Here is a 59,021-nt window from a genome sequence, read left to right as displayed (position 1 = left end):
TGGAATGGGGGGCGAGGAGGCAGATCTGGAGGACAGGCCCAGAGCCAGCCACCAATCAGCTACTTTCTTGGCCTGGGATCAGCAGAGTCAGCAGTGACCAGTAACTACAGCTGCACTCTTATCCTGTCAGGTAGCACTGTTGTGCTCACCCCATTTTACAGGTAAAGAAACTGAGGACTGGAGCTGTCACACAGGCTGGAGTTGAGATTCACTCATTCACAAATGTGGGCTGGAGGCTTGCTCTCCCACCTCCCCTCGCCTCCTCCCCTTTCCTTCTTCCCTAAACTTCTCCTCCCTCTGACCCTGATCCCTCCCTTCTTCCCCACTTCCTCCCTCTCCTCTCTCCCCTTCTCTTCCCCCCCACTTCAGCTTTCTTCCTCCCCTCCCCCTTTCCTCCGCTTCCCCCTTTCTCCTCCTTCGCCTACTTCCTTCCCCTTCTCTTCTGCTCTATCCCTCTTCCCAACCCCTCCTCTTACCCCCTCCCCTGCCCTCCTGGCTTCCCTCCTCCTCCCCCTCATCCCCTTCCACTCTCTTCCTCTCCTCCCTTCCTCCTCCCCTCCCCCTTTCTTCCCTCTCACCTTCTCCATCCTCCCAAGTTTACTGAGACCTCACTAAATAGTGCCCACAGCAATCAAACTCTTCCAACTCTACCCGCAGCTCCTGGAGATACTCTTATGGGTCCGCGGTCCGAAATCCCCAAATCCAAAAGGCTCTAGAAACCCGATTTATTCTTCAGGTGGTGCCAGAACTCCAGATGTAGGTGTAGGCAGATATGGTGAGGGGTTCCCGAAAAAGAAAGACGAACCATAGCTTTCTTAACATAAGAGAAGTCATTTTGATTTTTTTAATTTTTTTTAAAGATTTTATTTATTCATTTGACAGAGAGAGTGACAGCCAGTGAGAGAGGGAACACAAGCAGGAGGAGTGGGAGAGAAAGAAGCAGGCTCCCAGCGGGAGAGCCTGTCGTGGGGCTCGATCCCAGACCTGCAGGATCATGCCCTGAGCCGAAGGCAGACGCTTAACAACTGAGCCACCCAGGTGCACCGAGAAGTCATTTTAGATTCCCACCTACTTTGTGATCACCTGACAGGCCCTCATTGCCCAAGCACATTGGCAATTCCCATTGCAGAACTTCCTGGGATATGTTCAAATTGCAGAAAAATACGGGCGCCTGGGTGGTGCAGTCGTTAAGTGTCTGCCTTTGGCACAGCGCATGATCCCAGCATTCTGGGGTCGAGCCCCACATCAGGCTTCTCCGCTGGAAGTCTGCTTCTTCCTCTCCCACTCCCCCTGCTTGTGTTCCCTCTCTCACTGGCTGTCTCTCTCTGTCAAATAAATAAAATCTTTTTTAAAAATTGCAGAAAAATAGACCTCAGTAGTTAGTGATTTTAAAAAAACAAAAGAACGTGAAAACTAACAGCCACTACCAGGCCGGGGGAGAGCCCAGCCATCTCGGAGACCATAACTTGGGGGTAAAACTCCTGGTGGTTTTTCAGAAGTAAAGGTTGACCCAACACACAGTCTTGAGTCATTGCAAGGTTTAAATCCCTTTGAGCACTCAAACACTGATGACTTTCCCCCAGTTCTCTACGATCTCTCCCTTTGCCAAGCCCCTTCATGAATATGCATGGACCCTTAGCTTAAACCTGCCCCGGATTTTTTTTTTTTTTTTTGTATGGGGTAGGGAGGGGACACTGCTTTGGGAAATATCCTCGGGGGTCTCCCTACTTGTGGCAAATAAAGCCCTTCCTCTTCTCACTCTTTGGCTTGGTTGTCTTCTAGCCGGACACCTACCAAGAGGAGAACCCAGTTTCCAGTGACAGAGGAACCACCTCCCCCAGCACTGACTCAGTCCGCTTTCAGTGGTCAATTACCCCTTTGTATCTCTGTTTATCCCTTATTCATCCCTTTGCTTAAGGGCTGTCCCTAGACCCCTCAGGGGCATCACACAATATACAAGATCTTTTACCCTCGATTACTTTCTTAAGGTACAAAAAACTCCCAATTCTGAAATACAACTGTCCCTAGTTTTGCAGATGAAGCACTGTCTTATCCCCATTTCACAGAAATGAAAACTGAGGCCTGGCCCCGGGGACCGACTCAGGTTCTACCCTCCAGCTGGCGGCCTTGGGCAGGTCACCTCTCCCTTCTGTACCTTGGTTGCCCTCTGGGTGACACTGCCCGCCTCCTGGAGCAACGTGCATCAAATATGTCTTGATCACCACTGCGCCGCGGTTGACGAGGGGCTTTGCATCTGCAGAACAAATGGGCCAGGCACATGCTAAGGTGTAGGGGCACAGCCAGACATGCATCTCCCTTCCCAGGGTGACCACAAGGGGCTGCAGACCACAGCAAAGGGAGTTCTTAGGACCTCCCCGGAAGGAGAAAAAAGAAGTATACATTAAAAGGAAAATACTCCGAGATCTATAGCTTGGGGTTTCACTATAAATAGAACATGAGCACCGTGTGGGAGTGAACAATCTCTCTACCAAATTCACGAGACCGCCATAAGGAGGGGTGAGTTTCTTCTGGCTGCCATAATAAAGTGCCACAAAACAGGTGTCTTTTTTTTTTTTTAAGATTTTATTTATTTATTTGACAGAGACAGCCAGTGAGAGAGGGAACACAGGCAGGGGGAGTGGGAGAGGAAGAAGCAGGCTCCTAGCGGAGGAGCCCGATGTGGGACTCGATCCCGGAATGCCGGGATCACGCCCTGAGCCGAAGGCAGACGCTTAATGACTGCGCCACCCAGGCGCCCCCACAAAACAGGTGTCTTAACACAACAGAAATTTATTCGCTCACAGTTCTGGAGCGCCCAAAGTCTGAAATCAGAGTATGAACAGCCACAGTCCCTCGGGAAATTCTAGAGCAGTATCCACGCATTCCTTGGCTATGGCCACATCATTCCGGTCTCTGCCTTCATGTCCACGTGGCCTTCTGCCATGTGTATCTCCTCTTCTGTCTCTTATAAGGACACTTGTCATTGGATTGAGGACCTACCTAGGTAATCCAGGATGATCTCATCTTGAGATTCTTAATTACATCCGCAAAGACCCTGTTTCCAAATAAGGTCACAGTCACAGGTTCTGGGTTTAGGACTCGGACATGTTTCTTTGGAGCCCGCCACTCAACCCACTACAACAGAAAAAAGGGTTAGAGCGGTAGTTCTCAACTGCCGCCCTGGGGACACCGGGCAATGTCTGGAGACATTTTTAATTGTCACAATTGGAAGAGGGGGTTACTCCTGGCATCTAGTGGATCAAGGCCCCAGGGGTGCAGCTGAGCACTCTACAATACACAGGACAGCCCCCGGCACAAACAATGATCTAGCCCCAAATGTCAAGGGTGCCACAGTCTGGAAATGCTGGGATAAACAAAAGCCCCAGTCAAGTTGGACTTGGCTCTGCAGTCCCCCATGCATCATTCGCTGGGTGACTTGGCTTCGAAAATCAGTTTCTCTGAGGTTCTATGCTTCACCTGTACAATGGAGTAAAATCGCACAAACCCGTTAGGGCTGTTCTGAGAACAGGAGTTTGGCACCTCATAAAGATTACAGGAGAATTCTCCATTATTGAAATCATTACGCTCTCAGTGCACCTTGTATTCACAACACGACAAGACTTCCTGGGGTTCTGGTAGGGTGAACTTCCTGGGGTTCCAGTAAGGTGAGGAAAATCTGACCAGGAACTTGTTTCTAAACAGAATGTAACAAGGACACATTAAGAATGAGCCCATCCACAAAGCCTTGACAACATGAACTAAATCTGGAGAATGAGGATTTTGTGATTTCCTTCTTATTTGTATTTATTTTTATTTTTTATTTATTTTTTGGAGAGAGAGAGAGAGAGTAAGAGCACACATGCATGAGCAAGAGGGGCAGACGAAGAGGAAGTGAGAGAGAATCCCCAACACAGGGCTTGATCTCATGACCCCGAGATCATAACCTGAGCTGAAATCAAGAGTCAGACACTTAACCTACTGAGCCACCCAGGTGCCCCATTCTTTTCTATTCTTTAAAGCCAATTTGAAATTTCTTTTAGAGACTCTCATGTTTTTCTAAGCTTGGAAAAATCCTCTAGATCTGGTGTACTAGTTAGTTATCGCCGTGTAACAAATCAACCCAAACTGGAGTGGCTTCATACAACAGGGATCGACTATTTCTCAGGACCCCATAGGTTGCCTGGGCAGTCCCTCTGCTGGACTCGGCTGGCTCAGTCAATCTGCTACAATCTGCCGGTGGCTGGACTGGAAGACCACGTGTGTGGCAGTTGGTGCTGGCTGTCCGGTGAGCGTCAAGTTCACTTCTGTGAAAATTAATGAAGGGAAATATCACTGAAATGCAGCTGAAGGCCAGAAGGGGGAGCTCTCCTGCCGGTACCGCCTCCCTTCGCTTACAGGAGAGAAATGTCAATTACAGACCCTAAAGATAAGAATCAACAGGAAGGAATTATTCATAAGCCCCAACAGGAAACGGTGGACATTGCATCTCCTAAAAGAAATTGACTACCCAAGCAACTTGGCCAATGAGAAACCATCATCAGCCTGAACTCCTCCTTCTCCCCAATGGACTTCCCTTCAAAACAACCCCTCCCAACTTCCTCTTTCTCCATAAAACCCTCTCCTTTGTTTGTTGGATAAGCCTATGGTTTTTGCCATAGTTTGCTTGTCCCCAATTCAATTCTCTGCTGTTCCTGAACAAGCCCATTTTTGTGGGTAAAATAATGGACTGTTTTAATTTTAAGGTCAACACCTCCCTGTGGCCTCTTATCCAACAGGCTAGAACAGGGGTCGGCAAACTGCAACTCACTGGCCAAATCTGGCTCGCCGGATGCTGAGAATGGTTTTTACATTTTGGAATGGTTGAAGAAAATCAAAAGACTCATATTTCATGACACCCCAAAATTCTATGAAATTCAAACTTCAGTGTCTGTAGAGCTTTATTGAAACCCAGACACATAAATTCATTTACATATCATCCAGAGCCGCTTTTGCAAGACAGTGGCGGAATTTGAGATTGCAAGAGACCCTAGGGCCCACAAAGCCAAAAGTATTTACTACCTGACCCTTTACAGAAAAGCTCTGTCAACCCCTGGGCTAGATCAGCTTCCTTACATGGGGCATCTGGAGGCAGCCTTCCAAGAGAATGAAAATGGCAAGCGAGTCTAAGACTTATCCTCCAGACTCATACCTCGCACCACATTCCACTGGTCAAAGCAATTCATGAAGCCAGCCCAGATTCAAGGAAAGGGAAACTACTTTCCAACTCTGGATGAGGGGGCTGCAAAGTCCTTGTGGCCATGATTTTCAACCTTACACATCAAGGGATCTTAAGGTGGGCTGTTCCGACTGCATTCAGGACGGTGGAGACAAAACCCCACACGTTTATTTTCATTAATGTCTATTGACCTTAAAAATCAAGTTTACTAGCAAAAAATGGGTTTTGTTTGGAAATAGTAGAGAATTGTGATTTGGGAGAAGCAAACTATAGCAAAAACCGCAGGCTGTTCCAACAAAGAAGATGAACGTTATTTTATGGAGAAGGGAGGAAGTTGGGAGGGGTTGTTTTGAAGGAAAGTCCATTGGAGAAAAGCCGTTCAGGGAGATGATTAACTGGGTGAGGTGCAGGGGTAGTTGACTTCTTGTAGGAGATGCAATGTCCCTCTTTTCCTGCTGGGAGCTGGAATGGATCATCCTTTCCTGTGGATTCTTCCATTGAAGGTCTGAAATTGACCCGTCTTCCTGTAATTGACGGAGTGGTATGGTGAGAGCTCCCCCTCCTGGCCTCCCACCTCCATTTTAGCAAGTTTCCCATTATTAATTTTTACACTTCTAACTGGAATGCAGCATGTTTTTCATGTCCTATCAAAGCAGGTATCAGCCAGCCCTGTGACTTTGTCTCCCATGGAAATCAAAGATAATTTCACATCACATCCTGGCCACTGCAGGCAGACACCTCAAAATGTCATTTATCATAATAGAAATCACAATCATTTCTAGAGCCCTGGTAAATCAGGTTTACTTAATGCATTCAATTCATGAGAAAGAGCATATATTTTACGTCACAACTTAATAAAATATTTTCACACCCAGATGTCAGGATAACTGTTTTCCTTTGCAATCCTGTGCTTTTTCTCAATGGATTTCTAGCTGTCTCCAGAGAAGGAGCCCGTGGGCAGCCCGCCCCTGCCCTCGGAGGCAGCACAAAATCAGGTCGCGGTTTAGGCAGATTAGTGAGGTCCTAAACCGGCCTCCTAAAGATACCTAATCCTGGACCAGCAGCCAGCCAGCAGGCCCAGGGCAACACATAGTCCCTCCTCCGTGTCCCCAGCTCCCAGCCAGGACTGCCATGGCCTCCCTGTTCTCCGGTCGCGTCCTGATTCGAAACAACAGTGACCAGGATGAGCTGGACACGGAGGCTGAGCTCAGCCGCAGGCTGGAGAACCGGCTAGTGCTGCTCTTCTTTGGCTCCGGGTCCTGCCCGCAGTGCCAAGCCTTCGCGCCTATCCTCAGGGACTTCTTCGTGAAGCTCACAGATGAGTTCTACGTGCTGCGGGCAGCCCAGCTGGCTCTGGTGTACGTGTCCCAGGACCCCACAGAGAAGCAGCAGGATCTGTTCCTCAAGGATATGCCGAAGAAGTGGCTCTTCCTGCCCTTTGAGGATGACCTGAGGAGGTGAGGTGGGAGAAGAGGTCAGGGAGGGCTTCCTGGAGGAGGAGCTATTTCTGTTGAAAGTGAAGTGTTTGTTTATTGTTGCCTCTGTTACATCTGGAATTGATGAGCATTTCCTGTGTGCCAGTCTGTACCCAGAAGGGGGGGAAGGGGGTAACCAAGGGGGGTGCAAATGCCCATTTCTCTTTAGCTTCTGAGGAGCTTACAAATTAGTTTGGGAGACAGACGTGACACAAAGACTCAAATAAATATATAATAAGAAACTGCAGTAGTGGTCCAGAGGACAAAAGGAGGATGCCATGTGGAAACATAATGGGGAGACCTTGCTGAGGTTTGGAGTCAGGGGATGCTTCCCTAAGGAAGTGGCTTTAAAGAGAGACCCCAAGGCCAGGGGGGATAGGAAAGAGTGAGGAGAGGGAAGGGTTTCCAGGCAGAGGGCCCAGCACAGATAAAGGATGGGAGGCCTTCAGAGAAAGAAGAGCCAGTTCAGGGAACTGTAAGGAATTACAGACAGGAGAGGTCTGCAGTCATCGTGCGGAGGAGCACCACAAACTCCCATCTTAACGGGAGTGGATGGGATCCTCAGAGTATCTGGGAGCCAGGGAGGAGGGCCTCAGAGCTGAGAGAGAGGTGGGTGGATTCAAGCTCTGCACCCAACTGCCCAATAAACAGTGTTACAGCTTGTGGCTATCTTAGAACCTTCCCTTTTTCTGCAGTAAGGCGTCCCTTCTTTTTATTTCATTTTTTAAAAATTTTTAAAGATTTTATTTTTATTTTTTTAAATATTTTATTTATTTATTTGACAGAGATAGAGACAGCCAGAGAGAGAGGGAACACAAGCAGGGGGAGTGGGAGAGGAAGAAGCAGGCTCATAGTGGAGGAGCCTGATGTGGGGCTCGATCCCAGAATGCTGGCATCAACCCCTGAGCCGAAGGCAGACGCTTGACGACTGCGCCACCCAGGTGCCCCTAAAGATTTTATTTTTTATTTTTTTTAAAGATTTTATTTATTTATTTGACAGAGATAGAGACAGCCAGCGAGAGAGGACACAAGCAGGGGGAGTGGGAGAGGAAGAAGCAGGCTCACAGCAGAGGAGCCTGATGTGGGGCTCGATCCCACAACACCAGAATCACGCCCTGAGCCGAAGGCAGACGCCCAACCGCTGTGCCACCCAGGCGCCCCATATTTTTAAGTCATCTCTCCACCCAGCATGGGGCTCGAACTCAAAACCCTGAGATCAAGAGTCACACCTTCCTCCGACTGAGCCAGCCAGGCGCCCCAGGTTTTCCTTCTTTTTAAACTCCAACTTTTTATTATGAAAAATTTCCAAGATCCCATAGGCATGCAATGAAGCCCACAGCAGTCGTTAACAGCTTGCCATATTTGCTCCATCTACACACACGGGGAGTTTGCACGGAGCCATCGGCAAGTCTTTCTGACACTTTACTGATTGCAATAATTTTGTTCCACAAGTTGAAAGTTTCTAGAGACCTTCATCCCTGCAACCAACATTATCAGAGTCTGGACACTGGCTCACTCCTTCTACCCTCCCTGCAGCTGAGGGGGATCTTTCTGGAAAACTGGCAACATTTCCCTTCCCAGGGCAGAAGTGCCTGCTGTGAGGGCGTCATAGCCGAACTCGGACCTGCTGACCTCGTTTGAGGCAGGGTCCCCTCAACAAAGCCTTCACTTGGGCTAGGCTTGGTGTTGGATAGAGTGATTCCCCACCCTACACACACACACACACGCACACACACGCACACGGTTCCCAGATAAAACACAGGATGCCCAGTTAAAAACAAATTTTGCATCAACAATGAATATTTTTTTAGTATTCGTTTTTATTTTTTTTAAAGATTTTATGTATTTATTTGACAGAGAGAGGGATCACAAGCAGGCAGAGCGGCAGGCAGGGGGAGAGGGAGAAACAGGCTCCCCACTGAGCAGAAAGCCCTATTTGGGGCTTGATCCCAGGACCCTGGGATCACGACCTGAGCAGAAGGCAGGAGCTTAACCGACTGAGCCACCCAGGCGCTCCAGTATACGTCTTTAGTATATGTATGTCCCTCATGGTGCATGTTGTAATTATAATATAATATAATATAATATAATATAATATAATATAATATAATAAGAGGCGGTAGCATGTCTTAAGTATTGGAGACACAGCGTAGAGGCCACTGCGGCTTGGCCTGGTCCCTGAGCACCCAGAGCGCACACCGAAGCGCTCAGTAAGTCCTGGGAGGAGGGATATGTGGCTCCCCGGCTCGGGATCTGGGATCGGCTTGGGACTGGACTACCCCTCCCGACCCCGCAGGGACCTCGGGCGCCGGTTCTCCGTGAAGCGCCTGCCGGCCGTCGTGGTGCTCAAACCGGGCGGGGACGTGCTCACCCGCGACGCCACCGACGAGATCCGGCGCCTGGGCCCCGCCTGCTTCGCCAATTGGCAGGAGGCAGCGGAGCTGCTGGACCGCAGCTTCCTGCAGCCCGAGGACCTGGACGACCCCGCGCCGCGGAGCCTCACCGAGCCACTCCGCCGCTGCAAGTACCGCGTGGACCCGGCGGCTCGGGGCAAACGCGGCCCGGGGAGCGGGAGCCCGCCGGAGGGGGAGGGAGAGGGCGGGGCGGAGGGCGGTGCCGGGGAGCTGTTCTGAGCCCTGCGGAAAGGACGCGCGTGGGGACTCTGTGGACTGCAACCTCCGGAAGAGTGCCGCCGCAGACACTAAGGGGACACAGCCGTGGACCCTGGGGGTAGACATCCTGGCGTCCGGGAGCAGCGCCACCCCCCAGCAGGGGGGCCTCGGACTAACCAGCCGGGCATCAGGAGGTGCAGAGCGCTGCGGGGTGGGCATGGGCGGGACAAGAAGACAGGCAATCCCATTCAAAACTAAGCAAAGGACCTGAAGAGGCATTTCTCCAAAGAAGATACATAAACGACCAACAAGCACACGAAAAGATGTTCGGCGTCATTAGAAAAGATGTTCGGTGTCATTAGGGAAATGCAAAGCAAAAGTCCGGTGAGATCCCACTTCACAGCCGGTAGCATGTCTATAATCAAAACCCAGCACATAATAAGTGTCAGCAGGGAAATGAAGAACGAGGAACCCTCCAGCATTGCTGGGGGGAAGGCAAAAGGGTGCAGTTGCTGGGGTTCCTCGAGAAGTTAAATAGATAATGACCATAATTACCTGCAATTCCACTCCTAGGTTATAAACCCAAAAGAAATAGGGACTCATATACAATACAATACAAATAACTGTGTGTACGTGTTCACGGCAGCACTATTCACAACAGCTAAAAGGTGGAAAAAACCCAAATGCCCCTCAACAGACAAATGCATAAACCAAATGTGGTCCAGCCATCCAGTGGAATGCTATTCAGCCGTTAAAAGGAATAAAGAGCTCTTACACGGTACACCATGGATGAACCCCAAAAACATTAGGCTCAGTGAAAGAAACTGGACACAGAGAGTCACATAGTGTCTGGCTCCATTTATATAAAATGTCCAGAACAGGCAGATCCGGAGACAGAAAACAAATCAGTGGTTGCCAGGGCTGCGGGAGGGGGCGTGGGGAATGGCTGCTAATGGGGAATGGGGTCTCCTTTGGGGATGATGAAAATGTTTGGGAACTAGACAGACATGCTGTTTGCGCAACACTGTGTATGTACTAAATGCCACTGAATTGTTCACTTCAGAATGGGTTATGTCTTGTAAATCTCACCTCAATGTTTAAAATTAAAAATAAATAAATAATAACAAAAAACGGGTCATGGAAAGAACAAAGCCCAACAGCAAAAGACAGGAGTGCCTGCTTAAGCGGGGCCCCCAAAAGGTCCTCGCTCAGGAGCGACATTCCTGCATAGCTTTGGAAGAAGGCTGAGCCGTGGGGAAATCGCAGCCAACTGCAAGGTCCACAGGTAAGAGACCAAATATCAGAGTGAATTGTCTAGAAATTCGTTCAATCTTCCTTTTTTTTTTTTTAACAATGAAATGGGTGCGTAGGGCAGTGGGTGGTTGTAGGGGTCGCTTTAATGAGTTTAGGGGCTTGTGGGGCTCCCTGGATCCGGCCACCAAGCCCTTTTGGCTCTTGAGGCCGCCTCCGTCCCTTCTTTGCCCCGCCCCGCGCCGGCCCCGCCCGGCCAGGACCTGGAGGCCGGGAGGGGGCGCCCTCAGGGTCCCCGGAGGGAGGAGAAAACACTTTGTCCCAAGTTTTCGCGGAGCTTCCTCATCCCCACCGCGATCCGCACACCAATCCCTCTACGGCCCCCCAACTTTCAGATACCCCTTGCGGTCCCGCCCCCTTCGGAACTCCTGGGGGCCCTTGGACGCCTGCCCAATTCCCCTGCCCAGTTAAAATCTCTTTTATCCCTCGACCGCTTCCCGCCACCCCGGCCCGCAGACCCCCGTCATGGCCCGGTCGTACGGCGGCCGGGTACTGGCCGCGATGACCCTGCTGGGCATCCCGGCGGCCGTGCTGGCGGCGCTGGGAGCGCAGCTGCTGTTCCAGCTGCAGGCTGGCCGTGCAGAGCTGCGGGGACTGCGCGCCGACGGGCTCGGCCCGGAACTGGGCGCCGGCCCCGGGATGCCCGAGGACGCGGCTGGGGCGCTGCTGCCGCTGGCCGCCGCGCTCGCCGCGCTCGCCCTGGTGTTGGGCCTCACCTGCCTTCTGCTCGCCGTCCTCTGCGGCCACCTGGGCGCCGAGCTGGCGAGGGGGCCCGGCCCCGGCAGGTAGGACAGGTCCCTCCGCCCCGAAGCCCGGCTGGGGACTGGGAGAGCTCAGGCGAGCCGCAGCCCCTCTCAGGGCCTCAGGTTGGGGGAGAGCTTCCTCCTTCCCTCCTCCTTTCTTCTATCCCATCCTCCCTTCCTCCCCTCTCTCCATTCCTCACTCCCTCTATCATCTCTCCCTCCCTCCGACTGCTGCGCCCCCCATTTTACAGAGGTGGAACTGCGGTCAGAGAGACCCAGGGTGGGCTGGCCCCGGTGTTGATGGCGCTTGTCATTGAGGGAACCCTAAGCTCTGCGTGCTTCTCGCGATCTGTGGACTAGACCAGTGAAAGCCCGAGACCCCTGCCCCTGCGCGGCTGGGGTTGCTACCTCCCTTTGTAACTGCGCCTCCCACGGGGGAGGCTGATCTCTCGAGGCTGCCGGGTTTGGAAGAGGGTGGAAGAGATTTGAACTTGCTTCTGGTAGAGCCAGAGCCAGTGCTCTGGCCCTGGGTGGGGTTCCTTCCTCAGGCACCTGGCTCAGGAACATGGGCACCAGGGAGGCAGGTGTGAGGGGGCAGGGAATGCAGAGAGGAAACTTCCCAGTGTTTCCTTCCAGGATGCTGGGGGAGGGGAGCCAGAATCAGGCTCCAGGATTCCATGGATTTGAACCGATGGCAGCTTTGACCACCGGAGTAGATCCCACCTAAAGTGTGTACTACCCATTCCACAGCTCAGGGGTGCTGAAGTGCACTCATGTGTCAGTCAACAAATATGTGTTGGGTGCCTGCAGGGGACTGAGCCCAGCACCACGAGTAGAGGACACAGCAGAAACCAGGCAGATCCACACCTGCCCTCCTGGGGTAGACAATAGAGACAAGACAATAACCTCAAGTAGGATAAATGCTGGGAAAGGAAGAAAATGGGGTGATGCCACAGAAGAGGACAGGGTGGGGTTTGAGATGGGACCATCAGTGGAAGCTTGAGTGGAGACTTGAAGGAGGAAAGGAGGCAGAAGCTCTAGAGGACTGTGATCCAGGAAGGGGAACACCACGTGCAAAGGCCCTGGGGCAGGAATGAGCCTAGGGTGTTAGAGGGAGGTCGAGGTGATTGGGGTGGCTGGAGGGAGACATGAGGGAGATAAGGACAGGGAAATCAGGAACTGGACCGTGTAGGGCTTCTTGTGCTGTGGTGGAGACTTCGGGGCTTACTCTGCCTGAGACAGTTGTGAGAAAGGAGGGGCATGATCTGACTTCAGTCTGGAATAACCCCCTTCAGTCGCTGTGGAAAGAAAGGGGCCAGGAGGGTAGGTGGTGGGGAGACCAGGGAGGAGGCCACTTCATTTGTACCAGTGGGAAGTGAGTGATTATGGAAGCTCTCAGAGCCTCTGTTTTCTAAGCCTCCAAGAGTGGGGGAGGGAGAGGAGCACTTGGCATGGTGCCAGGCTCAAAACTAAGTCCTCAATCAGTCTCAGCTCTTGGGAATCTCCTTTTCTATCATCTCTGATAACAAGTCACCCCTGGTTTCTTCATTTCCCAAATAAGCTTATGGTCTGTGAAATAATGGAAGTCAGGTGTCTAGCAAGTGTCTGTGTGTAATAGCTGCTTCATGAGTGTTGGATGTTCAAGGGGACTGATGTATATGGATGGGTCATAGGAGAGGGGGAAAGGACGGTGGATGGATGAGTGGTGAATGAGGGATGGATGAATGGACAGATGGAGAGCTGGTTGGATCGATGGATGGTGAATGGGAGATGGACGATGGGTGAAGGATGAATGGATGGATGGGTGGGTAGATGGGTGGTGAATGGCAAATGGATGGATGGATGGATGGATGGATGGATGGATGGGTAGATGGGTGGTGAATGGCAAATGGATGGATGGATGGATGGATGGTAGCTGTTTAAATAAGTGGTTGGGTGGATTAATAGGGCCTGGTTAAATGGATGGATGGCTTTATGGTTGGATAATCCATGGGGATGGGTAGATGGTAAATGGTAGTTACACCATCCACAAGGATGGAAGAGTGTGCAGATAGATAGAGACATGGATGGATGGATGGATGGATGGATGGATGGATGGATGGATGGTTGGGTCCTCACATAGACCTCAGGTCCCCCAAAGCTGGGCCACTCTCCCTCCCTCTCCTCCCTGGCCTTCCCTCACCAGCTCCACCCCCTGAGCCCATTTTCTTCATCCCCCCCACCCCCAGGTCTGACTGGTTTCTCCATGACTGCCGCCTCCTCAGACACGTGGCCCTTGGCCTTTTCTGCTGTGGGGTCTCTGTCTACTTAGCAGGTGCGTGCTGGGGGATGGAATTTGGGGTGTAGAGCCCTGGGCTGGGGTGGCCAGGGGTATGGCCCCATAACTGAAGTCAGCTCCAGAGCCAGTCTGCCCATGTTCGACTCCCAGCTCTGACACTTTCTTGCTTTGGGACCTGGGGCAGATTCCCTTTGTGTCCCAGTTTCCTCAGCGGTACAGTGGGGATGTACACTTCCCTGCCTTCTAGAATTGCTGAGGGGATTCTGAGTTAATCCCCATGAAAGCCCATGAATGGCATCCGACCCCAGTGATCTTCAGAATATTTTTGATTCTTCAGCTTCCTACATTTGGTTTGAACAAAATTGTCATGTCCTTGGTGGTTTTCTGGAGATAGTGCTTCACAGGTTGGCCTCACTGAAAAGCTGTGTGGTTACAAATATCAGAACCTCCACGTCAAGAATGGCTTAGGTTAAAAAAAATGCTTTATAAACCAGAAATGAAGTAGTAAATCCCCAAAACATGAATCAGAACAAAAACCAATCAAGTGGGTTCCAGAAGGACACAACCTCCGGTGTTTCCTTCCCTGATTTGTAATAACTTTTCTTAGATCAACGTTCTCTCACCCACACTTGCCGGTAAAGGAACCAAATCATCAAGTTTCTTTAAAGAGACTCCTCACACCTTATATTTTGTTCTAATCTTGAAAAAATGTGTTAATGGTGCTGCAGACTCAGGGCAGAATCATACATAGACCACCGGCACCAAAATATTCAGATGAATTTAAAAACAAGGGGTTTGCTATTGCTGTCTTTTTTTCCTCCCATTCCTACAACAGAAAAATAGAAGTTTAGAAGATATATTGAAATTATTTATTTGTGAAATGTGAGCCTAGGGTTCATTCTGGGAATAGAAGGGTACATATGTGGGTATATAAAGTGCTGGGAACTCTGCATAACTTTTGCTGTTTGACTTAATAAAATGCTCCAGCTGTGAGGGGTTTTTTTGTTTTGTTTTTTAAAAGAGAGTGGATGAGGTGATGTATGTATCTGTCAAGATCGGGGGTGGTTGGCCTCAGGTGCAGCTGGATCTAGGGGCTCGACAAGGTAATCAGAAATGCCTCTTGCTTCACCTCTTCACCGGCTATCCCCTGAGAAAGATGCCTGTATCTGTAAGCGCTTTCAACACAATGCCTACAACCTTGAGCCTTTACCCAGGCTGGCAAAAAAAAAAAAAAAAAAAAATGTTGGAGACTAGGAGAATAAGATATTATCATTCTAATACACAAGAAAACTCACAAAGAAAAAAAAAAGGTAACTATGTCAGCCTCATTAAGTGTTAAATTAAGAACTTGTTCAGCTCCCATTTAGATTCCTTTTGAGGTTAGATGACCTCACTCAGCAAGAATTCCCGAGCACATCCAGCCAATCATCCAATCATCCATTCGTTGCTAGCCAGCGCCAAAAGAATAATTAAAAAACCTTTCAAAAGCGTTTAGAGCAAAAAAAGTCCTCGACCACACTTTAATATGTCAAACATGATGCAGTGTGGCATCTTAAAAGCAAGAGTACAGAGCCAGAGAAAGCATAAAAACAGCCGGCAAAGTGCCAAGAAGGCTTCCATCCCACTCTGGGTTTCTCCTCGACCAATTCCCCTGCTGCTGCAGTAAGAAAATCCCTCCCTACCCATAGCCCAGTCCAAAGTCCCAGGTCTGGCTCTGATTGGCTGGGCTTGGGTCATGTGATAGCCTTGCACCAATCACTACAACCAGGGGAAACAATGCTCTGATTGGCCAAGCCTAGTACCGTACACATCAATGACGTCAGAGAGGTGGGTCACTGCCCCCACATTAGCGATCAGGGTGAGGGTAGGGACTGGACCGGTGGTTCTTGATGGGAAAAGATGCTGCTGATCCAGGGGACATTTGGCAATATTTGGAGACATTTTTGGTTGTCATGACAGGGAAGGGGGAGAATGCTACTGCCCCTAGTGGGTAGAAACTGCTAGATATCTTACAATGCACAAGACAGTCCTCGTCAAAAAGAATGGTGCCTACGGGGCGCTGGGCAAGTCAACAGAAAACCAGTACAGATCGGTCCTCAGGGTCAGGTCACCAACCATCCTGCTCAGACCAGCAAACGGAGGCCAGAGAGGGGCTGTGATTCACTGAAAGTTAATCACGGGATTCGGGAAGCCTGAGATCCAGGTTGTTTTAGTTGTCGTCATGTATGCATAACATAAAATTTACCACTTTACGGTAAAACGCTGTGATGATGGTGTGAGAGGATTAGACAGTTAAGCTATGTGCCTATCACGTACGAGTTTCTGTGACCGCCTTCTGTTTGGGGGAGTTCCCCCAGGGCTTGGGGAGCAAACGTTTGTGGACCAAGTAAATGAGAGCCATTTCTTTCCCCAGCACTGTCCATCTATGCCCTGCTGCTCTTTGAGATCGAGACAGGTGCAGCAGCCGCCTCCATCCTTGGAGTGGGTGCTCTGGTCCTGGTGGCGGTGCTGACCCACACTCTGCTCCGAGCTGCCCAGGCCACCCGCCGTGGCCTCCATGAACTATCCCCACCGCACTTTGAAGACGACCCTGTCCGCCATGCTGAAGTCTCCAAGGCCAGCCCCGGGGCTGAGCCCCAGCAGGGTACCCACCACCAGACCCCCTATTCATCCTTCCCAGAACCTGGGGACCCCCTCAGACCCATGGTCACTGCTACAGCACCTGCAGCCATGGGGGGAGGCCGGGATAGCAGCCTGCCTTTATCCCGCATGCACCGGACACTGTTGGCTGGCAGGGGGCACCGGGAAGGGGTCACCCACGAGATGCGCAGCATGCTGGGCCACCGGCCAGGGGGCTCAGGGAAGGACTCCACACTGGTGTGAACCCAGAGATCTGGCATAGAGATCTGGTGTCAGACAGCAGGAAGAGGACTCTGTAAAGATAAGTCCAGGCTCAGCCACAGTAGCAGTATGACTTGATTTCTCAGCATCCCTGGCTTGTGTCCTCAAGGTGGCTTCATGGCACAAATTGGCTGCCAGGGCTCCAGCTTTCGCCTCCTCTCAGAGGGAAAGGCAGAGGCTGGGGTGGGGGGGGAGGAGGGCAGCATCTTCTGGAAATCTTCCTGGGAGGCCGTGGGACCCTCCTGCTTATATCTCACTGCGAGAACAGAGTCACATGTCCACATCTCTGGGCAGGGGAGGCTGGGAAGTGTAGCTTTCCAGATGTTAAAGGCATGAGGGGAGGGTTGGGCTTAAACAGTGGTTCTCTAAATGTCTTCATCCGTTTTACAGATGAGGAAACCGAGGTCCAGAGAGAGGCAGTGACTCACCAGGAGTCCCGTGGCCAGTACTGAGCATCAGAGTCAGGATTCCAACCAGGGTTCTGTAACCCCCATGCTGCTGACAGTGCAAGTCTCAGACTCTGCGACTTCTTCTGGGCTGTGAGCATTTGAAATCTGTGTGCTGAGCTCAGAGCAGCCCAGAGCCACAGGTGCACCCAGGGCTGGACCCAGCCTTCTGGCTGTGAGCCCCTGGCTGGGGTCTTCACTGCTCTGCATCTCAATTTCCTTGTCTATAAAATGGGACAGAAGCAGTTCCCCCTCCTAGGGCTCCTGTGAGACTCGGTGTAAGCCTACCAGGTGCCTGTGCACAGGAGGTCCTCAATGCGTGTCAGCCTGTGCTGTCGCCAGTCGGGGCCCCTGGTCACAGGAAAAGGTGGGTTAATGGCCACTTTCTGGGGCTCATGAAACTGCCAAGGCTTAGAGTAGATAACTCAAAGCCCTCGGGATCTCCAGAGGCCCTGGCCCTACTCCCATCCCGCACGACCCTCAAATAAACTCTAACCCTCGCTATCTCCTTTGTCAGTTGAACCACTTCCAAACATGCTGTGTGGTCAAGCCCAGGCCCAGGATAATGGATGGGGTGAGAGGAGTGGGGTGGGGAGGCAGAAGTGGGGGACAAGGGTATGCTCCTTGTAGACCCTAGTTGGGGACCCATGTCCCACAAATCTTCATGCATATCAATTTCACTGGGAGTGGGGATGCCTGGCCTCCACCCTCACTCCAAATGGACAGATGTCTCCAGAATTCTCCCAGCCTGTCCCTTCCTGGGCCACACAGAGACTCTGAGGCCCAGGGACAGGAGACGGCTCGGCCACAAAGTGGCTTAAAGCCCCCCTAGGACCCTTTCCAACGGACAGAGAGGTGACAGCGCTCAGCAGGGGCGGGGGCTGGTCCCCCAAGTCTGACCTTGGCAGGGACCCCGCTGACCTGATACACCCAGACCCGAATGGCCCACCCACTCTGACTCCAGCTGCCTCCTCCCAGAGTCCCCGGGAAGCTGCACAGACCTTCTTGCTAGTGCAGTGGAGTGAAGAGAGAACACATGAACGAACCACATGGCTCCTGACACATGGGGCACCCAGTAAGCATGGGTTCTCGGGGAGCATAATAAACATCAATGAAAAAGATCAAATAAGAATAAATGTCGGAGCACCTGGCTAGCTCAATTGGTCAAGCGTGTGACTCTTGATTTCAGGGTCAGGAGTTCAAACTCCACCTTGGGCGTAGAACTTACTTTAAAAATAAATAAATAAATAAATAAATAAATAAATAAATAAATAAATAAATAAATAAATGTATATCACATCTTTATCACATGCCTGGTTCTGCAGGCACTTGCCAGGCACTTTCCTGGCCTCCGTTAATCTTTGGGGAAACCCCACTTCCAGATGGGGAAACTGAGGCCCAGGAAGTGAGGCCACATGGTGGTGATGGCTGGAACCTCGTTACCCCATCACAGAGGGCTCCAAGACAGAGCAAGCGCCTGAGAAACCCTGGGAATTGCCATTTCTGAGAATCCCCTGGAACAGGGCAGGTCCCTGGGACTCTGGGGTGTGGGAGAGGAGAACAAGGAGGAAGGACTATGTCTGTCTGCCAGCAAGCAGCACCTCATCTCCTGGACTGGTCCGGGGAACCGGAAGCTGGACCCCTCAGCCTCATCCCCAGGGCTAGGACTAGGGTACAGGTGCAAAATTGGAGACCTTAAAGAATTGAAAACAGATATTCAAACAAATTCTTCTACAAGCATGTTCATGCAGCACTAGTCATAACTGCCAAAAGGTGGAACAACCCAAATGTCCATCAACAGATAAGGGGATAAAAAATGTGATCAAGCTACACAATGGAATATTATTCAGCCATGAAAAGGGACAAAGCACTGACCCACACTACATATGGATGAAACTCAAAGACATCATGACGAGTGAAAGAAGTCACACACAAAAGGGCCACATAGTGTGTGATTCCACTTCCAGAACAGGCAGATCCATAGAGATGAAGCAGGTTATCAGGGGCCAGGGGCTGGGGGAGTGGGATGGGGAGTGATTGCTCATGAGGACAGGGTTTCCTTTCCGGGTGATAGAAATGTTCTGGAACTAGACAGGAGTAATGTTTGCACAACATTGTCAGTGCATAAATGCTACTGAATTGTGCACTTTAAAATGGTGAATTCTGTGTTATGTGAATTTCACCTCAATCAAGATAAATTGAAGGAGGCTCTCACTCTCAGGCTCCTGCAGGTGCAGGTGGGCCCTTGAACAAAAGTGAGCTCCTTAAATGTTGCGCCCCTCGAGCTCGCTAGCCTTATCCACGTCTGACCCCTGCTCATCCCCCTGGGGCCCAGAACAGGAGCCCTGAAAACCATGCAGAGTTCCAGCTTGGAAGTCCGGCTGGGAGTGCTGCCCATAGCCTGGCCGAAACCTGCCCCCCTCCCCTGTCTTGCCAGCTCTGCTCTGGAAGGGGTGCCAAGCGCCCTCATATCTCAGCCAGAATCAGGTGAGAGGGGACGAGGCTGGTCCTGGGGCTGGAGCCAAATGCTCAGGTCACTCTGTGTCCTCCAGGAGCTGGGACAGACCTGGCTCAGGGAACAGTCATGCGACCTGCCACTTTAGTTTCCTTTATAAAGTAAGATAACCTCTTCCAGTCCACCAAACACAGCTATGAGGACCAAATCAGAAAGGATATCAATGTCTCCATTAATTCCATGGGCCATGCAAAAACCGGCAGCTGTGGGCATCCTGGTGTGATTGGAGAGTGGACAATATCTCTCAAAGATGTTGCCTTGGATTGGGATCATCAGAAAAAGACCTTGAGACAATTTGGGGGATGTGGTTTGTTGATGTGGGAGGTTACCCCAGGAAGCCCCAGAGCCCTTCAGGGACACCAATGAGTAGACAGTACCATGGGCAATGGGGGCTCCATGCTGTTGGAGACCTCTGGGAGACAGTATAGAGCACACACAGCAAAGTGGTCCCAAAACAGGGGCTCGGGGCCTGGGGTGTTTATCCTCTGACCCCCATCAGGTATTGGCTGAGAGCTGCTTCTAGTGCGATTAACCTCTCACACTTCTGGTCTTCCCGGTGCACCAGCTGGGCACACTCCTGTGGCCAAAGGAGGCCCCAGGCAGGGTTGGAGGTATTTGCTGTGAATGACATTCATCAGGGAGAGATGAACATGGAGGGGGTGAATGGGAGTGAGGCACAGAGAGCATCTGCTCCAGCTGTGTTGCATTTTTGCAACAGCAGGCATAGTGGGGGATACTGAAAGCCCTTAACCACACTACACCTGGTTGAGAAGAGCTACTGAGTTTTGGATGCCCACCATGGGCCAAATACCCTGCCTCACTCACACAAGCATCGCCATTGTTGTCCCCTTGATACAACTGGTGTCTCTTCTTTAGTTCTGCACATACAATCTACTGGAAGTGGCAGAATGGAGCTGGGGTCCTCTGTGCTGGTGACATTTAGAATGGAAGGCCAGATGCCACTTTGAAGGAAATTGCTCAGCACAACAAGGGGTATATTCCCCCCCACACACACCCCAGAAAACACTTTATGAACACACTTCAGTATATATCTTAGGTGAAATAATAATTTTGAAAAGACCTCATGAGCTCTCCATCTCAGGACAGTTATAGGTACAGTACAAATTTGACCTTAGGCTCAGAAGACCACCCGAGATGCAAAACGGAGTTGATTAGGATAAATGGAGCAAGAATCACATAAATACCACCTGAAAATCCAGCACATTTTCTTTCCCGACTTCAATATCCTTTGTGTTTGTATCTGTTAGCTCTTGCTGCATAACAAATCATCCCCCAAAGTTAGCCACTCAAAACAACACACATTTATTATCTGCCAGTTTCTGTGGGTCAGGAATCTGGGCATGGCTCAACTGAATCTTCCCCTTCAGACTGCTGTCCGGGTTCAGTGGGGGGTGGGATCTGCTTCCAAGCTCACTTCATGGTTGTTGGCAGGCGTCCGTTCCCTAATTCCCTACAAGCTGTGGAACTGAGGGCCTAGTTTCTTTCTGGCTGTTGGTAAGAGGCTGCCCTCAGTTCCATGACCCACAGGCCTCTTTACAAGCTGGTATGCTTCCGCAAAGCCAGCAAGGGAGTCTGCAACCAGGCAGAAGTCACTGTCTTAGAACCTAATCAGGGAAGCGACACCCCATCACCCCATGCTGGTTAGAAGTGAGTCGCTAAGTCCAGCCCAGACCCAAGGGAGGGGATTACAGGGGCCTGAACAGCAGGACGCCAGGGTCTTTGGGGACCATCTCAGAAGCTACCTCATGCCTCATAAGTTCGCTTCAGGCTCTGCCCAAAGACAAATAAAAAGAGCAGGTGGATAAGCAAAATGAGAAAGGGGTGATTTCCATACAGCACAAATCAGCTGTTTTCAGCTAGGATCTCTACACCAGCAAGTGTGTGCAGAACAGCTAAGGAGTTCAAACTCTGGCAAGACAAGTGGCCATAATTAACACAATTGACATTGCCGAGTGTTGGTGAAGACATGGAGTCACTGGAACTCTCATTCATTGTGGGCGGGAGAGTAAATTGGTACAACAGTCTTGGAAATCTGCTCAGCTGTATCTGCGAAAGCTGAACATAGGCCTCACCTACCACCCACAATCTCCACTCGGGGCATTTACACAACAGGAACGAGTGCATGTTCCTCAAAAGACATGTACAAGACCAAAAAAAAAAAGACACGTACAAGAGAACTCAGGGTAGTTTTGCTCATGGACGGGAGACAACCCAGACATTTATCAACAGGTGAACAGATTGGTACATCCATGCAATGGACTCAGAAATTAAAAAGAAGGAATTACTCATACAGGCAACAGCCTAGAGAAATGTCACGGACATAATATTGAACAGAATTAGCCAGACTCAGAAGAGAACTCGCTAGGGCATTACACTTCTATCACGTTCGAGAGCGGGCAGAACGAATGATGAAGTAGAACCCAGTAGCTGTAGGGGCTTGAAGGGGGGTGGCAAGGGGATGCTTGAATCTGGCCCAGGTGGGTGCTCTGACCTAGGGGTGGAGAGTGCAATAGGGGCCACAGCTGGGCTCAGCAACATTTGAATACAGGAAGCGTGGATTTTGCACTGGCAGGAACCACTGGGGTTTGCATCCCCATGCACCTGCTCGGACTTTGCACTCCAGAAACCGTTCAGCTGGCAAGGCCTTTCAGAGCCGGAAAGTGTTTCTGCAAGTCAGTAGAGCAGTCGAGGGACGCGCGCATTCTCCCTCGAAGCTGCACTGAGGTAAGGCGCATAGAGATTCCCATTGTAAAGAAGAAGAAACTGAGGTATAGAGAGGTTAAGTCACTGCTCAGAGTCATCAGCAAGTGAGCAGTGGAGCTGGGACCTCATCTCGCCCTGTGACACCTGTCTCAGGTGGGAGCAAGCCAAAGGAAAGAAGGATAAAGCTTTGGCTCCCTCCTCTGTAGCCCAGGATGGCGTAATCTCAGCCATGGCAGTCAGGATTGATGTGGCCCAAGTCGGGTGGGTGGGTGGGCTCCAAGGTGACTCTCCCACACTTCCCGAGGCTGTCCTCAGGCCCCGTGGGGCTCAGAGGGTTGGGATTTTGCAGGGTCACTGGCCTAGCACAGCTAGTCCAGTCAGATGCGGGGCCCGGACAGCTCATCTGGGGTCCCCTGGTCACCCGCGGATGCCCTGGAAAGCGATCCAGAGCTGGTTTCAGGGTGGCCACAAAGGTGACCAGGGAGAACAAACAGCCTTTGCTTCCCAGCCAGATCAGATTCCACGGCCGGCGCCAGAGCAGCCCGGGCGGGACCCGGCAGGTGCCGGCTATGCCCAGAGAGGGGAGATGTGGGGAGATGTCTCAGCACCAAAGGCCTCATTTTCCCAAGGCAGCTGAGCTACACAGGGCAGGGGACACATTTTGCACAATCTGCCCTTGCCCCCCCCCGCCCCCCCCCGACAGCTTGCTGTCTCTCACCTCAGACTCCCAGGACAGGGCCATTTCTGCTTCCCTCAGACCCCAGAGCAGGACAGGATCTCCCCCCTCAGGCCCCCCAGACAGTGCTGTTAGATACAAGTGCCCAGGTGGGTGGTACACACCTTCCAGGGCCCAGTTTGGGGCACGTTCTGGCCAATGATCTGTGAGCAGAGCTCTGACGGAGCACCTCCAGGCCAGGGCATTTTCCTGACAGGGCAAGAGCTTCCTGAGTCGGCCCCCTGCTGTCACGGCGAGATGGTGGCAGCCCCTTCAGGCAGGTCTCGGGGACTGTGACCCGAAGAGGCTGTTGCATGGTACGAATGAAAAAGAAGCCTTAGTCTTTCTAAGCCACAGAGATCTGGGAATGTTCCTGACTACAGCAGAACTCGGGCCACCCTGACGCTACGGGGGCCTAGGGAGGACAGAGCAGAAAAGGAAAAAGCGCGGGCCTGGGAGAAAAGGGGTGTGAGTCTGGGGTCATTAATTTACCAATTGGCCCACCCCATTATTCACAGATCCCGTATTTGTGAGTTCCACTGGCTGAGATTTATTTGCAACCCCCAAACCAATACTTGCAGCACTTTGTGGTCATTCAAGGACATGCACAGAGCAGGGGGAAATGTGAATCACCAAGACACACGGTCCTCGGTGGTGGGATGCGGTGACGCTCCGCCATCTTGCTTCAGCTGGGACTGTGAACAGGAGACCTTTTTATGGTCTATCTAGTGGCACGTTTTTCACATTTTGGTGCTTTTTCGTTGTCAATTTTGCTATTTAAAAAGGTCTCCAGGGGTGCCTGGGTGGCTCAGTCAGTTGAGCGCCTGCCTTTGGCTCAGGTCACGGTCTCAGGGTCCTGGGATTGAGCCCCACGTTCGGCTCCCTGCTCTGTGGGGGGTCTGCTTCTCCCTCTACCCTCTCTGCCCCTCTTCCCCGGTGATGCTCTCTCTCTCACTTGCTCTCTCTCAAGTAAATAGATAAGATCTTAAAAAAAAAAAAGTTGGGGTGCCTGGGTGGTGCAGTCATTAAGTGTCTGCCTTCAGCTCAGGGTGTGACCCCTGTGTTCTGGGATCGAGCCCCACATCAGGCTCCTCCGCTATGAGCCTGCTTCTTCCTCTCCCACTCCCCCTGCTTGTGTTCCCTCTCTTGCTGGCTGTCTCTCTCTCTGTCAAATAAATAAAAAATCTTAAAAAAAAAAAAAAAAAAAAAAAGAGGTCTCCAAGCATAGTGCTAGTGTCCCCAAATGCAAGAAGGCTGGGATGTGCCTCCTGGAGAAAACACGTGTTAGATGAGCTTTGTTCGGGCATGAGTTATAGCGTGGATGGCCGGGGGTTCAATGTTAACCAATCAGCAGTATGGATTAAACAAGGTGTCTTGAAACACACACAAAACAAGGTCACGTATTGACTGCTTGACAAAAATGTAACCGCAGGCTTGCAGGAACCTACCTCTGTATTCGCTGTGGAATCCAGTATTCCCTAACTCCGTTTTCACTGCAACGTTATAGAACGTAACTACTGTGAATAATGAGAATTGATTGAATGTATCTATCACACACCAGAGAAAAAAGACACATAGAACAGATTGAAGGTGAAGAGAGTAGGCTCTAGATGCAAATCTCAGCTGTGAGGGTGACTGGGTGGTTTGGTTGGTTAAGCGTCTGCCTTCGGCTCAGGTCATGACCTCAGGGTCCTGGGATCGAGCCCTGCACCCAGCTCTGTGCTCAAGGGGAGTCTCCTTGCCTCTTGCCCCTCCCCCTGCTCATGCTTGTTCTCTCTCTCTCTCAAATAAATAACATCTTCTAAAAAAAGAACATCTCAGCTGTGATCTTAGCTGCCCCTGCCTCAGTTTCCCTATCTGTAAGATGTGCAAAACCAGGGCTTCCTACTGGGGCATGGGAACACCAAATGGGATCCATCAGGCGCTAGGGATGTGATCCCCATGATCTAAGTATAACTGAAACTATTATTCCTGCTATGCGTGCTAACGGAGGGGCGGACCGGGAATTCTCTGTGATCTACAAGCCCGCTCAGTCACTCGCTGAGCCAGTTTCCCCCTCTACAGAATATTCTGGGAGTGGCAACCGTGCTGCCTCCCCTCCCCAATTTCGCTTACTGGGTGGACATCGGCCCCCTGGCTCGTGCTGGGTGTGCGTGGCAAAGACTGCGAGCCACAGAGGACCCGCAGCCAGGATCGGGACTCCAGACGGTGGGCACACAGTCATGTTTATTGCCAGGAGGACGCCCACGTGGCCTCCAGGCATCAGAGAGTTTTGACACAAATGACTTGAAGGCACTGGTTTCCGTCCAGCCCCCACCCCTGCCCTGCAGGGCCCAGGGGGCGAGAGATCCCATCACCAGTCCTGCTCCTTCTCCAGGGCTGTGGCTCCGCTGGGTGGCTGAGGGCCTAGAACGCCCTGCATCACCAAGGTTCCCAAGATGCTGTGGGGCGGGGTGGCTGCTGGTCCCGGGGTGTCAGGGCTGTCGGACAGAGGGCTCTTCCCTGGGGCTGACCAAGAGCTACGAGACGCTGGGGGGCAGGCGTGCGGCTGCAGTCTTCTCCACCACGAAGCCATAGTTATACTGCGGGGGGCAAGGAGAACACAGAGTGAGTGAGGGGCCATAGCAGTGCCTGAGGAATGGTGAGGGGGTGAAGACAATTAGGGGCTTAGTGAGCGCCAGCCCTCGGGAGATGGGGTGTGGCCGGGGGAGACTGGTCCTCCACACCCCATCCTGGGCCCTGTACCCACCTCCTCCTCGATATCCGCCAGCGACTTGATGGTCAGATCGGCAAAGGCAGAGAAGCCCTGGTGGGCAGAGGCAGCGGGTCAGTCTTGGGTGGGGACCCTAACCTAGAGCCCCGTTCCCTCATCCTCAAGGAAGGCCTCCCTCAATATTTGCCTGAACATCCCCTCGTCCTTCCAGCCACAGCCTCTTGCCACCAGTATCCAGCTGTCCCTCCTGATTCCCCATTCTGGGACTAAGACCCTCCGGCTTCCGGCCTCCTCCAACCCAGGAACATGGGCCTCTGTGCTGGGGCACTGGGTACATGGATGACCCTCTCTCCCTCTCTGCATCCTGACCCCTAAAAAGGCAACTGGCAGGGGCAGACCCAAGCTGCCCCAACAGAGACTCACCAGGGGGCCACAGCTCTTGCCCTCGAAGCGGGGGTGCAGTGTGAAGGGAACACCATCCATGGCTGAGGAAAGGAGGTTAAGGGTAGGGGCTGAGACACAGGGAGCTTGCAGCCTGCCTGCGGTCCAGCCCCAACCAGAGAGGCTCAGCCCCAAATCCCTGGCTCTCCCCGGTCTCTGCAAAAACTGGGGAGGCCCAGGCCTGGTTCCAACCCTGGCCCCACCCCTTCCTGGCTATCCCACCTTGAGCCAGTCTCGCCCCACCCCAGTGCCTCAGTTTCTTTCTCGGCACTCACCTGAGATGCCATAGAGGTTGGAGGCCTCATAGATGGAGTCGCTCCTCCGCAGAGTAGACGCCCGAGAGCCTAACCTGGACAGGGTCCGCTCTGGAAAGCCACCCTTGCTGGTGGAGGCAGGACAGCACAGGTGAGGCCTAATTCCCCCCACGGCCGCCCCATTCCCAAGCCTGAGGACTCACCTGGGCTGGGCAGGTGGGTCCAGGGAGAGGCCCCGCATGTCCTGGCTGAGAGCTCGGGGCTTGGGTACCGGCCTTGGGGCCTTGGCCTTCTTGCACCAAATGGCAAAGCCCCCCATGTCCCTAGAAGGAGAGAGAAGTAGGGAGGTTCTGGTCCAAGAGGATGATAACAGCCCTTTGGGGGATTTGCATCCTGTCTTAGCCCGCACCCTGAGCAACATCCGAATTAATACTGCTGGGTCTGATCGTGGTACTGTGTGCTCCAGACTCATCAACTCACTCCTCATAAGAGCCCTACAGGACTGATACAATTAGCCCTGTTTGAACCTGTGGAAATGGAGGCACAGGGAAGTGACAGAAGGCACAGGAGGCCTCAGGAGAGTCGTTGAGGGTCAGCAGGGCAGATACGGGAGCTGGCAGGCAAAGGAGGTCAGAGGCTGGGGGTGGCCCTACCCTACTCGCAGGTATCCAGGCACCGTCTTGGTCTTCCCGCTCAGCCGGACATCGAACACAGCCATGTCTGCAGCCCCCAGGGGCACCAGCTTCACACACATGCGTTTCTTCTTGGACACAGAGGCCTCTGGGGGCGGGGGGGAGGCAAGGGAGTGAGAAGAGGGAAGAAGCAGCGAAGGGGGCCCAAAGATGGCTAGTGGATGACGCTTGCCAGGGCGCTGTTTAAGGCAGCTCCCTGGATAGCTTTAGGTCAATGGTTAAATCATGAGTGGTTTAGCCAGAGGAGGGGACTCCATGTAGCCTTTAGGAGCTACACTGGGGCAGGCTTATCTTTGGTGACATGGAGAAGCATTCATGGGGTGACCCTGGGCACCTACAGCAAGGGTGGGCAGCTGTGGAATCAGACAGAACTGAATGCCCCTCCTGGCCCTGCAAACCTCACTTTTCCTTAGTCCTCCAATCCAGGGGTCAGCAAACTCCAGCCCATGAGCCAAAAGACATCCAAAATCTGCTTTTGCAGGGCTTATGAGCTAAGAATGTTTTTCAGGGTTTTAAAGGACTGGCGGGGCGGGGGGGGGGGGGGGGGGGGGAGGTAAGGCCACGACACTATCTGGCCCACAAAGCCTAAAATATTTACTATCTGGACCTGTACAGAAAAAGTCTGCCAACTCCAACATCAATAGATATACCCTGAGAGTCAAATACACAGGACAAGGCACACTGAGAGGCAGGGAGAGCCAGGTGGTTGGAAAGCAGGGCGGTCAGGCCTGGGAGGGCAGCACCAGGGCTACAGGCGCCAGAGGAGAGGGATGGGGAGAGCTAAGCAGAGACCTGAGGGAGAACCAAGTATTAGCTAGCTGGAAGAGTGGCGGAAGGGTGCTCCAGGCAGAGGAAACAGTGTGTGCAAAAGCCTGGAAAGGAAAAGGCTTGGAAATGGCCCGTGGTTCGGCTTGGCTACGATGTAAGATGTAGCAGGAACAGTAATAAAACAGGTCACAACTCTTACTCTAGGTCAGAGGCTGTGCCAATGGCACATTTTTATGCAGGGCAGGGCATGCGGCCCCGCCCCAGAACAGGGCTCGGCTCCACAGCCAGCCTTGTCATCACCCAGTGCATCGAGTGGGGCGGTCGAGGCTCGGAAAACAAGCACCTGTCGTCTCTCCACCCCTCCCTGGTCCTGCCCACAGGGTCCCGAACGCGGCCCCCCCACCCCACCCCCAGCCTCGGACGCGGGCCTCACTGGAGTCCAGGGGGTCGCTGACCGGGGAAAAGCCCGGTGGGAGGGGGCTCTTGTCCACCAGGACCTGGATATCGGCCACCACATTCTCCTGCGGATTCTGAGGGGGAGGAAGGGGAGGACACAGCGACAGTCACGCTGCAGCCGGGACAGCGCGCCTGGCGTAGGACCCCGCAAAAGGACAGGGGAGTGGGCGGACCCCGGGGATGCCGACGGAGGGCGCCCCTTACCTCTAGGCTGCCCAAAGAACTGAGGCACAGAAAGTAGCCAGACTTCTGCGCGAAGCTCTTGCCGAAGCTTGCCGGCGCCCCTTCCACGGTGCAGGAGATCTACGGGGTGGACGCGAGTCAGCGCCAGGCTCCTACCCCGACACGACCGCCTCTGCCCCTTCTAATCCCCGGGCCCCCGACGTCGCTCACCGCACTGAATCCCCGCGGCGGAGGCCCCGAGGCCGACGACCAGGCCAGGCCAGTCAGCGGCGCCGTGTCGGTCCCGGGTCCTGGATCCATCCTCCCAGCCAAGAGCCGAAGGCGGGTACGGCCTCGGAACTCCGAGCCGCCGACCCGCGGCCGAGTTCGGGTAGGAGTCTGAACTACAAATCCCAGACGACCGTATGGAAGGCCGAGGTCAAAAGAGCCGTTTGCGCGTGCCCGGAAGATAGCCGGCCAATCGTGTGGGAAAGTGAGGCCACGCCCCCGTGCGTCGCGCAGGCGCGCCTGTGAGCGACGTTTACCGAAAATTGTGTCGCTCCCTTCTCACCCCGAGCGATTTCAGATATCCCAGTTCTGCGCCCTTAGTCTTGGCTTGCCCCAAACCAGAACTACACTCCCCAGAATCCCTTGCGGCACCAGCCTCTCCAGAGACACGCCTGGACTTTCAGGGGAGAAATGTGGAAAAGCGCAATTCTAGTTCTAGGAAGTCATCCTAGAGGAAACTTTCAGGGATTATGCAGCAATTAGTTAAAATAACAAAAAATACGGACCACCGTGAGCCATGAAAAATTGTGTAATTTGAGGATTTGTTCATGTTACTGGTGGGAGACTGCGTTGTGTGCGTGGAGGTCTCGGTTCTTGGATTCTCCATGCAAGATTTACCCGAGAATCCGCGCTTAAGTGAAGACAGCCAGAAGGAAGGTAGCAAGCACAAAGCAGTCTATTAAGAACCGCACACTCTGGAGGCCGCACACTCTGGAGGTGGGAGAGGGGGCAGGCCCGGAGATGGCAATTGACCTGAGGCTAGGGGTGTCTTTATAAGCACAGCTGTGGTGGTCGGCTCCCGAGGTTACTAATCATCTAAAGGACTCCTCCTACCGGTTGGGAGGGGGAGTTTTGGCCCTACGGGAAGTGTCAGGATCATCTTCCACAGTGGGGTGGAGGTGGGGGTGGAAACCACACTGTAAATATACTATAATGAACCTAGTCACCCTGGGGCTAAGATTGGAGAGAAGACCACAGGGTCTGCACCTGTGGTTCTTGGTGGACTAGCCTTCTGCCACAAAGCCACAAGGAAAGCCCTCAGGCTTCTAATGTGTGACCTATTTATCACCGCCCTTGCCTCCAGCTCAGGTCTAACTCACCGCCTGCTCCCTCATTCCCAGACACAATTAATTTTTTTTCAGTGAGATATAAAGTTCTTAATATGAATGCTTTTACACCCCTCAGGGGAAAATATGAAAAATTAGGGAACAGAGTAGTATCTACTCTTCTATGTCTCTCCATTTTCTGCAATATCATGGATTGGCCCGTGGTTTGGCTTTTATTCAACCTGTGAGCTAAAAATGGTTTTTTATGTGTAAATGATTGAAAAGGGGAAAACAATCAAAAGGGTACTTGGTGGGGCGCCTGGGTGGCACAGCGGTTAAGCCTCTGCCTTCAGCTCAGGGCGTGATCCCGGCGTTATGGGATCGAGCCCCACATCAGGCTCTTCCGCTATGAGCCTGCTTCTTCCTCTCCCACTCCCCCTGCTTGTGTTCCCTCTCTCGCTGGCTGTCTCTCTCTCTGTCGAATAAATAAAAATAAAATCCTTAAAAAAAAAAAGGAAATCCAAATTTACTAAAATTATTTAAAAAAAAAAGGGTACTTGGTGACATAAGAAAAGTATATGACATTCAAATGTCAATGCCTGTAAGATGCCACAGGACGCATGGGTGGCTCCGTTGGTTAAGCGTCTGCCTTTGGCTCAGATCGTGATACCGAGGTCCTGGGATGGAGTTCCACATCGGGCTCCTTGCTCAGCAGGGAGCCTGCTTCTCCCTCTGCCTGCTGCTCTCCCTGCTTGTGCTTTCTCTTTCTCTCTCTGACAAATGGAAGGAAGGAAGGAAGGGAGGGAGGGAGGGAGGGAGGGAGGGAGGAAGGAAGGAAGGAAGGAAGGAAGGAAAGAAAAGAAACAAATGTCCTGGAAAAGATGGCACGAAAAGGAGAAGGGTTTCCATTAGCATGGATTTGGCTTGCTTGGTAGCTGTCTGGCTGCACTGGAGGCAGATACCACAGCAGCAATCTAAGCACATATGAGGCAAAACACAGATTGGGATAATGACTCCCAAAATAAGTAACCACTTTTTCCACCAGGACTCCCATGATCCAAACCACTCATTTATTAAGTCCCTTAGGCTGGGGGTGGGATCATTCAGGGCATTGACTTGTGTCCTCATGTGCTTTAATAAAGATGATACATTAGCAGACTCATCAGGTGTGAACACACAACATTCTGCTTGGATAATGGCATAAATACCTCCTTACAAGGCAGTCATAATGTCCAAGTCCATCCTAATCTGGTGGACAGCTTTTCTCATTAGCGACGTTTCAGGGTTTAGTAGGACAAGCTTTGCTGGCTATCATTTAGGGCTTTACTGGGTGAACTTAGTAAGGGCATCTGTGCATGCTACAACTTCCTCCAGGCCAATGGAGGGAACAAACATGGAGGCCAAGTGATCATACCAGTGGAAAACAACGCACCCATCTGGCCTTGAGGAGGGGGAGATTGGCAACTTTTGTTACCGTGGAGCAGAGTTCTGGGAGAACCTAGGGTGTAGAGGCCCAACCACCCAGGTGGAAGCCAAGCCAAAGATTTGAGCCACGCGATCATTGGGTCCCATTTGGATTTACGTTACAGTGACGTCCATCCCATATCCCTGTGTACTTGAGTTGATTCTGTTTAGAGTGGTTTTTTGGTTTGGTTTTGTTTTCTGTTTGCCATGTTGAGGTACATGAGTGCTCAACTCTCTATAACCCAGGGTAAGCCACAGGAACCCATCCCAAATCTGAGTGAAGCCACCTATGGCTCTGATAGTGGTATTTTTAGGACATTTGGATGGGCTGCCTGTTTCATTCAATCAACAGAAAAAGAATACCCAATGCCCAATGTTATTGAGAGATGTGCCACAGGACAGATTTCTGGATCAGCATTGCTAATACCAGCTGAATTGAGAGGACCTGTCCTAGCTTGTGCTCTCTTAATGTACTGCTCGAGTGCCTTCTGCTCCCCTCCCCGGAGGAGTGGTACCCACTCTAGCAATCCTGACAAGCTAAAGAGGGGCGGCTGCCCGCATACCCACCAGGGTGGATCGACTCCTTTGCCGGGCACACAAGTGGGCCGTCTGTAGAAGGGTATTTCCCGCAGGTGCCCATCCCGCGAGCGGACACCCCAGGGGCAGCAGAAGTCTAAGGCCAGAAAGACAGGTATGTAGTAAAAACTTGTATGGGGAAGCCTTGTTAATGCGGGGCAGCTTTAGGAACCTGGCCAGGTCGTGCATGCGGGACCGGACCTGTTGGCCAGGGAGGCAGCGCTGTCAGGCATGAGGAAATGGGACTAGGGGCCGGACGTGCTCGGGATCCCTGTCTTTTCCCCTCTTTCAGTGGTGTGTGTTCCATTCCAGGTATAGTGGGTTGCCACAGATCTGGCTTAACAGCAGGACAACAGGATCCTGGTGGAGATTGAAATTTCCCCCTCACCCATCGCGGCGGGATGTCCCATTGTAAATTCCAGTAGATAATGCCTCTCCCAGGCGGGATGGGGCTTGTGTCCTCAGCAGCGCAGTGCATACCACAGTGAGAGTCAGGGCAGCCACTATCTCCAGAGACCCCAACCACCTTTTCGGAAGTGGGTGCTCTGGCAGGGGTGCCCAGACTGGCAGATGGGGTGGTTGGTTGATCATTCAAATGCATTAAGCCTGTGACAGTCCCTTGGTCCACCCAGCCAAGGTGGCCTTACCTGTTAGTAATTTAACCTGCTGCTTTAATAGTCCATTCTTCCTTTCTCCCACTCCCGCTGCTTGTGGCTGAGGGGGGAGATGGAGCCTCCAGTCACTGTCTTCTACCCAGTCTTGCACATCATGTCCCTTAAAATGTGACCCCAATCACCATCTATTTGATGAAGATTTCCATACATCATACTCAGTGTCTCTAATCCCCTATTGGTGGCAGCCTGCTTTGCACGGTGACAAGGGAAAGCTTGGGTGAGGCCCAATGCAATGACCTCACAAACCAAACCACAGTTAGAGCCCTCATTCAGGGGCATCTGGCTGGCTCAGTCGGTAGCATGTGTGACTCTTGATCTCAGGGTCGTGAGTTCGAGTTCCACGCTGGGTGTGGAGATTACTTAATAAATAAATTTAAAAAAAAGAACCCTCTCTCAGGGCGCCTGGGTGGCTCAGTCATTAAGCGTCTGCCTTCGGCTCAGGGCGTGATCCCAGCGTTCTGGGATGGAGCCCCATGTCAGGCTCTTCTGCTGGGAGCCTGCTTCTTCCTCTCCCACTCCCCCTGCTGTGTTCCCTCTCTCGCTGGCTGTCTCTCTGTCACATAAATAAATAAAATCTTTTTAAAAATATATCATCAGTGCAATGGGCCCATTTTACAGATGTAGGGATGGAGAACAGGGACAAGTCTTGGGCTCCCATCCCATGACGTCCGGTGGGGCTGGCCGGTAGCCTTGGGAAGCCATTGAAAGGTCCATTGTTGTCCCTCCCACGTGAAGGCTAATTGTGCTTGCGTCTAGTGGCCAGGAGTATCCTGGAAAATGCATCTGCTGAGTCCCACCCAGCATGATACACTCCTAGGACCGTGGCCAAGGTATCTAAGATGGCGGAAGTGTTGGACACAGCCACATGGATGGGGGACCACACCTTCTTCGATTCTGAGTCATCCGCCATGAACCATCTGTTTTTTCTACTGGTCATACCGGGCTGTTGAAAGCACTAGGGGCACTGGGCGGACTTCTCGAATAGTCTCTCCTATTTCTTCATGCCCCTCAGGCAATTACAGCATTTGACAGTACACTCTTTCATGGGGATGGCTGGCTTTCTGGTTCCCAGGGGGCATTTCCCCTCAGCATGGATCTGATTACTCTCGCCCAGAGGCAGAATTCACTGTTGCAGGTTTGCAGACTTTGCCCTTGTAGGATGTCAGTGCCCAGCATGTTCTCTGGTACTGGAGAAAGAGAAACCTCAGATTCTCCATGTTCTCGGGGCTCCCGGGTGGCTCAGTCGGTTAAGCGGCTGATTTCAGCTCAGGTCGTGATCTCAGGGTCCTGGGATCCAGTCCTGCATCGGGTTCCCTTCTCAGTGGGGAGTCTGCTTCTCCCTTTCCCTCTTCCCCAACCCCCCCCCCACCTTGTGCTCTTGCTCTCGCGGGCTCTCTCTCTCAAATAAATAAGTAAATAAAATCCTAAAAAAAACTCAACACCTCTTATTCTCATGGGGGAGAACTCAAGTTGCAGTGTCAAAGAGACCTTCCTGACCATAACTGCTTGCCCTCCATAACCATCGATGGCACCGAAGGAACCAGAAAACATCCAAGGGGTACCATGTCAGAGTACATTCAGCTCCCATACCCACCAGAGATGTCACTTCTTGTTTATTTTGGGGGACAGGTGAATAATGAGCTCAACATGGGGCTTCCAGTTGCCCCCACCACCCTCACCTGGAGGCAATCTTGGCCTGCATTCTATGGCCAGGGTGTGGGAGGCACCCACCCTGAATAGGACGGTACCCCTGAGGCCTCTGCCAGAGCAAGGGGGCATCAGGGATGGTAGGGGCAGGTGGGGCAGGTGGGGCAGGTGGGGCAGGTGGGGCAGATCTGAACTGTTTGTTGTTCAGGTTTGAAGGCTTTCCACAGGCCAGCCAGCCCAGCATTGGGCTGCCGCTCTATCTTCTCAGGTGGGGTCCTGACAGCAATGAGGTCAAACTGTATTTGCTTCCAGGTATCCTTTATTAGACCCTTTACTCTCTCAATTGGGATAGTCTTTTGGCTTCCTGATTTCCCTCTCTGTCTCAGGTCTTTCCCACAGCCCGTACCCATTCTCAGGATTTGTCAGTTTCCCTAGCTCAGCAATGGATTCGCCCAATGTCCTAAGTGTCTTGCCCCACAACCGGGTTCGGCATTGGACATCAGTGTCCCATAGCTGGTTTGGGGCATAGCCTGGAGAATCTTAGCTTTCATTCCTGCAGTGACTGTGACCCGATAAGGGCCTTCAAAGAGAAGGGTATACATGTCCTGTCTCATTCCCAACTCCGTTAGAATTTGCTGTACCTCGGAGCGCCTGGGTGGCTCAGTCGGTTAAGTGTCTGCCTTCGGCTCAGGTCATGATCTCAGGGTCCTGGGATCAAGCCCCATGTCGGGCTCCCTGCTCAGCGGGGAGCCTGCTTCTCCCTTTCCTCCCTGCTCCTGCTCTGTCTCTCTCTCTCCAATAAATAAATAAAATCTTAAAAAAAAAAAAAAAAGAACTTGCTGTAACTCTTCTATAGATTTCCAGGGCCCCGTGCCCAGGGAGGCCCCCCTCATTTGGCCAAGCCTCCCTGCAGGCTAGAAGAATCTAATCTACATGGAGTGAGTACCTTGAGCTCCCTGAGCACCACACAGGTGCTATCAGAGGGCGGAGTGTGTGGTGGTGCGGCTCTTTTCTCAGCCTCCTGCCCTGTAAGAGAAACTCCGTCGCCTGGATCCCATAGGTGCACTACCCACGCCTGGACACTTTCCCTGGCCTTTTGCGGGGACTTGGCAGCCACGTCAATAAGCTCAGTGGGAGTGTCTTCTCTTATCTTGGACATTTCCCGAACTGGGAGCTGCCCCACTGGCTGAGGCTGCTGTCGCTTTCCTTGGGAGCAGGGGTCCAAGACCCAGCTCCGCCTGCACCCTTCTAGCTTTGCAAAACAGCACGCTAAGGTCTCCAACTTGAGGCCTCTGTGTGCATTGGGCCAGCCAGTGTGTTCGACCATCCCAGACTCACACGGCAGTCCACATGCATCTGACATAATAGCCACCCCTCCCCACGTACAGGTTGATGGCCAACTTGGCATTTTCCCTGCAGGTGCCTCTTCCCCAAGGCCTGTTTTCCTGGTCTCCCGGCTGTCTGCCAGTTGTTGGCTCCCAACCTCAGGAGCTCCTCAAGGGAGATCTGAAATTGGCCACATACATGGATGGCAGGGAGAGACCAAAGAAAAAGGCAGACTGCTCCAGATTGGGTAGGTGGCAGGGTTAATAAGGAGGGGAACGTCCTCACAAGGCTTGTCTTGGATGGCAGCAAGATGGGGAGATCTCTTCACCCACCCACCAGAATCTTCAGTTTCTGCAGAGACCTCAGCAGGGTTCACCCACATATACAGTCCAGAAGGTCTCAAAAACACCTTGTTCTCTCTCAAGGTTGTATCCTTGAAGGGGCTCTTAGTGTGGGAAAAATGAGCAGACGTTACATTCCAGGGACAGGGGAGGGGGTGAGGAGCCTCCAAGCACCTGGGTCCTGCTCATTGGTCAACCAACCCACACATCTGCTCAATGATCTTCTCCAACAAGTAACATGTTTTGAATGCCAACATGCAGCCCTGTGGCCGGGCGGGAGGCCAGGACCAAGAAGCCGGCGCCGACTGAACCATGGACCCAGGGAAATGGCCACAGTGCATGGAGCTCACCCCAAGCCGGCCTGTCCTACCAGGTGATGCTGGAACAGGGACGGGAAGGAGCTGGAAGGAAAGAGCATGTGTGACGCATGGAGAGCTGAGCATCCACTCCCTGCAGGGGCAGAACCAGTCTAAATTCTGGATTGTTCTTTAGGGAAAGTGAGAGCCAGGGAGACTTGCATCCTTGGGGACCCCATAACCCCACTCCTGGGAATTCAGTCTAAGGAAAGACCACATCGGATCCACAACTTCCCAAAGGATGACAAACTGACAGGGCAGTGGGGAAGAGCCGAATGCTGAGCTAAGCGCCTGTCGTGTCCTCGGAGCAGCTGGGGACAACTGCGGTCACAGCCAGCCTACAAGCCAGCAGGCTCGGCAGGTGCAGGAGCCCCAGGACCCAGCGGGCCGAGCCCAGCTGACTCCAAACCTGCACCGGGACCAGGCCAGGGCTTCTTGCCGGGTCATTCTCTGCCGTGGGCTGTCCTGGGTGCTGTGGGTGCTGAGCAGCACCCCTGGCCTCCACCCACTGGATGCCAGTAGCGCTCTTCCACTCTACCGTGATATGAAGTTCATGACAATTGAAACTGTCTCCAGGGGTGCCTGCGTGGCGCAGTCGGTTAAGCATTTGTCTCTTGGTTTCCGCTCAGGTCGTGATCTCAGGGTCCTGAGATCAAGCTCCTTGTTGGGCTCCGTGCCAAGCACAGAGTCTGCTTGAGATTCTCTCTCCCTCTCCCCTCCCGTTCATGCTCTCTCTCTCAAATAAATAAATAAATCTTTAAAAAGAAGGGAAGGGAGGGCCGGGGAGGGGAGGGAAAGGGAAAGGGAAAGGGAAAGGGAAAGGGAAAGGGAAAGGGAAAGGGAAAGGGAAAGGGAAAGGGAGCTGTCTCCAGATATCCCCTGGGGACAGAATCGCCCCTGAGTAAGAAACCCTGGGCCAGCGCCTTCCTACAAACCTGGAGATGACCTCTGTCACCCACCCAGGACCATGCACAAGTGAAAACATCTCAAGAGTAAGGCGTGACACAACAAGGTAAGGCGTTTGGTCAACACAATGACATATGTGTGTAGTTTAAGGAACAGAAAGAGTTAGAAGAGCTGAGTGAAAGAAGCAGGATTGTGGGTGACCTTTTTGTCCTTTAAGAAGTTTGTTTCTTTGATGTCTCTACATTATCCTCTCAAGGCGAACCACAAAAAAAAAAAAAAAAAAAAAAAAAAGCCCTGCATGTGTGCTCTTCCGTCCTGCCCCAGATGTGGGCTTAGGTGTGGGCTGCGCTTGGTAACTTCCTTCCGCAGGGCACAACACCGACCGGGGGAGGAGAGTAACTTCACAGCAGAGACACCCGACAGAGGCCACCTCAGACAGGCGATCCAGGTCAACATCACCATGACGAGTCACGCTGATGGCATGTGCCCTGGACATGGTGTGACGAGCAGGGCACTTCACCTCTGTGTCCTCCCCCAAAACCTGTCACCCCCAGGCCAACCTCGAAAAAACACCAGACAAATCACAACTGGGTGACTTCCTACAACACTCCTGACCGGTTCTCCTCAACACTGCCCAGGTCATCAAATGCAAGAAAGTCCGAGAAACTGTCTCAGCCCAGGAGGGCCTAAGGAGATGTGACAACTAAATGTAATGCAGGGTCCTGGGTCATAAAAGGACGTGAAGAAAAACTGACGGGGACGTCTGGGTGGCTCAGTCGGTTAAGCGTCCGCTCAGGATTTTGGCTCTGGTCGTGACGTCAGGGTTGTGAGATCGAGCTGCACGTCGGGCTCCACACTCAGTGTGGAATCTACTCGAGAATCTTTCTCCCGCTCCCTCTGCCCCTCCCCCATGTGCTCGCTTGCTCTCACTCTCGCTCTCTCAAAAAATAAAAGAAAGAAAGGAAAAAAATAACTGAATGAATCAGAGTAGTGTGTGGCCTTTAGTTACTAGTAAGGTTTCAGTATTGGTTTGTTAATTAAAACAGAGGCACCATACCAATGTAAGATGTAAGAAGCAGAGAAACTAGGGGCGCCTGGGTGGCTCAGTCGGTTAAGCACCTGCCTTTGGTTCAGGTCATGATCCCAAGGTCCTGGGATCGAGCCCCGCATGGGGCTCCCTGCTCAGCAGGAAGCCTGCTTCTCCCTCTCCCTCTGCTCCCTCCCGGTTCGTGCTCCCTCTCGCTCTCTCTCAAATAAATACATAAAATCCTTAAAAAAATAAATAAATAAAAGAAGTCAGAGAAACTGGAAGTGGGGGCCTATGGAACATTTTTGTACCTCTTCACTATTTTTCCACAAATCCAAAACTGTCCTAAGACAAAACAATCCTTAACAAAAAGTAACAAAGCTAAAATCAGAAAAATGGCAGCCTGTTCCCATTGGAATTTTAGAGGGAAAAACTCTTTGTGTGCAGGGCTGGGACTAGAGTGAGGTGAGTCAGGCACTCTCCTCAGTTGCAAAATTTAGGGATGCACCGAAAGGTTTCATTTTTATCATCCCCATTTTACAGCTATAGAAACCGAGGCTGAGAGGAAATTGCTTGTCCAGGTGCTACAAGAGGCGGCGCTATTCACACGCAGCCTTGGCCTCTGACCTGCAGGTGTGGTCCCAAACCGACCCCAAGGTTTGAAGGCCGGGACAGTGCGAAGTCAGCTTTGCTGACGGTCTTGTGTTTGCCCCTGGGGTCCCGGCTAGGGAGGGGGGCCCTTCTCAAGGGACACATAAGCTCCCCCTGGGCCTCTTCAGCAAGACCATCCCTTAGCCCTTGTTATTTGGCCGCTGAGTGGCTTTCATGGGGACTTCCAGGCAGAGCACATCCCACTGGGGGCCTAGAGATGCTTCTCCAGGCCTTCTGGGAGGCCTGGGTCCCTCCCTGTGGCCTTGCCCACCCTCTCGCCCAGCTTACCACAAACCCAAGAAATGGCCGACCCAACAGAACCTGGGTTGGAGTCTGGGCTGTGGGCAGGCTGTAGCTGAAGGAGCCACAGGAAAAGCACACGACCACCTTCCAGCTGCCACAGGCAACAGGTGGGAGCCTCCCATCAGGCTGATGTCCAGCAGGAAGCTCTGGTTCCCTTTGCCGCATGGAGAGGAGGCCAGGGCGGTCTGAGTCCTCTCAGGCCTCCCTCCAGGGTCCAGCCCCCTTCTGAGGCCTCTCCCTGGACAGTTCCCAGGCACTTTGGGGCCAGCGTATCCCAATGGACTGGATTGTCTTTCCTCAAAATGTGCTCCTCGCTCCATGGCCATATTTCCGTGTTTTTCACCTTTCCTCCTGCCCTGGCCCACACATCCATTGAGCGCCTACTGGATGCCAAAGCACTTTACTAGAAACTCCTCCCTGCTCTCCCCCCGGATGCTCTTGTTATTGCCCCACTTTACAGATGGGAAAACTGAGGTTGAGAGGGTTGATTTGGCGTCCTGGGATGGCAGAGGCAGATTCTAGAAGTAGGAGCCTGTTCCCTGCGGGAGCTAGGACCCGCTCTGGGAGACCTTATTTGTGGGCTGGGGCGCCCTAGTGGCCAAACGGGGAACTGCAGCCTGCATCCTGGGAGCCCATCCAGAGCCTCTCTCCGCATAGGCTTCCACTTCCCCAGCCTTCAGTCCCTCCTCAGACACCCTCCATGGTTCCCTGTGGTCCCCCCCCCGTGGGCGCAGGGACGCTAAGTGAACCCCTGCTGGGTCACCACCGTGGAGAACCCTAAACACAAAACCTGGCCTCTGGGGTCGGAGCCAGTCCCCGCCCCTAGTCTACTAGGCAGCTCTCAGCCTCAGTTTCCCCAGCTTGGAGCTGAACCAATGACAGTTGCCGTCTCTTCGGGTCCTGGGACACATGAACACGAGGCTGACATGCATGAGACGCTCAGTAAAAGCAGTTGTCACCCTCGGTTCCATGCGGGAGAGGGGCAGGAACTTGAGATGGGTTTTCCCAGGCAGCCACAGCTCCCCTCCCACCGCCGCCCCCACCAAACCCTAAAAGCTCAAGGTTCCAATTCAGCACAAACAACCCACCTTTTCCGTGGGAAATCGAAACTGAAAGCCTAACCCTTTCCTGAGTGCCCTCCCAATAACCCACTCAAAAGCCTCCAGGTCAGAGGATTCCACCAGACATTGTCATTGGTCAGGACGGCTCCTATGCTAATAAGGGGGTAGCCCCAGCCAGTGGAAGGTTCCAGCGTCCTGACTCCCCACCCAAACTCACTACATCCAGGGGCAGAGCTAGATGGCACCTACTTTTTACCATTATTGGCCTGTGCCCATGACTGATAAATCAGAGTCAATGCTGGAAAGTCAGAGGCTGGGGAGGCTGGGGTGTCTGGGTATCTTGCTGATCCCGGTGGTGGTGGCTCTGTTAGTGGCCGTGATCACCCTTGGGATCAGAGTCAACAGCAAAGCCTGCAAGGATGGCCTCCTGGCAGAGCAGGAGTGTCGCAATGCCACCCGCCTCCTGGAGCTCCGGCTGACCCAAACCCAGCAAGACTTACTGGAGACCATGGACCAGGCTGCCACCTGTAACCAGACTGCGGTAAGCAACTGAAACTCCGCAAGAGGGCCCTGTGCTTGCATGGCCACCACAGGTCTAGATAGAGATGGTGGTAGACCCTGAAACTGTCCCTGGACCCCCACATTGGGAGTTGAGTTTCCCTGCTAGGCTTTGGGGGACCTCTGAACTTTCTCAGTGGTGCTGGTGTGGGTCAGGGCCTTAAAATGCCCTCAGATCCCCACTAGGATGTGGGAAGGATCTCCAGCCTGGTATGGGAGAGCTAGAAGCCCCTGTCTCTGTGCCAGTCTTGGGCAGCAGAAAACCCATCTAGGGCTTGGGCTGCGGAGTTCACCACATCTAAAGAAGGGTGGGGCTCTTGATACAGCCACTGCATCCCTGAGACGCTTTGAAACTTTCACGTGAGTCCTGAGATGGGGGACCTTGAAACTCCCACCAACATCTAACTTGGGCTCCGAAATCCCCGTGTTCCGGGTTTGGGGAGGGGAACCTCTAAATCTTGGGCAATAGCCCACGAGGTCTAAGAGTTTCTCCTAGGGTTTGGGCATGGGGAGCCTCCAAATTCCCATGTGGGGGGCCTCAAATCCCGTTTCGAGGATCACATCCTTAGGTGCCCTGGGGGTGTGGGAGGTTGTGGCCATTCTTGGAGGTGGGAGACCGGGGTGCAGGGAGGGTTGGAGGGAAAGCTGAAAGGGGTTTGGACCTGGGCCTCTGACCATAAGGCCTGGGGAAGAGGTCCGGGGCTCAGGGCAGCAGCCACTCTCCTCCTCAGGCCAGAACGCCAGTCTCTGACCCTCCCCTCTGTCCCAGATGAACCTGTCTGCTTCCCTGGAAAAGGAGAATGCCCGGGGTCAGAAGCAGCTCATTCGAGAAAAGGAGCTTCAGGGTGAGAAAGCACAAAGCCAGGGTTCCTTGGAGGGGGATCAGGAGGGGTGGGTCAAGCACTGAAGCTGGGGCGGCGGGGGAGTGTCCCAGGGTCGGGGTCACCAGGGAGTGGTCAGAATCCAGTGGAGGGTGGGAAAGGAGTACTCCAGGTTTCCAAGGTGGGGTGGCATGAGGGCAGGGCTGGAGGCAGTGTCAGGTCCTGGGTAGAGCCAGGCGAAGGATGGGGCCGCTTTGTCCGGGCCACCATGCTGCTGTGCTGACAAGGCCCCCTGATTCTCTCCCACCTTAGGAGAGATTGAGAAATTGAAGCAGGAGCTGCAGGATGCTTTGGAGAAGGTGGAGCGACTAAGGTCCGAGCCATAGCCCCTAACCACGCCCCTTTCACCGCACCCCTCCCCATCCCCCCACCCCTGTCCTACCCCAAGACCCAAGACTCCCTTTGCTTGGAAAATTCCCATTGCTCAGGGAGCAAAGTTTTGTTTTGTTTTGTTTCGTTTCTTTTGTTTCGTTTTGTTTTGTGGTGGGCAGGTTTTAGTACAAAGCTCCCGAGGAGGGAAGGGACCCAAGAGGGTTGCCTGGGGCGCAGTTTGAATCCCACCCTTGTCGCTCTGGTCACATAAGCCTCGAGTGGCCGCTGCCCACTCTCCTCCCCACTGACTTGGCGGGGTAGGAGGGGAGATTCTGAGGGGTGACAAGGCCAGACCTGGTGGAACCAGGCCCGGCAGCTGCCTCAGTGGTCCCCACATCCTCCCCAGAAAAGAGAAAGAGGCCTCGAGCAAGGAAGGGGAAACCAGCTTTGGCAGCTCCTCGCAAGCCCTCAGCCCCCTGACGGTCCAGGGGTACCTGCTCCTGGGCCTCCTTGCTCTGCTGGCCTGAGGCCTGCCGGTAAGAGGGGAGGGGCCTGGGGTAGAAGAAAACGGGGGATGGGAGGGAGGGAGTCCAGGATAGGCCAGGGCCTGGGGAGGTGGCCTGCCTACAGGGTAGTGGGCAGGGCACAGAGAAAGGTCTTGCCGAGGGAGAGAGGGCTCGCTGAGTGGGGAGCTGGCCTGGGGCGGGGCGGGACCGCCTTCTGCTCCCCACCAGGCCACCCTGAGTCCCTCTTATGATATCTCCTTAGCCCACAGCCTGGACTTTTCCCTTCAAGGCTTCCCTGACCAGACCAGTTCTGAGGGAGCCACATGGCTGCACAGTTAGGGGGAGGTGGGTGAGATAGCAGTGGGGTGGGGACAAGGAGCAGCCTCGGGATGGACCAGTCCCCCCCGCCCACGGACTCTGCCTCCTCCCAGAGCTGGGCAGGGCATGGGGTGGGGAGTACCTATTCTTTGGTTTTGTGGTTTCTGGAAGCTCACCGACTTCTGAAGTCTTTAAACTCCGAAAAGTAGACGCCCCTTTAGGAGGGGAAAGACCTTACTTTGAAGTTCCTGGAGTGAGTGTCATTATGTTGCCCCTAGGCATCTGGGGCCTGTCCTGCAGCTGAGGGTGGACCCTCATTGACATCCACGCCCAAGCTTCCCTGCTCCAGAATGTTCCCAGGAACCCTCAGGGTTTGGGCAGGTACCATCCCACCGCTTCCCTGGCCCTCTTCCCTGGGCTCATCATATAGGGCTCTGTACCCTCATCAGTGCTCACCGTGTGCCGAGCATTCTACCCAGCTACTCCCATCTACCGCATCTTCTCCTGGTGCCTGGTCCAATGGGGGGAACCCAGGCTGTGGCGGGAGACATCCTGCCCTAGTTCCCGATCCCATCCCACAGACAGTTCGGGCTGGGATTCAGACCTGGATCTGCAGACGCACACAGGCCAGGTGCTTGTCACAATGCTCCTCCCCCCCCACCCCCGCCCAAACTCGTACTCCTCCTGCACTACCCAGCTCTGGGAACCCCTCCTCCAGAGAGTCTCTCTGCTGCTTCCAAATTCAGAGCTTCTGTTTCCATAGACTCCTTTTTTTTTTTTTAAAGATTTTGTTTATTTATTTGACAGAGATAGAGACAGCCAGCGAGAGAGGGAACACAAGCAGGGGGAGTGGGAGAGGAAGAAGCAGGCTCATAGTGGAGGAGCCCGATGTGGGGCTCGATCCCATAACGCCGGGATCACGCCCTGAGCCGAAGGCAGACGCTTAACCGCTGTGCCACCCAGGCGCCCCTCCTTTTTTTTTTTTTAAAGATTTTATTTATTTGACAGAGACAGCCAGCGAGAGAGGGAACACAAGCAGGGGGAGTGGGAGAGGAAGAAAGCAGGCTCATAGCGGAGGAGCCTGATGTGGGGCTCGATCCCAGAACGCCGGGATCACACCCTGAGCCGAAGGAAGACACCTAACCGCTGTGCCACCCAGGCGCCCCTCTTCGTCAACTTTCACGGATCCCCCCCCAGGCTCTGTCAACCCTTCCCCACCTGTTATCTCCCTTTCTCCACGGAGAAAGTCTCTCTCTTTCTGGAATCCCAACTGTTGTCCTTGCCACTTCCTGCCCCGTGCACTGGAGCCCCTCCCATTGTGACAATAAAAAATGCCTCCAGACATGACCAGGTCTCTCATGGCGGGGGTGGGGGGGAGTTCACTTCCTGTGAGAACTTCTGCTCTAGAGGCAGAGGTTCTGGTTTTCCTCGCTCTGGTGTCCCCCGCTTGCAGGAGGGCTCAGGAGTTCATAAGGTTGCTCTAGGATGACTGAGTCATTTCACCCCCCAGGTACAGTGTAGTGTTGTCGTTGCCCGCCCCCCGGTCTCACCAATAGGGAAACTGAAATCCGGAAAAGTTCCTGGACCTCCTCAGGACTTCTGAGCTGCTCAGGGAATTGGAACTTCTGATTCCCAGAAGCAAACCCTTCTCACATGACTTCCCTTGGGCCTCCCCCAACCTGGAAAGGCAGATACTCTAGAGATGGGTTCCAGCTGGAAAGGAATATGAGCTTGATTCAGGAGGCTGGCCAGCTGGGGGGAAGGCGGACGATTTCTCCAGGAGCCAACTCCAGGGGTTTCTGCCTGGCCCAGAGATTTTTCAAGGGATTTAGGGCAGTTAATCAGTTAAGGGAGTGCGATGGCCTGTGCTAATTCTTAATGATGTGCAGTCTTCCAAGTGCCAGCTATAGACATTTTGGTGCTCACGGTCGGTCGGTTGGTCGGTCGGGCAAGGGATTCTGGGCCCTCGGCTCTGAGGGTGGTGCAGAAGTGCTTTGTTCCTTCTAGGAAAGAATGCGTGATCTATAAATACACAAAGAAAGGTTTAGTTAATCAATCACTCGGGTTAAGGGCTCTTGCTAAAGCTGAGTGACTACTAGACTGGTCGGAGGGGCTGAGCTGGCTTCACCTCCACCATCATCCTCAACTCCCACTCCCAGCTTGGGCTCCCACGATGTCCCACACAGTGCTGCCCCTCCCCCCTGGGGGGGGGAGCCTGGGCTGTGTTTCCATGGTGACCGGGAACAGGTTTGCCCAATATGGTGGATTCAACCTGTTCAGTTTCTCCTCCCAAGCCCCTATGCAGGACTGAGTAGAAACTTCTCTCCTTCTAAAAATGCCCCTGTAGGGGCCAAGGGCAGACTGCCCCAAGATGGGCTGCTTTGGCATGAAGACTATATTGAGTGAAAAAGCAATCAGGGGGCACCTGGCTGTCTCAGTCTGTAGAGCATGTGACTCTTGATCTCAGGGTCGTGAGTTCGAGCCCCATGTTGGGCGTAGAGCCTACTTTAAAAAAAATCAAATATTCTGATTAAAAAAATAAAATAAGGGGTGTCTGGGTGGGTCAGTCAGTTAAAGGCCCACCTTCAGTTCAGGTCATGATCCTGGGGTCCTGGGATCCAGCCCTGCATCGGGCTCCCCGCTCAGCAGGGAGTCTGCTTCTCCCTCTCCTTCTGCCCCTCCGCACCACTCACGTGCCCTCTCTCGCAAATAAATAAATAAAATCTTATAAATAAATAAATAAAATAAGCAATCAAAACCCAGCAGATTCAGGAAAAGCTCTTCCTCCCCCACAGCTTCCTAAAAATATTTCTTTAAACATTTTTATTTATTTATTTGACGAGAGAGAGACAGCAAAAGAGGGAACACAAGCAAGGGGAAGTGGGAGAGGGAGAAGCAGGCTCCCCACTGAGAAGACCCTGGGGTCATGACCTGAGCCGAAGGCTGACCAGAGGCTTATCGAAGACTTAAGGCAGACCAGAGGGTTAACGACTGAGCCACGCAGGCGCCCCACCTAAAAAGAATTTAAACAGAGGACCTGCCCCAGGAAGAGAGCTCTCACCAATAGATTACTACGTCATATCGTGAACTTGCTATGATAGACAGGGAGAAACCTAGCAAGGCCTCCTATTCTATCAGCATCCTCTGTGTCCCATTCTTCCTGAGCAGCTGAGCATGTAATTGTTTTGGGTTTTTTTTTAAAGATTTTATTTATTTATGTGACAGAGAGACAGCCAGCGAAAGAGGGAACACAGCAGGGAAGTGGGAGGGAAGAAGCAGGCACCGGAATGCTGGGATCACACCCTGAGCCAAAGGCAGACGCTTAACGACCACGCTACCCAGGCGCCCCAGCATGTAATTGTTTACTAAACATTTACTCCTTTTCTTCTTCCTATGAATTGTACTTCTTCCCTTCGAAGTCCCAGGCCCCTACCCCCCTCTGGTCTTTAGTTTAGAATGACATATATACCTGATTTTGCCTGTCTTTGTAAGTTCCAAGTCTATGTGGATTCCCCGCATGTCTGAAACTAAACTTGATTTTCTCTCGTTAATCTGTCTCATATCAATTTGATTCTTAGTCTGCCTAGAAGGATCTAGAAGGGGACAGGAAATTCTTACTCCCTGCCCCTTTTCCCTCACCGCCTGTGACCCCGTGGAGGATTGAGAAGTCAGGTCAGAAGGGTCCTGCAGGTCTGTGGGGTTCCCGCTCCAGCAGGAATCCAGTAGTGACCAGAGGCTGCTGGGTGACCCTGCCCTGTGACTTGGTCTCTCTGGGCTCTGGTTTCTTCCTGTGGAATGGGGGCACAGGGGAGGGGAGGACACCACTCACATTTACTGACTACTGCGTCCATGCGGTGGCAGTGGGAAAGTGGCAGATGAGGGCTTTTTAGGAGCTCCCCTAGTCTGATGGTGGCAGCAGCCGGGACTCAAACACATAAAAGGTAAAATTACAGAAGAGCTCAAAGAGTTAGTTAGAAGGGGCCTGAGTTAGTGGGGGAGGGTAAGGGTTCTGGGGGAGGAGATACTCCAGTCAGGGGTAGGGGTGGGAGGAGCTTGTAAGGAGCAGTTAGCTGGACAAAGAGAGAGGAAAGGGTGCACAGGCAGAGCAAAGAGCCAACGCAGAGGCCCCGGGATGCCCATGTGCTTGCTGGAAGAGGAGGTCAGAAGGGGTCAACAAGGAGAAAATCAAGACATAGGGGATTTGCAAGGTGAAAGGGCTCTATTTGAAGCCCCCTCCCCAGCCAAGCTTACAGACAAAACTCACAGGTGTCTGACTTGGCCCCGACTCTGTTTTTCCAGGTCATGGTGCCCCTCATTCTCGGTTAATAGACCACCACGGGACGCCTGGTTGGCTCAGTCGGTGAAGCGTCTGCCTTCGGCTCAGGTCATGGTCTCCAGGTCCTGGAATGGAGTCCCTCATCAGGCTCCCTGTTCAGCGGGGAGCCTGCTTCTCCCTCTTCCTCCACCTGCCGCTCCCCCTTCTTGTGCTCTCTCTCTGATAAATAAATAAATAAAATCTTTAAAAAAGAAAAAACAGACCACCACAACAAAGGATATTCTTTCCTAGCAAGACTGCAACCCACATCTCAGATGAGCCCCAGAAATTTGTCACCTCCTGCTCTATGGGACCTAGCAAGCGTTGACCCCCTTCACACACACCCTCCCCCAGGGGCACGGCTGCAACCCTCCCACATGCTTTAAAGCCCCTAAAAGGCCCAGCCTAACAGAAACAAGCCCGACATCTCTCTCAAAGTCTCAACGTTGGGCCCCTCTCCTCCCTTGGAGACTGAGTAAACTTTGTCCTGCTTATGGCTCTAAACTTCGTGTGATTCTTTGCCACCCAGCTCGCCAGCCACCCTAACATCATTTCAAAGCTTTCTTTGAACTTGCTCATTATCCTGAGCTTCCCACTGTTTGCCCCCTACTCCTTCTGTCTCCCCAAAGACCCCACTCCCTCTCCCCAGTTCTCCCCACTGAGACTTCAACCCTGCTGGACCGATCTCCGCCTTTCCACCCACCCGCAGCGCTGGTGACCCTCCCTTGGCACCTCCACAGACCCGCTTCCTTCCCCTCTTGCCCCTCAAGACCCTTCGTCTTCATCACCCCCCCACCCCCCCCCCGGCCTTCAGCCCTTGCCTCCATGTCCAGATCCTTCTCCGGCCCACACTGGCTCTGGCCACCCTTACCAAGCCCCCCCCCCATGCTCCCGCCACCCAATTCCCTCTTGGCAAAGTGGCTGAAACAGAGGGCATGGCTCAGGTCCACGTTCCCTTCTGAACGCCAGATCTTTCTCTTATCAAATCTAAGCTTGGCTCTTTTTCAAACAATCCCTCAAGGTTCACTAAGGAATCTGAGTATCTCACCCTTTCCTCTGATTTATCGTGGGGGGACCTATATGTTATTCTCTCCACCGTACCATCCCAGAGGAAAAAAACCAGAATTTGGCCCAAGGCTACTGAATGTGCTGATGATCTGAGCCACAGACAGCCTGCACGATGTGCTTCCAGCAATGCAGCCATCCACGTGGCCGCACCCAGTTGGAATTATCACCCCTCCTCTGGAGACGAGGTCAAACTTGACCACATGGTCCCCATCTTCTAGAAGGCGTGAAATGGGCAGCTTCTAAACAGGTCAATTAGATAGATAAAAACCCTGCCCTTTTCCTCACTCACCTCACTGAGACTCTTCAAAAACTCACTGACCTTGATCCTAACTCTCGCGCAGGAAAATCGATCCTGGCTATTCGTTTCATCTCCCAGTCGGCCCCAAACATTAGAAACAAACAAAACTTCAAAAACTGGATAAAGCCCACAAACCCCTCAATCCGAAGTACTAGACCCGGGCTTCAAGGTTTTTAACAGCAGAGAGGAGGAAATCAAAGAGGAAAAGAGAAAGAGATCAAGAAAGGATCTCAGGCTTATCAGCTCCTGGCTACTGCCCTTACTGGAGCTATTCTAGAAGTCTTCCTGTGCCGGCTTGATCCAAACATTCAACAAACCCCCTCCAGGAGCTTGTTACACTTGCGGTAAGCCTGGCCACTGGTCCAAAACCATGTCCCAGTAAAAAAAAACAAAAATAAAAAAGGGCCACCCAAAACCTCTTGCCCCACCTGTAACCAAGCTGGCCACTCTGGAAGAGTGACTACCCCATCCTCAAAGTGGGGGGAGGGCACCTCCTAAAACCTGCCTTCAGGGACCAAACATGGGGGGAGATCAGCCATATCCCTGGTGGCAGATCTCTTGGGACTTCTTCAGGATACAGACTGACACACCCCAGGATTTCCCTGAATTTTCAGGACCCTGTTTTCCCTCCCCCATCTCCGTTGTTGGGGTTGAGGGCGTTCTTCTTCACCCTTCAGCTACCCGACTCTTGTCATGTGCCCTGGGGGATCACATGTTTGGCCATCTCTTTCTTGTTCTGCCACACTGTCCTCTCCCCCTCCGAGGACGAGACATCAGGACCAAACCGGGTCTTTCATCTGCACCCCGTACACCCCCAATCCCAGTTCCTGGGATTTCTTACTGAATCCCCCACTCCCACTTCACTCTCTCCAGTTATGACTCCAGTTCCCTCGTCCGTGTGGGACACCTCCAAACCAGTTAAGGCTACTCACCTCACCCCCAACACCATATACCTCAAGGATCCTTTTTCCCCTTCCAAACCCCAATAGCTTTTCAAACCTGAGGGCTTGATAGGCTTGCAGCCCCTCATTTCCAAATTCCTTTCCTCAAATGTATTAAATCCCACTAACTCTCCCTACAATACTCCAATATTGCCTTCCGGGCAAAAAACCAGACGGTTCGTATAGACTAGTTCAGGATCTCAGAATTATCAAGGAGGCAGTCCTCCCCAAGCCAGACACCCCTCTCTCCACCATTCCACCCGCCACCAGGTACTTCACTGTCTTAGATCTTAAAGACACGTGTTTCAATATTTCCGTCTCCCCAGAATCCCAAGACCTTTTCGCCTTAGCCCGACACAGTTCACGTGGACAGTCCCCCCCCCCCCCCCCGGCCGTCNGGGATAGCCCCTACCTCTCTGGACCAGCTCTGGTATCAGATCTCTCCAACCCCTGCCTTCCAAATAGTACCCCTCTCCAACCCGTGGATGCCCACCTCTGCAGCCTTGCTGGGCCGACTTCTACTGCTCACACCATCTCCGTCCTCACCTTCCAGAACAACAAAGGTTATAGAGTCTTCCTCTCCAAAGCCCATCTCAATCAACAATCTGTCCCATACCTAGGATTTTTGCTTACACCGGGCAACTCACCATGTCGCCCTGCATGGAGCCCAACTCTCAAACCTACTTCCTCTGTGGCTTACCCCCCACTTGGAAGGGGCACTGCGCCCTCATGTACCTATTTCCGGACCAACAATTTCCCAACTCACCAGCCCTCGCACCCTTAACATAGGCTGTAACAGGCACTCAAGTAGAAACCCAAATCTTTTTGTATCCCGCCCTTGTAGAACTGAGCCAATGTCCACCCTCATCCTCTTTGCCATCCTTACGGGAACTGGGTTAGGCACGGGAGGAATAGCTCATCCTATCTAAACATGGGAACCCTCTCTTTCCTTGAGTTGAAAGTAGCGGACTCAGCTTCCACACTCCAAGCAACGCAGAGACAGACTGATTCCCTGGGAGGAGGAGTTCTTCTAAATCATCTGGCTTTAGACCTATTGACTGCTAACCAGGGGGGTACTCCTGGCTTACTGTGGAAGAATGCTGCTTCTGTGTAAACGAGTCAGGTCAGGACTTAGACGGCCCTGAGAAAATGATCAACTCAGCTAGGGACAATGAGGAACAATATAAAAACTGGGGGATGGCAGATTGGTTCTCCTGGAAACTAGATATCTGGTCTTGGTTCTCATGGTTCATTCCACTCCTGGGACCTTTGGCGGTTATTGGACTAGCCCTAATTTTGAAACTATGTATTTTAAAATATCGAATCTCCTTCATCCAGGGCCGAATCTCAGCCCTAAGGTCTCAGCAAGCTCACACTCAGGCCCCCTTGCTCTGAGAGCAAGAAGCCACCAACATCTCCCTCACCCTCGTCCCTCTCGCCCGCTGGGTAAGGACAGCTCTGTGCCCCTGCTCAGCAGGAAGCAGTTGGAGAAGAATGACCTTCTCCCATTTTCCCAAATCAAGAATAATTTCAAATAAAGACAGGAGGGAATGAAAGGGTTCTATTCAAAGCCCCCTCCCCAGCCAAGCTTACAGACAAAACCATGGATGTCTGTACTTGGCCCTGACTCTTTGTTTTTCCAGGTCACTGTGCGCCTTATTCCCAGGAAATAGACCTCCACTACAAAACATATTCTTCTCGGGGCGCCTGGGTGGCTCAGTCGTTAAGCGTCTGCCTTTGGCTCAGGGCGTGATCCCTGCGTTCTGGGATCGAGCCCCACATCAGGCTTCTCCGCTGGGAGCCTGCTTCTTCCTCTCCCACTCCCCCTGCTTGTGTTCCCTCTCTCACTGGCTGTCTCTCTCTCTCTGTCAAATAAATAAAATAAAATCTTTAAAAAAAAAAAACACCATATTCTTCTCTAGCAAGAGGAGAACGCAACCCATATGCCAGACAAGCCCGGACAGAGCCCTCCCCACCCCGCCCCCCCAAAACTTGTCACCTTCTGCTCTACAGGGCCAAGTGTCGACCCCCTCCCCCACGGGCGCAGCTGCAACCCTCTCACATCCTTAAAACCCCTTAAAAGGCCCAGCCTAACAGAAACTCGCTCCATGCCTGCCCCTCTCCCCCCTTGGAGAGTGAATAAACTCTGTCCTGTTTGTGGCTCTACTCTGTGCAATTCTTTGCGGGCAGCCCTAACACAAGGGAAAGAGGAAGAGGGATGGGGAAGAGGGAGACAGAGGGGAAGGAGAAGAAAAGGGGAGAAGTAGGGAGAAGGAAGAGGAGGAGGAGGAAGGGGAGAAGGAAATGGAGGAGGGCCTGGAGGAGATGAAAAGAGGAGGAGGAAGAAGGGAACGGGGAGAAGGAGGGAGAGGAAAGGGAGAACAAGGGGAGATAGAAGAGGGGAAAGAGGAGGGGGAGAGGAGGAAGGGGAGCTTCGCTTCTGAGAGGAACGGAAACCGCGAGTCGGAGACTGACCTGGATCTGATTTGCGATGTAAGTTCGCCCCTGGCGGCCTAGTGGAGAACGGGCAGGGAGAGTTGACCGATCCCCTCTGGCGTCGGCCCCCTGACCCTCACAGCCAGTCACTGAAAGCGCGGCAGCCTGAGCCAGGCCAACCTCGGTCGGTCGAGTAGCCTCCCGTCTTTTAGCCTCAGTTTTTCCATGAACAGAATGGGGAGCTTTGCCGAGTACCCCCAATGCAGACGGGTGCTTTGCAAGGATGTGCTCACATGGTTCCCCCTCGCCCTGTGGGGCAGGAGCTAAGGCCATCCCCACTTCTGACTGGGGGAGACTCTGAGGCTCAGAGGACAGTACATGGGGTGCAGAGGCGGGACTAGAACCCAGGACCCCCGATCCTGTCCTGGGCTCCGGTAGCCTAGGCTGGCCCTTGGCGGGGGTCCAGCCCCTCCCAAAGGACAGGGGAAGCCACGGCCGGGCGGGGCGGAACCGTGGGTGTCCCTGGTGCCCCAAGGTGCCAATTAAATGCTCGTGGCTGTCTGGGGCCAGAGCTGTGGACGGCGGCATGGCCGAGCTGGGGCCAGAGCCGGGACGCGCGTGGCGGGTGCTAGCCTTGTGCGGGGCTGCGGTGTTTCTGGCGGCCGCCGCAGCCGGGGCAGCCCTCCTGGCCTGGAATCTGGCCTCTTCGACCTCCCGGGGACCTCGCTGCCCAGAGCCAGGGGCCAACGCCACGGCGCCCCCCAGGGACCTGGCACCTGAGGTCGAGGAACTGCGGAGAAAGCTGGCAGAGGCTACCCAGCACGAGGAGGCTCTGGCCAGACAGCTGGACCAAGCCAACCGAGTCCGTCTGGAGCTGGAGGAGGCACTAAGGGCCTGTCAGGGCCGCCAGGTAGGTGGGCAAGGTGGTGGGCTAGGGAATCCAGAATTGGGAGAGGCCGTGCACACACATCCTCACAGTTGCCCCCCTGTGCACTGGTTTCCCTAATTCTTCAATTGAGGGGGGCAAATGAGAATAGCACCATAGTCCCTTTCAAATCCTACAGTACCAGTTCCCCCTGAGGTCTACCTACTGACCAAGAAGGCCCCCACGGTTCTCTGCTATCTGCCTAATAGCTGGTGATGGCTAGGGAAGCCCCAGACCCCTGGGCCCACCTGGGGAGACCGTGTGCTAACCCTCCCCTTGGGTGCCCATTCAACCTCCTCCAGCTAGTGTCCAGCAGCCCTATTTCAAGAGAGGGACATTCATGTCACCTGTAATTAGGAGGCTAAAGTTGGCCTCTTGGGGGAGGTACTGGCCAGGTCCTCCCTTTTCCTCGGGCCACCCCTTCAAACTCTTTCTTAACCCTTCCCAGCCCTGGGCCTTGCAAAAGAACCATCCTTAAAGTCCCAATCTTTCATTTACTAACTACTCTATATCTCTGTGTACCGGGCCCAGCATGGGTTGAGCGCTGTGTGAATTTTAGAATTCAAAACAGACCTCTACCCTTTACCTGCCTGTCTAAGAGAAGGGCCTGAGGCCACTGAGGGTAAGAGCAGCCGGCTCTGGGTTCAAATTCTGCCCCCGCCCCTCAGTGGGAGATGTTCTGAGGAGGCCAGGCCAGTTGTTTTGAAGAATGTCTCCCATAGCTCAGGGAGCATACTCCAGAAACCCAATCATTGTCAACCACCAAATTGGTCTGTATTGGTTTGAAACCCCAGTCAGTGAGTCTAGAAGTAGCTGGAATTGGAACCGGAGTCTGACCGCAGAGCTAAACCGTTTCCACATCCGGTGGCTTGGGGTGGGGGGAGGTGGACCTGGACAGAGCAGCTGTCACCGCTCGTACCGCAGGCCACTTCTGTGTTTTACAACCACAGCACTCCCAAAGGACATTCCAAATAAAGCTCAGGGAACGCGGTGACCAGCGTCAGTTCAGTCTCCCCCAGAAAGAGGGGAGACTTCACTTCTTCTCTCCCCGCCCCCGCCCGCCCCTCTACCCTTCTCACTTCCCTCCACTCCTCAGAGCCGGCTTCAGACTCAACTGATGACCCTGAAGACTGAGATTGAAGAGGCCAAGGCACAGGGGACCCAGATGGGCGCTGAGAACGGGGCGCTCACAGGTGTGTTGGGGCGCAAAGCGCGTGGCCACGGCTAGGGGTGGGAAGAGCCTAAAAGTTTCCTCGTTACGCAAATGACACACACAGGTGCAAATGTAATGTAAACGACACGCAAATAAACGCGAAAAGTTATGAAGGAAATGCACATAACACTCAAAGGCCACGGAAATGGCACAAAACAACGCAAATACAACAAAATAAGCAAACGCCGTGTACACGACTCCCAAAAGCAATACAAACCCATGAAAAACTCTGCAAATGACACGTAAAGGTAATGCAAACAGCACACAGATTTAATCCAAATATGGCACGGCTGCAAATAGTATGCAGTGTGTAAACTCGAACGCCGCGTTAGCGGGGCGGGAGCGAGGTCCCCGAGCTGACCCCGCTCCCTGCGCCCGCAGAAGCCCTGGCGCGCTGGGAGGCGGCGGCCATGGAGTCTGCGCGGAGGTTGGACGAGGCACAGCAGCGCGCACGCGCGGCCGAGGCAGAAGCCGAAGCTTGCGCAGCCCGGGAGGCGGCGCTGCGCGAACGCTCGTGAGTGAAGGGCGGGGCCCGGGGCGGTGGACCGGAGCGGTGCGTGGCCAATAGCTGCGCAAGACTTCGTTCTTTCGGCCACTCATCACAGGGAGGGGGGAAGAAAGGGAAGGGTACCTGGGGATGGAGAAGGGGTGTGGTCATGTGGGCGGGGCCTTAGGGAGTTGAGTGCTGGGAGAGTCAAAGAGGGGACCCTGGAGTTGGAACCTAGGGGTGGTGAAGGATGTAGGCTCTCTGGGGGCGAGAATCTCCACGTTGGGACCGGCACTCTCGAGGCATTTGTCCCTGGAGTCGGGCTTACACGGAGGGCCCTGGGGAAGGGCGAGGAGCGGAAGAGAAGGATGTAAGGAAAAGGAAGTATTGAGAGAGAGGACCCAGGGATCTGTAGGTGGAGCTCCTGGAAAAGGAGCTGGGAGTCCCTGAGGAGGGGTCCCAGGAATGGCTGCGGGTGGGTAAAGGATAGGGGGTCCTGGGGAGTGGGGTTCTTAGGAGTGGGGTTCTCAGGAAAGATGGAAGAGTACTGGGGGGAGGGGGGAGGGGGACCGGGGTCCAGGTGCTGATGGGCTTCTCCCCACTTTCTGTCAGTAAAGCCCTGGAAGCCGAGATGGGCCCCCAGCGCAGAGTGCCGCAACCCCGATCCCGCTCCGTGTCCCGACCCCGACCCAGCCCCCGTTCCCGCTCTCGCCCAGGACCCTCTGGGGGCTGCCGGAGGCCGGCGCGGCGCGCACGAGGGTGAGTCAGCCCCCAGCAGGATGAGGGCTCTGAGGCCAGGAGGGCACACACTGTGGCTGGAACAAGTATAGAGGTGCCCACGCTGGATGAGATGCCCCGTCGACACCCATCAACGCTCAGCTTTAGATCCAGGAGCCACTCTGAACGGAAACTACAGAAAGGAGACTCGATGTCTCTCCCCAACCATCTAGTGCTTATTTTACAGACGGGGAAACTGAGGCCCATTTTAACACAATGAGATAGTGCTTTGGGACTTAAGTGCCTTCTAACGACAGTGTTGCTTCATCCCACAGACATTCATGGACTTAGGGTCCAGCCCTGGCTCAAGAGTGACCTGGAGGGGTCACTTCTCCTCTCTGGGCCTCAGTTTACTTTGTCTGTAAATTGAGTGTTTGGAATCATGTTTAGCAAGCCAGCCTATCCTTGACAATTGACCAAGATGGCAGAATGGGAAAACTACAGACCCCTCTTCCTATGAGGAGGGTATGAAATTCCCAAATGGAATGTTAACCAAAAAAATTAAGCAACACATTTTGAAAATACATCACAACAAAGGGGACTTATCCCTGAGATGCAGAAATGGCTCAATATTCACAAGTCTGCTAATAAAATTCACCATACTAATGGATCAAATGAGAAAAGTTCTGAAAAGGCCATCAAAATGAGGGCCAAGGTGAGGATGACTACTGTCAAGTATTTAATATTGTTCTAGTGGTACTAGCCCATGCACTTAGACAAGGAAAAGAAAGGGGAGGTATGAATATTAGAAAAGCAGTAGGGAATTTATAGTTTGGATCATATGTAAGCACTGTTTATATAGGTAAAAAATAATAGCAATACCAACATTTCAGATGGCTCGATTTCACATGAATTTGTCTTTCACCTTATTTTTGACATAACTTCAGACTTACAGAAAAGTTGGAAGATTAGTAGAAAGAATTCCTGGATACTCTTCCCCCAGATTCCACAAATGTTATCACCTTTGATTCTTCTTTCTTTCTTTCTCTTTCTCTCTCTCTCTGAGCCTTTTATGAAAAACTTGCAGAGATGATGTCTTGTTACCCATAACACTTGAGTATGCATTTCCTAAAAACAAGGACATTCTCCCGCATAATCACAGTATGGTTATGGACATCAGAAAGTGGACATTGATAAAACACTATTATCTAATCTAGACTTTAATCAGACTTTGCCAACCGTTCTCATAATGTCTTTTATAACAAAAGAATATCCTGGCTCACACGTTGTACTTGTCAGGTCTTTCATCTCTTCTAATCTGGAACATTTCTCAGTCTGTCTTTGCCTTTCATAACATTGGCATTTCTTAGAGGCCTGGGGCAGTCATTTTTTGGAGTCTGAGTCTGGGTTTGTGTATTATTTCTGTAAGATTAGTTTCAGGTTGGCATTTTGGGCAGGAAAACCTCAGAAGCAATTCAACCTAATATTATTATCTGTTGGCAGTATGATTTTATATATAGAAAACCAAAGAGAGGGGCGCCTGGGTAGCGCAGTCGTTAAACGTCTGCCTTTGGCTCAGGGCATGATCCCGGCTTTCCGGGATCGAGTCCCACATCGGGCTCCTCCGCTGGGAGCCTGCTTCTTCCTCTCCCACTCCCCCTGCCGTGTTCCCTCTCTCGCTGGCTGTCTCTCTGTAACATAAATAAATAAAATCTTTAAAAAAAAAAGAAAAGAAAACCAAAGAGAATTAACCGAAACTTTCCTAGATCTATTTCATATAGTTATTTATACCCAGGAATAAATTAATTTCCTTATTATGTAAAGAGCTCTTATAAATTAATTTTTCAAAAAAACAGCTCGGTAGAAAAAATGGGCAAAGAATATAGACAGTCAATTCATAGAAATATAAGGGAAAAAAGTGCCTAACCTCATTCCTCGAAAAGAAATGCAAATTAAAAACAATGTGGTACCACTTTGTACCCATGAGTCTGGCAAAGATAAAAACAAAAACAAATTACAAAGTACTCTGTGCTGGCACTGCTGTGGAGAAACAAGGAATCCCACAGGGTGCTGGTGAGACTGCTCATTGGTACAACCACTTGGAAGGGCAATTTTCTAGAACCTCTCAAAATTAAAAGTGCACATATCCTTTGATCCATCAATTCCCCTTCTAGAAATTTTTCTACAACCATATTTACATGTGTACAAAATGATGGACCAGGGGCATCTGGCTGGCTCAGTCCATAGAGCCTGCAACTCTTGATCTCAAGGTCGCAAGTTCAAGACCCACATAGGGGATGGAGCCTACGGAAAACTAAATAAATAAGGGCATGTGGGTAGCTCAGTCAGTTAAGGGTCCAACTCTTGGTTTCAACTCAGGTCATGATCTCAGAGTCGTGAGATCCAGCCCCACATGGAACTCTGTGCCCAGTGCAGAGTCTGCTTGTCCCTCTCCCTCTGCTCCTCCCCCTGCTCTCTCTCTAAAATAAATAAATTGTAAAAAAAAAAAAAAGGGGGGGGTGGCGCCTGGGTGGCTCAGTTGGTGAAACATCTACCTTCAGCTCAGGTCATGATCCCACGGTTCCTGGGATGGAGCCCCACATCAGACTCCCTGCTCAGTGGGGAGCCTGCTTCCCCCTCTGCCTCTGCCCCTCCCCCAGCTCGTGCTCTCTCTCTGTCTCTCAAATAAAAATCTTTAAAAATTTAAAAAATTTAAAAAAGAAACCAACAAAACAAAATAATGGACCAAATGCAATTCAGCCCTGTTGGATCCTGGAACAGAAAAACACGTAGTGAGAAGATCACATGAAGTCCAGAGTGTAATTAATTTTGTGTACTACAGTTCGTTTCTTAGTTTTGACGAGTGAGCCACGGTGTAAAAGAGCTTAACCACGGAAAAAGTTGGGTGAGGGCTATTCAGGGACTCTACTATCTCTGCAACTTTTCTGTAAACCTACAATTATTCCAAAATAAAAAGTTTACTCCTAAAAAAGAGGCAAAGGGTAAGGGGAGGGGAGAGAATGAGGAAATTCATCATCACATCTTCATAATTACAAAAAATTGGAAACCACCTCCGTGTCCCGCGCTTGGGAACTGTTTCAATGAGTGTCCATCTGTCCACACAGTGGAAATTCCATACGACTGTTAAAGGAGCCAAAGCAAATCTCCTCTGAGAATATTGATGTAAAAAGCAGGAAATTGATAATTTGTGTGCATTTTCCAAAATTCAGGGACGGAAAGACTTTTACCCAAATGTGTCTGAAGGAAACAGTGGTCACAGCTGTGGCCTGTGGAGCAGGAACTAGGGAGCGGGGTGGGGGGGGGTGTGTGTGTGTGCAATCTCATGTTTGTTTACCTTTTTGTAAAGTTTTCATTTAAAATCATGCACATGTATTAGCTTTAAAATAATTAAAATTCGTTTCTAAAAATTCCTAAGAAGGTGGTATTTGAGGGAAGTCGAAGCCCTTGGAACTCCTTCCCCCACCTCACCCAGTCCTGTTCATCATCCCCACTACCACCCCCGGGGCTTGGAGGTACCAGATCCGGGCCTTTACCTGGGAGGGGCCCACCTGGAGGGGGAACTGGCAGGCCAACTCCCAAGAAGGAAGTGAGGCTGAGGGGAGGAAGGTCTAACCGCTTAGTTCTGCTGACAGCCACCAGGGGTCGCCCCAATTTGCCCACCCGGTTGCCGCCGGTTAAGGGCCCCGAGCTGGAGAGGTTAAGTGTGCCTCTGAAACCTCCCCCCACCCCCACCCCCAACTCCGACGTCAATCCAGAAGTGAGCAGGAAGTGGCTTCTCCTTCCGAAGTCAGCCAGAGCTGGAGACCAGGAGACTGACCTTGCTTTGTCTGACTTAAGACCCCTTCGCTGTGCTGCTGTGGGATCCAAGGCTACAAGGGCTGGGCTCCGGGTTGTAAATGGGACCTAAAACATTCTCATTATTATCCATTGACTCTGGT

At 52.6% G+C, this 59,021-nt stretch overlaps 5 protein-coding genes across 9 annotated transcripts; 4 read left to right on the top strand and 1 right to left on the bottom strand.

Annotated features, from left to right (window-relative positions):
* Positions 1-6,346: 6,346 nt before the first annotated feature.
* NXNL1 (nucleoredoxin like 1) lies at positions 6,347-9,323 on the top strand. The gene is made up of 2 exons (XM_019798101.2): positions 6,347-6,672; positions 8,987-9,323. The coding sequence occupies exons 1-2, from the start codon at positions 6,347-6,349 to the stop codon at positions 9,321-9,323; spliced, it is 663 nt and encodes a 220-aa protein (XP_019653660.2).
* A 1,587-nt stretch (positions 9,324-10,910) lies between these two features.
* On the top strand, positions 10,911-18,119 carry TMEM221 (transmembrane protein 221). 2 transcript variants are annotated; one of them, XM_034657238.1, is made up of 4 exons: positions 10,911-11,398; positions 13,585-13,670; positions 16,048-16,278; positions 16,926-18,119. In XM_034657238.1, exons 1-4 carry the CDS (start codon positions 11,079-11,081, stop codon positions 16,985-16,987), a joined length of 699 nt encoding a protein of 232 aa, XP_034513129.1. In that variant the 5' UTR covers positions 10,911-11,078; the 3' UTR covers positions 16,988-18,119. The 2 variants fall into 2 exon arrangements, with proteins under 2 accessions (XP_034513129.1, XP_034513128.1); XM_034657237.1 differs by lacking the exon at positions 16,926-18,119 and having other exon boundaries at positions 16,048-16,704.
* Positions 18,120-25,143: 7,024 nt separating this feature from the next.
* MVB12A (multivesicular body subunit 12A) lies at positions 25,144-28,863 on the bottom strand. The gene is made up of 9 exons (XM_002912719.4): positions 28,653-28,863; positions 28,464-28,562; positions 28,237-28,333; positions 26,997-27,123; positions 26,547-26,666; positions 26,365-26,471; positions 26,072-26,133; positions 25,685-25,741; positions 25,144-25,517 (listed from the first exon to the last, which is right to left on the bottom strand). Exons 1-9 carry the CDS (start codon positions 28,740-28,742, stop codon positions 25,455-25,457), a joined length of 822 nt encoding a protein of 273 aa, XP_002912765.1. The 5' UTR covers positions 28,743-28,863; the 3' UTR covers positions 25,144-25,454.
* An 11,379-nt stretch (positions 28,864-40,242) lies between these two features.
* On the top strand, positions 40,243-47,187 carry BST2 (bone marrow stromal cell antigen 2). Of its 2 annotated transcripts, XM_011221978.3 has the most exons (5): positions 40,260-40,628; positions 41,415-41,490; positions 41,779-41,839; positions 42,245-42,374; positions 46,962-46,988. In XM_011221978.3, exons 1-4 carry the CDS (start codon positions 40,326-40,328, stop codon positions 42,363-42,365), a joined length of 561 nt encoding a protein of 186 aa, XP_011220280.1. In that variant the 5' UTR covers positions 40,260-40,325; the 3' UTR covers positions 42,366-42,374; positions 46,962-46,988. The 2 variants fall into 2 exon arrangements, with proteins under 2 accessions (XP_034513918.1, XP_011220280.1); XM_034658027.1 differs by lacking the exon at positions 42,245-42,374 and having other exon boundaries at positions 40,243-40,628; positions 46,962-47,187.
* A 4,453-nt stretch (positions 47,188-51,640) lies between these two features.
* Positions 51,641-56,652, top strand: CCDC194 (coiled-coil domain containing 194). Of its 3 annotated transcripts, XM_034658026.1 has the most exons (5): positions 51,641-51,777; positions 52,486-52,630; positions 53,742-53,838; positions 54,240-54,372; positions 54,963-56,652. In XM_034658026.1, coding segments are annotated over exons 1-5 (543 nt in total). In that variant the 5' UTR covers positions 51,641-51,775; the 3' UTR covers positions 55,129-56,652. The 3 variants fall into 3 exon arrangements, with proteins under 3 accessions (XP_034513917.1, XP_034513915.1, XP_034513916.1); XM_034658024.1 differs by having other exon boundaries at positions 51,641-52,630; XM_034658025.1 differs by having other exon boundaries at positions 51,641-52,630; positions 54,958-56,652.
* Positions 56,653-59,021: the final 2,369 nt, after the last annotated feature.

Source organism: Ailuropoda melanoleuca, chromosome 4, assembly GCF_002007445.2.
Source record: "Ailuropoda melanoleuca isolate Jingjing chromosome 4, ASM200744v2, whole genome shotgun sequence".
Taxonomy (NCBI): Eukaryota; Metazoa; Chordata; class Mammalia; order Carnivora; family Ursidae; genus Ailuropoda; species Ailuropoda melanoleuca.
This window is presented reverse-complemented; position numbering and strand designations above follow the sequence as displayed.

Bases quoted from the DNA above. Each gene is read 5' to 3' on its own strand.
- BST2 (XM_034658027.1), top strand. From the start codon at position 40,326: ATGGCACCTACTTTTTACCATTATTGGCCTGTGCCCATGACTGATAAA. The intron at 40,629-41,414 runs GTAAGCAACTGA...CCTCTGTCCCAG, and splicing joins CCACCTGTAACCAGACTGCG to ATGAACCTGTCTGCTTCCCT. The intron at 41,840-46,961 runs GTCCGAGCCATA...CTGTTTTTCCAG, and splicing joins GAGAAGGTGGAGCGACTAAG to GTCATGGTGCCCCTCATTCT.
- MVB12A (XM_002912719.4), bottom strand. From the start codon at position 28,742: ATGGATCCAGGACCCGGGACCGACACGGCGCCGCTGACTGGCCTGGCC. The intron at 27,124-28,236 runs GTGAGGCCCGCG...CCCCGCCCCCAG, and splicing joins CAGCGACCCCCTGGACTCCA to AGGCCTCTGTGTCCAAGAAG. The intron at 26,472-26,546 runs GTGAGTCCTCAG...TGCCTCCACCAG, and splicing joins GACCCACCTGCCCAGCCCAG to CAAGGGTGGCTTTCCAGAGC.
- TMEM221 (XM_034657237.1), top strand. From the start codon at position 11,079: ATGGCCCGGTCGTACGGCGGCCGGGTACTGGCCGCGATGACCCTGCTG. The intron at 11,399-13,584 runs GTAGGACAGGTC...CCCCACCCCCAG, and splicing joins AGGGGGCCCGGCCCCGGCAG to GTCTGACTGGTTTCTCCATG. The intron at 13,671-16,047 runs GTGCGTGCTGGG...TTCTTTCCCCAG, and splicing joins GGTCTCTGTCTACTTAGCAG to CACTGTCCATCTATGCCCTG.
- NXNL1 (XM_019798101.2), top strand. From the start codon at position 6,347: ATGGCCTCCCTGTTCTCCGGTCGCGTCCTGATTCGAAACAACAGTGAC. The intron at 6,673-8,986 runs GTGAGGTGGGAG...CCGACCCCGCAG, and splicing joins TTTGAGGATGACCTGAGGAG to GGACCTCGGGCGCCGGTTCT.
- CCDC194 (XM_034658024.1), top strand. From the start codon at position 52,307: ATGGCCGAGCTGGGGCCAGAGCCGGGACGCGCGTGGCGGGTGCTAGCC. The intron at 52,631-53,741 runs GTAGGTGGGCAA...TCCACTCCTCAG, and splicing joins GGGCCTGTCAGGGCCGCCAG to AGCCGGCTTCAGACTCAACT. The intron at 54,373-54,962 runs GTGAGTGAAGGG...CTGTCAGTAAAG, and splicing joins GCGGCGCTGCGCGAACGCTC to CCCTGGAAGCCGAGATGGGC.